This window comes from Radiomyces spectabilis, assembly GCF_025331425.1.
Source record: "Radiomyces spectabilis strain NRRL 2753 chromosome Unknown BYT42scaffold_8, whole genome shotgun sequence".
NCBI classification, from domain to species: domain Eukaryota; kingdom Fungi; phylum Mucoromycota; class Mucoromycetes; order Mucorales; family Radiomycetaceae; genus Radiomyces; species Radiomyces spectabilis.
In genome coordinates, this window is record NW_026251933.1 from 1 (window position 1) to 65,454 (window position 65,454).

Below are 65,454 nucleotides of genomic sequence, written 5' to 3' on the forward strand. Positions count from 1 at the left end.
GTTTATGGTAATCCAAAACCCGCGCAAACAATGACACCCTGTTACACGAGCACGCGCTTTAGGAAGCACCCTGCTCTTGCCTTTTCTGTCGCCCAGAACTGAACCGTTTTCCCTCTCCCACAGTCGGCTGTCCTTGATTGCAACTCCGACTACAACCCCAACCTTTTGTTTTTCTCTGTCCCAACCCAACCGTAAGTTGTCTGCCACAGTAGCTCATCACCATCCTCTCCATCATCCACATAACATCTACCATTGAACGCTATCGACAGTCAAACTGATTCTGAAGCCAAAGAAAACTGAATGCACTTGGACTTAAGCTTGAGGTATGGTACGCATCGTACTTTGTTCTAGGGGAAGAAGTGCGTCCGAGTTGTCGATATTCTTCAGCGTGATCACCTGTCGCCCGTATACAAAGCCCAAGCCTTGTCGAAGACTGGACTGCCACCAATTACTTGCGGCTATTACGTTGAGCATCGACATGAGGAATTGCGACAAAGTCTATCCGCTGATAAATTGTTGTTTTTCCATAATAAGGGCTTATTTTAACTCTTGGTTCAGAGAAATCGCAAAAAGCCAATTAACGATTGTGTGATGGAAACATCCATTAAGACAGGATAAAATCGGCAGTGGAGGATCGGAAGTGGTGTGTTATATAGGAAACAACTTTCGTTCGAAATCAGCACTGCACAATCAATTCTGCTTACATTATGATTTGATGAAGCTGTGAATCAATTTTTAGGAGCGTTTGATCTGCAGATATCATCGTTGAATGGACTATAAACGACTGTAGTTGGTGGCATCTTCTTTGTATAGTCCGCGTTACGATAAATGACGATGTGACAAGGCAAGGGATTATATTCGACGGACGCACAGATAAAACAGGACAGAATTATCGCTCTTGAAGGGTACAGTATTTTGCTGTTGAGGAGTCTATAGAGGTAGCGGTCAATAGTAACGAATAAGCAAATCCTGCGAGATTCAGTCCTTATTGAGAGTTGTATCAACATGGGAAAATGATAATCTGAATTCAACGTGTTGGTACGAGATATGTTTTTCGTACTGGATCGGCATTTGGATGTGATGCGGTTAGAAATAAATGTTTCCGTCATGCTTATTCAACGACCTAAATGTTTAACTTTCTACATAATGGAGGGATGAGTGATGGATATATGCAATGATAGGCGAGTTATATAGTATGAATTTGGATATGACGTCGATTTAGATCAAAGAAATAAGAAATAAGAATGATCGGATATGCAGATCCCACGTCTTGCAGGAATTTGATGATGCTGATGGTGAAAAGCGCTCTTTGCCTTCCACCTTTGGGTCTGGCCAGAGCTTGGGAATACTTCTTCATTTGGGCTCGGTGTTGCTGACTTCGTGATGTCCTTAACCACGACCTTACTGCCTATCAGTACAGTAAATCATTAATGATACGGCAAACCTGCCTTTCTGCTTCATACAGTGACTTGATATAATCACGGATGAGCAAGAAAAAATTCTTTCATTAGATACGTTTTGTCACTAAGAAATGTCTACTTATGTCCATTGTTTTTTTTCTTTTTTTTGTTCTTTTTTTTTTTAAAAAAAAATGCCACTGTAATCCTTAAGCTCATTTGCCTGTCTTGGCGGGCATCATGCAGAAGATCGGCTGTTGTGCAATTGCGCACGATTTGTTTTGGTTGCCAGTTGTTTGCTCGGCAAGTAAGGATCCTTTTTTTTTTTTTTTTTTTTGGCTAAAAAAATTGGAAATCTCAGTTATTGTTCTTATTTCTGGCTGTATCCATTTCCATTATCTCTCTGTCTTCCATACAGTTTCAGATACTCATTGCAGATTTTATGTACAGTCATCAATCCCCTGTATAATCAATCATCGCACATACGATATTTTTCCATACCTGATTCGTCCATTTATCGTATAAGCAATTATCTGAAACCGATCTCTACTAGCCCAAGCAGACTCGAACCGATTACGACTAGGTCGAATATCGTGTAGTGTGCAAAGCGTGGAATATCATGAAAAAAAGAGCTGCGAAATCTTAATGTCCTTCAAAATGTCATTAAACCGAAGAAAAATCCATTGAAAATAGTCACAGAAAGAAGCAATTTCAGTTAAACGTAATTGTTAAGCTAATTATCCGTCCCGTGAATGAAACTCCGGGGTAGAACCAGCATTCGCTGCAGAAAGTTGACACCGGCACCCAACAAGAACCACTGAACAAGTTTTGGGAAATGATTGTATGTTGTATGCACCCTTGGCTGATGAAACCGTCATCCTACTTGAGACCTTTATCATAGGATATCATAATTCCAAGGATAAAATTCACAAAGTGCAAGCTACTGTGGATTGCAAGCAAGTGCGCATGGGTCGAAGCGAATACCACACCCAATGGAAGGGATACACAGAAGCATGTGATGCATGGCAAGCACCAAGAAGTCCTTAACGATTCAGCCACCATTTATCAAAAGATTCGAAACGCTCACCAAGACAAAATACACTCAACAGAACATCTAGCAATCATACCCGCAGTGCTAAGTAGGACCTTTCCTTAGATCCTAGATAGGTCTTTACTTTTTTTTTATTGATCCTATAGCAGCAGTCATTCAGCAACATGCTTCAGTAGTAATTTATTTTGACGGTTATTCCAATCAGTGTTGTATCCAACGTAATTTTATGATCCGATCACACACTTGGATGTGAGAAATCGCGGTGCAGCATAATTCTTGTTTGCTACCAGTATACATAGTGTTGTGTTAACATCAATTTTTTAAAAGAGAAAATTTGATCACGATGAGGTATGTATTGGTGCCATTATTGTTTCATTGTTTCTGTTTATGGGTAATGGGAATAACAAAGGCCAGACTTTCTCTCGTATCTTGTTCTTTGTTATTAATTTAGATTGGCTTTTTTGTTGAGTAAATTCATAGACAATGATGAGACGGTCAGTTACGTGAATCGATTGATACTGAATGGTAATTTCAGACAATGTACAACTTTTGGATTATCCAGTACGGTTTTGTGTTCGTGTCAACAATCAAAGAAGTAGTCGGCCAGCCTGGGCACTACGAATTTCAAATGTTTGCAAATGCATTGTACGTATCACGTAGTGACAGGGAGTTTTGTAAAATAGCTTTGTATAACTGTATAGTAAAGGGAAGAGCCTTATCGTGTGCACTGCGATAAAGCAGTACTGGATAAAGTCGGACTGTTGCAACGAACAGACATCCAGCGGCTGTATTTGTTAGCAACGGGTCAAGGGAGCTTCAAGCACTCATTCGATGATTATTCGAGATACCCATCTAACCCTTGTATCACGATTTGGGCGAGCCACTTGGTTGTCAAGCCCTGGCCAGTTACAGAAGAATTGAGACGTCTGGGTAAAGGATCGGAAAATAGTATTCTTCAATAGTCTCATCTGAATTAATTGTTTCGGGATGGCCGAGGGATGTAGATGTTGGCTCTGAAGCAGAGTTGTAAGCGTAAGGTGACAGTGCCAGTGACACTGATCTGCAGCCGGCAGCTGTACCACCAGGAAAAGGAAGCAAATGTGGACAAGAGCAAAGCCCATAGGAAGGGAGTAGCAAAGATCCAACGACACAGTCGTTCGCAGGAATAAAAAGAACGAAATGTGTCTGAAGAAAGCAGCAGAGGCTCTGTAATAGAATTAAGGAGAAAAGAGCCAAGACCTGACACAAAGGAATTAATAGATACGCAGAAACGTCAGCGTATGCAAGGCAACCGAGAAAAGAGGTACCACTAGTCCTTAGCATACCAAAAAAAAAGAGCGATGGCTAACGCGAGTTGAGCAGTGCTGACGCTTGAAGAAATAGCGTACCTAACAAGTGAATTATGCATGCATCAGAGGAAGGTATGAAATGTAGTTCGTGAAAAAAAATCAAGGGAATCGGGTCACTAAAGCGTTGTACTGTCTAGATGATAAGGATAGGCAAGATTAAGGACCCAATAAGTTGGATAATTTGCAGATGTAATGTACTTAGTCTTTCAGAAAAAAAAACATATTGTACACGCGAACAGTGTTTGGAAAGTAGAGAAATCTGATGTTGAGAGAAGTTGAATCAAAAAAGCTGGTGGAAAATCATGGTATTTTTTTGTGTGCGGATCATTAAGGTGTTTGTTTTTAAAAGAAAAAAAATCAATGGTGGGCATCCTTTTTCTTTTTCCATACAGTAATTCCATAACGGGTACGTTTTTCTGTTTCATGTATAAAGTGATGAAAGGTGAATATGGACGGTTAGAGTTGCGGCTGTTGATAAATAGATGAGTGCAGTGATTGTATCAGTGATTTGGCAGCAAATTAAATGATGCATTTCCAACAAAAAGTGGACAGGCTGTTCGATACGCTTGTGAGCTGAAAATTTTAGAGCCTGTACCCTCCAAATTTTCAATACTGCACAGTATAATGAAGATGAAACTAAGATGTCTTCATTTTTTTCAAAAAGTGCCTTATACGTCGGAGAAGAAATCGACGATCAGCATAAATCTCAATATCGTTTACCTCCAATTCCATGGTGGATGGGCCCTATGATCACTCACTATATTTGCTATGCGTCACAAACGGAATGTGCCGCTCTCGTGGAGATTTGATGGGAATCCAAGGCAGTGATGAAATGCAATTATATCCGTGGTGTTAAACATCGATTAGTTCACAATTTTGTAATATATCTCAATGTCACTTACCGGATCAATCCTGCCGATTCTAGCAGCATGGTACAAGTCTGTTGGCTTCTTGTTCAAGTGCCGGTCTGCTGACGCCCTAAGCTTCGGTGTTTGGATCGCAGCCTGAAATTGGCGGCCTATGGGAGGCCACTACAACCGAGTTGCCATGACTAGAATCGCGTGAAGCGACTGCGAAGAAAGTGTGAAGCGACGTGTCAACATTGGATGTCGAAGTCCAAGAAGTTGGCACTGATTGCCTATAGATAGAGTTTAGGATAGACTGAGGCATTGGCGGCTGCCATCGCGTATTAGATTATTTTAGAAATGCATACCGCAATACATGAAATCTTCCTAGAAGCCGTTGCCGTCGCCGTCAGCGGTGAGGTGTGAGGTGTGAGAGTGCACTAGACCTTTCTAGACACTGCATCTGCGTTTTTATACTTGCACCACATTTGCCTGGGTTTTGTCGTGATGTCACTCGTGTAATGTCAAATAGCAGTCCCATTATGTTCAGCAGCAAACCAAAAAAATGAACCAATCCGATAGAACGGATTAAAGCTTATTGCAAGAAAGGATTTCCCACTCTGTTCAGGTTGGGTTGTCCATCAAATATGAGTGTTGCCGGCTCAACAACATCTTCACGCGGAACTACTTCACGGTCGCCATCACGATCGCGATCCCCACCCTACAGTGACGGCCGTTATTTATCTCGATATGCCGCTCGTTATGACTCATCCAGTTACCGACCGGGCCGTAGCGGAATGTCGGCTGCATTGGACGACTATCGAGAGTTAAGGGACCGTGAGCGCGATCGCGAACGAGATCGCCCAGCCATTTTACCCAGAGATGATCGCTATACACCTCGCCTAAGAGACAGGTACACTATAGCTATACACACGCATACAGCGGACATTAACCGGCCCTACGCGACTTACAGGGACGATCGATATACTCCATATTATCGAGACGATATGTCCTTTTCCCCGTCATCATTTTCTCCTTCGTACAGCAAGCCTTCTTCTACACTTCGACGAGATAACGGAAGTCTTGAGCGAGTGAAACCAGCATCAGATACCAGCAGTAATAAAGATACAAAAGAAGAAGCTAAATTCGGTGATTCTTACACCCCGTCTACCCGCTATACCGATTGGCGCGATCGAGATCGTGACAGAGATACCTGGTTTCGAACGGAGGAACGTCGACGAGATTTTGAAAGAAGGAACCGTGAACGGGATAGGTAAATAAACGGAATGTCTGACCGCTTGACATTCCCAAAAAAGAAATAGGATAGAGTAAATGAAATCATTATTCAATGTTACCTCAGTTATATAGCTCGTTACGAACACACCTCCTATGGCCCACCACCGCCACCGAGCACGATACCTTATTCGATACCACCCTTTGGCGGAGATTCCTACCGCCCCGACCGAGATCGAGACCGCGAGCGAGACCGCGATCGCAACGACCGTGAAAGAGATCGCGACCGTGAACTCCAATCACCAAGTTCTCATGGATCTTACTTTGAACGTGAAAGAATGGAGGAACGTGATGTTTATCGGCCTTCATCCCGAGGTGCCACCGCTTCAACGGATTTTGATAGATACCGCAGTCGATCGGTACGCACCACGGATCGAGCATGCACACCAAATTATAACAGCAGCGGAGTCCTTCCACCGAAGTCAGAAATTCGCCACCGTGAAAAAGATAGGTCTCACGAACGTGGCAACCAGCGCATCGCTCTCGATGTAGGCGTTCAGAAAGATCGCGCTAAGGAGGAGACGACGACAAGTACAACATCTTCAAGTGCAGGAGACAACAGCCAATCAGGTAAAGTTGCAAAAATATTTTTGTCTTCCCTTATTCCCTTGCCTCCTTAATTTCCTTTTTCTTTTTGGTTTCTTTATAAGGGTCACGTAACATGGGTATTGCATTCAATTTAACCCGTTTTATTCATAGCTGTCCATCATGAATCAACAAGGAATTCTGAACCCATCACTTCTTCTCCTGACTCGTTCAAAAACAGTCTATTGATAGGTGATTCGAAACTCATTATCGACGCTCCACTTATAGCTGAAGCAACGGACATGATGACATCCAAGGACGAGTTAACCGTGAATGTTGCTCCTGATGTTCAATCATTCGACCAAACAGCGGAAGTTACTACACCTACCGTCCCAATGAACAACGATTTCAAGCAAGATCGATCCAAAACAATCCCCGGCGAAACTGTTGATCATAATATGCTGGAAGCACTGGGCCCTCAACTGGATACAACAAATGTAAACTCAACGATGAACATACCAACGATGACAACGCTAGCTCCTGCAACTATGCAAGCCCTTTCAGAATCACTTGACAGCAATCCAGAATTGTCACATAATCCCGAACAACAGATACAACAAGAGGCGGAGAAGTCCAAGGGCCAGGAGGAAGAATCGCACCAACCTTCACCAATCATGGGTGCTCCTACAATTGCACCCCATCAAGTGGATGTACCTCCGCAGCAAGACAATTTGTTGGAACCACAATTAACCCAGCAACAAATTGTGGAGCGAATTGATCAAATCGAGAACGATATCAGCATGTATGAAGATATGCTTCTGGATATGGCCAATGGGGCTGCTGCACAGGCATCAAGAAATACGACAATATCCAGTAGTGCAGATATTACTCCGGACGAGCTACCGCCTGGGGAGGTCATGGAGTTGGACGATGATTTTGCAGAAGAAGCCAGAAACGAAATGCTTCAAATCATTAGTGAAACGAACCCTCGTCAGGCGTTAGTAACGATCGACAATTTGCCGATGAATAATTCAAGCCGCATGCGACGACGGCCGCAGTTGCTCATTAACCAATTACGCTTTGTGGACGAGGAAGAAGATCGTTTGTGTGAAGAGATATTCCAAGAAAACCGCAGGGTAGCCAAAGAAAATTCGCGCATGTTAGGTGGATGGCAAGGAAAGAGCGAACTTGCGGATGACTGGGATAACGAAACAACGTGGGTCAAACCGTTACATGATCGCATCGAAGATTACCCATGCTTTCAGAACAACCTGCAGAGCCTTCCCAAGCTGAAGAATTTCGTGGCAAAATCACTGGCAACAAATCAAAAATTACTTCGACGGAAACAGCTTCAGCTGAAGCAGGAATACAAAGATTTGTATCTGCAGTGGAAAGAAAAGAATCTGGCTCTTGACCGAATTCGAGCTCATGAACGTAGATTGTCCGATAAATATGCTTGCCGTAATGGATCGCGCCGAAGAGCAGAAGATGAAATTGACGATTCCCTTGATGGTGCGGTCCTTACGAGCGAACATGACGCGTTACTTTTCCAAACCGAGCATGTCTCAACACCATTTGGACCTGGACAAGGACAATGGACATCGGATGCTGTACGTTCGGAAGCTGAATTGCTTGAAATCATCCAATCTTTAGAAACGGCTGAAATGCGAAATCCAGAATTCCGTGCAGCCAAAACGACCGCCACTATCCCTGCCATGATTCTGGACACAAAAGAACGAACGCGAACGTACGACGATCGAAGTGGGCTTATTGATGATCCATTGACGTATTATCATACAGGCCCTGATACAGAAGATGTATGGACGCAACAGGAAATGACGGCTTTTATGGAGAGCTACATGCAATGCCCGAAGCAATTCGAAAAAATTGCCGCGGCTGTCAAGTCGAAGACGGCGCCGCAATGTGTTTTGTTTTATTATAGAAAGAAGACGAAAATTGATTTCAAAGCATTGATGCGCAAGGGGCGTCGCGGTAAATTCAAACGCCGTGATCGTTTAGCTGCCGCGATCCGTCGTGCTACAGGGGATTCCACAATCATGACGCGAAAGGCCAAAAGCAAAGGATCTGCGTTGATGACCGATATTGGTGAAGCTCAGGTATCTCGTAAAGCCAAGGAAAAGGAGTCGGAACGTAAAAGTCGAGAATTGCGAGATCTGGAAGAAGCCAATGCTTACTGGGAAAGCGTCGCTGAACGGAAAAAGGCAAAAGCCAAATCTGTGAACGAACGTGGGTTTTCTCTGACTAGCGCTACCATCTCTCCGACAGATCAAGATAGCATCGTTAGATCGGATGACAACGACAGTGGTCGCGATAAACGACGTATGCCACGACGGAAAGGAAGACCATCGAGCTTGGTTGATCCCTCTGTACTGGCGGCGGAGATTGGCACTACGGAGCTGCCCATGGGAATGTACAGCACATCAGCGTCTCCTCCTTCATCGTCATTATCAAAGCAGAAAGAGCCTATCGATGAGAATGCAGACAGCATTACACCAACAGCAAGATGGTCCGACCGTGATAAAGACGTGGCTATCGAGGCATTTAAGGAACACAAACGCGATTTCGCTCAGGTCTCCCTTATCGTTGGAACCAAGACCGAAGAACAATGTCGCAACTTTTATCATAATTTTAAGCGAAAGTATGGACCCAACGCGTTTAACGAAGAAACATTGGCTACTGCTGCTGCTGATCCATTATTCAGCAAATCCAGTGAGGTGAAGCCGACTGCAAGTAAAAGCCATGCTCTAAATGCTGAAGAAGAAGATGCTGCTGCGGCCTTGGTAGGGTTATGTCAGATGGGAGTTGTAAATCCATCTAGCGAACAAGCGTCATCATCATCATCACCTATCCTTCCGGCTTCAATAGTTGACGAGCGAGCATCTGGTATGTCTGGTTCGCGGTCGGCGCCCAGCAGTCAAGGTCGGCGTCGACGAGCACGGACGTTGTCGAGCAAGATGGAACATTCTCGCGATGATCTGAGTGACGGCGTAGACGGTTATTATAGCGGACGATCGCCAGCAAAAACGAATCGATCAGCATTGCTGGATAGCAAGCGGCCGAATTATTCCTCGTATTGGTCTATCTCTGAACGAGGAGACTTTATGCATTATCTGGAGCAGTATGGTCGTGATTGGGATAAAGTGGCAAATGCAATGAAGTCCAAAACTGCCATTCAAGTACGAAACTTTTATGTGAATAACGAGGAGAAGATGCGATTAAAAGAGATCGTGCAAAGATTTCATGCACGGCAAGAGCAGAATGCACGGGAGATGCCGTTAATGGGCAGTGCGTTCGACAGTGCACATACATCGACAACCACGCAGCCGCATTTTCAGACAGTGCAAAGGTTCCAATTTCCAACGCCCATACCCACCGAATCTATTGTAAAGGCCCCATCTTACGTGATGCCCCGTGTCGGTTATTTCACTCCTACTCATCGCGCCACGCCTTCTGGCGAGCCACCCCAACGGTTGATCATCGATCATCGTTTCACGGGACAGTACAATTCGCCATCTTCTGATAATACGATGCCATACCATGGGCCGGTGCCTCCTGCTCATTATTCCGAGAAACCTTTACCAATGTCAGCACCAACTGGCGCTACTGTACAACCTGTTCCTTCTGCCGTCACGAAAGTAGCTGATTTGCTTAATAATGACGATCCGGCAGAAACGAAGAAGCAGAGTTGGGAAACATGGTTTGGTTCCTAAAAATATCCTTTACATGATTCTTCATTTTTACTTTTGGGTTTGCCTGGTTGTATTTTTTTGTTTTATGGGTTTTTCTTAGATATTGTTTTGTTTCGTGTTCCTCTCTTTTTTTTTTTGTTTATTGTCTTTTGTTTCTTAGTCATTCTAGCCATCCGAAAAGTGCCGGTCATTTTTTGTTCAGAAGTTTTGATATGTAATAAGATGCGTAGGGTTCTATTTTCTCGTGACATGAACGCCCTTGTGATGGTGATGTTACAAAGAGTCTAATTGCACTCATTCATTTATTCAAGCACTGGTCGTCTTTATTGAGTTGCCAAAGAGAAAAAAAAGAAGCGTTAGATCAATATGGTAAAAAACGCAGAAAAAAAAATAGCCGATAACAAATATAGTATGGGTTGATGATCCCCTATTATTTTTGTCTGTTCATTTGTGAGGACAATAGAAAAAGGGAAACGAGCTAGACGATCAGACCTAAAGTTACTAAGGGATGCTATTGGAAAAAGGCAATGTTACACCTCCGTTGGCTTAACTGAAGTTTTTGAACAGGCCGATTGTTATGTCGACTCACGGATCACTGAAATAAAGGAGCAGTCAGGACCGACCATGCAGTTGTAATAGACGATCGTCTAATCGTCTGATGCCTCCTGTAGTTATCTTTCATGGCAAAACTTGAAGTTTATTCCCTTTACCCCTGAAGATGCATTAAGAACCAGATACTTTCGATCATTTTTCGTTTGTCTCCTGGCCTCTGCGCTGAATAATAAAAAAGAAAAGAAAAAATAAAGAGAGAACCACAAGTGTAATTTAAGGAGCCAAGGTTTCTCTTCTTTTATTTTTTTCCTCGGTATCATCATCAGTTATATAGCTATTAAACTCTGTTTCTTCCAACAATACATATCCATTCGAAAAAACATGACCATGGATATACCTTCTATACCAGCGCCTTCGCATTCACGATTCACTTCACTTTTTCGTGTTCACAATTATGCTTCGCCGCCTATACACGATCATAAATTGACAACACCCAATGATTTTGGCCTTGCAGCGTGTTCAAAACCGAGCAAAAGCAACAGTTGGTGGCCCACACATAAAACCGGGTCTACCAAACGATCTTACACTAGTAGCAAAACGTTGGTCGAAGATCCTGTGGACAGCGTGTACGGTTCACGATTCTCCGCCAAAAGCGCGATATCCATGACACCGACGTGCGTGCCGACCCTCGGTCATTCCAGCACTAGCAGTATCAGTAGCAGCATCTGTAGCGGTGTCAAAACAAGTGACGACACACTTTCCTCTGATCGTCCTCCTACTATGCGTATGCGACCACAACCACATTTGCGACGATCCTATGCTGCCAACAGTGTAAAAGTTCGCGAAGTTCAAGTGGGTCCCGGAAGGTGAATACATAAACATATCGATCATGAGGACGCGCATGCTGATAAGAAATTTCTGTCTCTTCATTTTAGTTTTAGCAAGATCCGATTGCTGGGAAAAGGGGATGTTGGCCATGTGTACCTGGTGAAACAAAAAGGAACCGACAAACCATTAGCCATGAAAGGTAAGAAGGACGTTTGGGCCTATTATTTTCAATGAAGTAGGGGCATGTTTGATTTTTTCATGTCATTAGTTTCTCTTGGATGCTTATAACTCCTTGGCTCGTCAACTATGAGACATGAACATACTACTCCTTTTTTTTCTGATAAAGGAAATGCAGGAATACTAACTCACGGTGCCAAATTTGTTTTTAGTTTTGTCCAAAAAGGAAATGATCCGCCGAAACAAAGTGAAGCGAGTATTGGCGGAACAAGAAATCTTGGCAAGCTCAAATCATCCCTTTATTGTTACACTCTATCACTCTTTTCAGAGTCAGGATCACCTTTATTTCGTTATGGAATATTGTATGGGTGGCGAGTTTTTTCGAGGTAATCTTTCATTTGGCGCAGCACCATTTAACAATGAGGCTTATACATGCGGTTTTGTTTTGTCATTTAGCATTACAAGCTCGTCCCGGTCGATGTCTAAACGAACAAGATGCGAAATTTTATGCTGCCGAAGTCATCGCTGCACTTGAATATCTTCATCTGCAAGGTTTCATCTATCGCGATCTCAAACCGGAGAGTAAGTTGAAAATATGCAACTCTTTTTACCTTGCATACATTTGCGATTGTCTGCGAGCTTCGCCATTGACAGCGTTGATACATAGATATATTGTTGCATCAAAGTGGACATCTTATGCTTTCGGACTTTGATTTAAGTAAACAATCTTTTCCGCCGGGCGCTCCTGGCATCGTGAAATCGAGCTCGGTTCATATTGTAAGTCTATTTATCCCCGCAGATGTTTGTACACACAGGCTCATGATGTCTAATGTTATGCAATAACTAGCCGCCTTCGATTGATACGAGAAGTTGCATCGCTCATTTGCGAACCAATAGTTTCGTCGGCACTGAAGGTAAGAGCAAACACTTGGCTAAAAGAAGGCCATGTTTCACACCAAGTAATTGAAATCTAACGAGTGTTACTCATGGATAGAATATATTGCGCCAGAAGTAATCCACGGATGTGGCCATACAAGCGCTGTAGATTGGTGGACACTTGGTATCCTTATCTATGAGATGCTGGTAGGTGACATGAATGCCATTGACTGCTCAGCTGCTTTTTTTATTATTTCGTACACCTTTGCTTACTTTCTTCCTCTGTTTCAGTTTGGTACAACACCTTTCAAGGGATGCAACCGAAATGATACCTTTACTCGCATTCTACATTCCGACGTGCACTTCCCTCCTTCACGACAAAATCAACGTCACCGTAAACATCAGCAAATATCTTATCAATGCAAGCAGTTGATCCGGTATTTACTCAATAAACAAGAAGATAAAAGACTTGGTTCTATCGCCGGCGCTTCCGATGTGAAAGCCCACCCCTTCTTCAAATCGATTAACTTTGCTCTGCTCCGACATATGACACCACCTATTACGCCCTATAATACGCATATTCACCATCCCCAACTCTCGCGAAAATATAGTGACAGCTTTGAATTAGACCAAACCGAATCCATGCATTATCAAGCCCCACCTTCAGATCCATTTGCAAGGTTCAATTCAGGTGAGTTAAAAACAATCAGCGTATACGGACATGATTAGAGACCTGACTTTGTATGATTCTTCAGTGACATTGTATCACGAGGGTGACTCTGATTCGGAAAGCGTGATCTATCCCGAACATTAATAAGCGACCCATGATACAGGGGCACAAGCTTGCATTGCATTAATCTCTTCCTTTCCCACAACTCATTTCAAAACAGGGCTGGCATTCCCCTTACGTGTATATTGTACTTCAAAAAGAAACCAAAGAATATCTGGCAAATTAATTTCATACTATAAACATCACCATTGTTTGGTACTCGCTGATAAAAAAGATCAGGATTCTCTGCGCCTACAGTTACCCCATATTTTACGTGTAAAAAATCATCAAAAAGGTTCATGTGTACAGTGGATCCTTGCCACTTTAGTTAAAAAGAGGAATTCGTCATTCAAAGTATTGTCTTTTCACTTGAAAGAGTTCAGCCCTAATATACTGCCTATCTGTGCATCCACAGGGAACTACTAGCCGCAACTCCGAAGACTCATGCTATTTCCCACGGGCCGCAATCTATTGCATTGCTCTTCGGTCACCACTTCGACTCTTCTCTACGTTGTTCACGGCTTGCCGTAATTTTGAGTGTATCTATCTTTCATCTCTCAACGGCTGTTAGTGGGAACAGTTTATAAAAAATTTGAAGAGTATAACAACATCCCATTTGATAAGTCGAATCCGTCTATTTGTAATTGTAAATGTAATTGTAATGCAACGGACTTTAGGGCTTAGCATTCTGTGCGATATCCTTCCGGGAAGACCAAAAAAGAATAATTGCAAATGACTCTTCTGCAATAAGTAACAAAGTTCATTGATATTGGATTCACGAGCATGTTACACTAATTAGACAGCTTGGGTTTAACGTACGATATGCTTTGGCGTAACCGGACATCGGTAAAAAAAAGTCATCAGACTATAATCCGTGCAAGGCGCATGGAGAAAAAGAAGGAGGATAAAAAAGATTACGCTATAAAGGCAAGGAGGGCACACCTTCTGTGCCACACTGATCAGCTCTTAAGGGTTTTATGTTGACCTCGTTAAACTTTATTATGCGACCTTTGTTACATTTTTAGTTCTCTGTAATCTCACATGGTACGCCATAGCTAGGAAAGAATTCGTTCTGTAATACTCATGGTTGATTATCAGTTCTGCGAACGTTTAGCTTCCTTATGTTGTGCGCATCTCATTCGGATATAATGCATCTTGCCTCTCGTTACAGTAGAGTTTTTATTCAAAGAGAGCTATTTGAGAGGTAGCGAGATGACAATAGCCATAGTCTCACTTTAAGGCACTTATTCCAATGATAGTCAATATGTTCACTGATACACACTATGTGGGTTTACCTCATTTTCGTTCGCTCCTTCTCCGTAAGCCAACGGATTTTGCATTTTGCGATTGCTGCGTTGGAGGGCGTTGGATAATACTTGACCTTATGGAGAATGAATGTTGTGCATTGCGATTCTGAAGAAAAGCTGATGCCCGAAAAAGCGTGATTGTTTTTGTTTATTAACAACTCGTTGAAGTGACCTGAGTGTCAGAAAAAAGCGCAATGCAAAAAGTTTCAGAGAACTCCTTCCTTGGAACGCGATGAGCCAATAGAAAACGAGGTTTTCCTCGTGAGCATCTTTCAGATACTCAATCCGCCTTACTTTCTCTGGTTTATCCGTGTGCCTCTCTTTGTTTCTTCGCTGATATCCCGGTTTCATATCTAAGTAATAATGCGATATATCAAGTGGCAAGATCGAGCGATTGAGAGTACTTATGTTTTGTCCCGGTCATGCCGCAATAAGATATTGGTGATGCATAAAGCAGCCATCTACTATCCGTATGCTGCACAATTACCGGCAATTCCGTCAACGCTCAATCCAGATGAGGATCGAGAAAATGCACTGAAATCAGATATGGTAAATGGCAATAAGATTTTCAGCGAGACTCCATCTCATCCAGGTCATTTGTCAACCTCTGATTAGGCCTACAGCAAGTGTTTATGTTGCAATAGGTGCGAAAGCGTAAATAGAAAGTCAAAGAAAATGACGCTATGTAAACCAAACAATAGATTGCTTATCTGTTGTGTTGTATTGTTTTGTTTTTCCTGCAGTGACTTGCGCTACCCGGAAACAGCGGCAAAGTTCAAGTGCTCCGTGTGTGATACGATCAATGACTTGAAACCGCATTTGCTTAGGCAAGAAGGGAGACAGATTTCGTCGGCTCTTACTCTCAAGCAGCTGAAGCGTGTCGTTGCAGAGTGCAAACGAAATAAGAAGGCTGCCAAAGAAGTCGGCAATAGCACACCTGAAACTCACGAGTCCGCTCAATTTTTTGAGCCTGTGGGAACCTTGATAGACACTGTATTCGGCAACTGGTATAATCTTAACAACAGCTTTAGCAATGTAGGCGATCGGGCACAAAAATACGCTTCTCTGAACCATATAATGACTAGCTTGTTATATTAACTGTAGGGTTATGACGTATCTTTGAAAGAATGTGGCCTCGCTTTTGATGATATACAATGTGCATACCGGATTTTGTTGAACCTGGCAAGTCAAATCGTTCTCGATGTCTCCTTCGTGTATCACTGAAATACTTATGCACTATACGGTATCCTTTGTGATTTTCTCATCACTTATAGCATGTCGATATAGTGCGGAGATTAATGACCGCCATCGAAAAGCTGCTTAAACGTCCTGGGATTCCCTTGCGAAGGATAAGCGATATACGCTTCTTGCTTATCATCCTGGAAAACCCTCTTTTAACCCAGCACAAATTTCCCATGGAAGCGAAATATCATCATCACCTACTCAAGCGTATATATGGTATTCTCAGCTGTCTCAACAATGAATGCCATCATGCACTCGTAAACTGGCTCACAACGTAGGTCGATTATCCTCATTATATATTAGCAAGCGAAATGTTCACATAATACAATTTTCGCGTAGATATCCAACGTTTGAAAATCATATTGATCTCGTTCACACTTTTATCAATTACCGAATTCAGCGCTGCAGAAAACGCCCGAAACAGGGTTCAATAACTGCGTACGCAACTGACTGGAAATTAGCCAGTGCGGCGCGTATTATGGCTTTATTATGTAAGAAAAATCACTTCCCGGTTATGAACTTCTTTGTCTCATACATCTGTTCTGCGTAGTTGCTGCTAACACGCAATCCCCTAAAATGCCCCTGTTTAAATTTTATAATATCATGATCGATACTGTTGACCTTTTAGCAGATTATGAATCATGGCAATCTCGCACTGCGTAAGTCTTTTTACATCATATGATCCAAGTTGTTGTGCAATGCGCTTTTCTGTCTTGACAAGTTCATTCTAGTAAATTTGCTTTCTGTCAATATCCCTTCTTGATCAGCATGGGAGCCAAAGTCCAAATCATGGAATCCGACGCCAAGCAGCAAATGGAAATTAAGAGGCGCGAAGCGATCTACAACATGTTGGTTTATCAGAAGCCATCCTCGCCTTATCTGACCTTGCATATACGGCGAGACCACCTCATCGAAGATTCCTTGCACCAGGTAAACAGCGATTCTTATACCGTGTCTTTCATATCAATCGATTGATACTCGTTTTCATTTAATTTTCTTTAGTTAGCGGAAAACAAACTGGATCTGAAAAAATCGTTGCGTATCGAGTTTGTGGATGAAGAGGGCGTCGACGCTGGAGGACTGCGAAAGGAATGGTTTCTATTACTCGTACGGTCATTGTTCGATTCGCAATACGGCATGTTCACTTACGACGAAGAGTCCAATCTATGTTGGTTCAATCCCGCCAGTTTCGAAAATGAGGATCAGTTCTTTCTTGTGGGAACCGTGCTGGGACTGGCGCTTTATAACTCCATTATTCTGGATATTCACTTACCAACGGCGTGTTATAAAAAGTTGCTGAACCAAGAAGTAGGTCTCACTGATCTCGGCGTCTTTCGACCTTCTCTAGTACATGGTTTTCAGCAGCTGATGGCCTTCGAGGGGAACGTGGAAGATGACATTTGCAGATCCTTTGTTGCCGAACTGGATGTGTTTGGAGAGCGCCAAATTGTGCCGCTCGTACCGAATGGAAAGTTCCGCGTGGTCAATAATAGTAATCGGCAAGAGTTTGTAGATTTGTTTGTGGACTTTATCTTGAATCGGAGTATCGAACGACAATTTAATGCATTTAAGGAAGGATTCTACCACGTCTGTGGCGGCAATGCATTATCGGTAAACTTCCCCGATGTATTATGTAGCGCAAAAGCGGCCCGCACTGATAAGGTTTCTTAATCAGTTATTCCGACCCGAAGAAATTGAGTTACTTATTCGCGGGGCCGATTTACCGTTGCAAATGAACGAATTACGGAACCAGACCGATTATCACGGTTTTGATGAGAATGAAGACACGATCCAGTAAGTGTGTCTTTGTTTACCTACCATCTTCTGTGGTACAGACGAATCCGGTTAACGTATGATGTAGGAATTTTTGGAGTATCATGGAAGAAATGCTGCCGGAATTGCAAAGAAAACTGTTGATGTTTGTCACAGGAAGCGATCGTATACCTGCGACAGGTACCAAGCAAATGCGGCTTCAGATAACATGTGGCGGCGAGGACTGTGACAGGTAATTGCCTCTATGATATTGCAATTGCGTTTTTTTTTCTTATGTTATTTTGCTCAACGGAACGAAATTGGGTAGATTACCATCGGCTCACACTTGTTTCAATCAACTAATACTGTACAAATATGCGAACAAAGCCAAACTTCAGCGACTGCTGGAGATCGCTATTCAAGAAAGTCAGGGCTTTTACGTGAAGTAGATGCTTATTCTCATTCTCCACACATTATACCCATCATTTTTATGTAGCTCTTTACCTCGAGAATATAATTTTTTCTCTTTTTGCTATCGGAACTGTTCAAGAAAGAAAAAAAGCAGAAACTTTCTCAACCTTGTTTTCTTTGAAACAGTAACTGTATGGAAATTAGCCAATCACAGAACGTTATATTCTTTTCTTCCTGAGCGTAATTCATTCTCCGGAGGCTCAATAATGAACTGATGTGCAAGTATTGTTTCAGACCCTCCACGCCACGCGGCAAGATAGAAAAAATAATTTCAACAAGATGAATCCGATTTGTTTTTAAATCGTCAAAGAATTTCTTTTCAGATAATTCGTATAAATACAAGATCCTTTGCTTGATCGCGATCTCTTGGCCTAATACTTAGCGTCTGCCATCTCTATTACCTGACTTGCACATGGATAAAAGCCAGCAGGATGATCTTTACTGCTTCTGAAGTTTGAGTAATGAAGTTGAGCCTTTGCAACTCTGTCTGTTGTTATGACAATAAAAAAAATCGGCAATATCATGCCATATATATTTCGAAAACGGATCATCCATGAAGGGAATAAATCACGCGAAACTTTGTAATGTATTTTCGTACTATATGTATCAAATCTAAGCACAATTACATGGCTTTTCCGTGTCATTTTATGTCCATCCTGGTGCCAATCGAACTTTCACTGTAGAGAAAGGCACGGCATAAGCGGATGCAACGCCTGCTATCCATCCGGGAGCATCATCGTCGCTTCATCGGAATTGGAAAAAAATTTCTGTATCAGGATGTGATCACTAAACCCATGCCAAAAAAAATGACAAGAAAAAAAAATCATTTCATCCTCCCCTTCAAAACTTTAAATCTCAGACGGCATGATATAAAAGACATAGACGCAACTTTTTCCATTTTCGCTTTCCCCAATCTTTCTAACATGCTGTCACAAGGATTATCTCATATTGTGCTCAACGCGAGCACAGAGGGCGGTTTCGAACGTTGTATCGACTTTTACCAGCACCTCGGTTTCCAGAAAGTACTCGATCAGGATACAAGCGAGAAAAAAGTATGGTTGACACTCACGGCAAGCGACGCTTCCAAAGCTACCGACGTGACTATCAAGTTGGTCTTATGCGAAACAACTGCCACCGAAGAGAAGCCGTCGGACGTCGACTGGAGCGTGGAAGATCGCAGCATGGTTTTCACTGTCGATGATATCAAGGTAGGCAAACAAGAAATGGAAAAATGAGAAATTTTTTGTTTCGATGGAAACGAATTTCCATGGCTTTGGGTTCATCATGCACTCCGTTGACTCTGCTGGTTGCTAGACTGTGAAAGACCAATTAGACCGACTGGGTTGTCCATATCAGGAAACATCCGAACAGTTAAACCATAACAGCCAACCATTTACCAAAGTGTATACGCGCGATCCACTATATAACGTCATCGTGTTGACGGAGCAATCCGCCTGCCACGCCGGATTTTTACCGGCTGCCGCTGTTGTGGCTGACGAGTCGGGTGACCGTAAAAAGATTGGTGTTTTGACTTCAGGTGGTGATGCACCTGGTATGAATGCCAGTGTGCGTGCCGTGGTCCGTTACGGTATCAGTCGAGGCTGTGATATCTTTGCTGTGTACGAAGGTTACCAAGGTAAGTTTTCCACTTGACGCAATGGCTGGGAAGATGCGGGAAACCGAAGATCGATAATCTGATATTGAAATCATATTAGGTTTGGTTGATGGCGGAGAATATATTCGCAAAATGGATTGGAAAAGTGTCGATGGATGGTTGAGCGTGGTATGTAAAGAATATAAATATTACAAAGAATTAGAAAAAAGTCTCGATTGCCAGCAGACGGAATAACAAATGGATTCTGTAGGGTGGTACAAACATTGGTACAGCCCGTTGCATGCCTTTTAAAACACACGAAGGTCGTCTTCAAGCCGCTGAAAACTTGATCAAGAACGGTATCGACTCTTTAATCGTTTGCGGTGGTGATGGCTCTCTGACAGGTGCCGACGTCTTCCGTTCCGAATGGCCTGATTTTGTTAGTGAGTTACATAGCACCGGCCGTATCACAGACGAGGAAGCCAAGACGTACGGCCATTTGACTATTGTCGGCTTGGTCGGTTCCATTGATAACGATATGTCAAGCACCGATATCACGATCGGTGCCGATACAGCTCTTCATCGTATTTGCGAAAACGTGGATTCAGTTCACACCACTGCTTTATCTCACTCGCGTGCATTCGTAATCGAGGTGATGGGTCGTCATTGCGGTTGGCTTGCGTTGATGGCTGGTATCGCTACGGGAGCTGATTTCGTTTTCATTCCTGAACGTCCGCCACCGGAAGATGATTGGGAACGCGTCATGTGTGATGTTGCTTCGCGCCATCGTAAGCTCGGTAAACGCAAGACTGTCATTATTGTCGCCGAAGGTGCTATCGATAAAGCCTTGAATCCTATCAAAGCAGAGCATATAAAGGATATCTTGACCGATCGTCTTGGTTTGGATACGCGTGTCACTATCCTTGGTCATACTCAGCGTGGTGGTTCTCCGTCTGCTGCCGATCGTATTTTGGCCACCATGCAGTCTATTGAAGCGGTGGATGCCGTACTCGAGTCCACACCCGATATTCCCTCTCCCATGATCGGCATGAGTGAAAACCGTGTCACTCGTGGTCCTCTCATGAAGGCCGTGAAGCTCACCCACGAAGTGGCTCAAGCTATCAGCGAAAAGAACTTTGCCCGTGCTATGGAATTACGTGATCCTCAATTTTCCGAAGAATTCGATGCCTACACGGCAACTACTATTTTGGATGACAGCCAGATTCGTTTACCTGAGCATCAACAAATCCGTATGGCTATTCTTCACATCGGTGCTCCCGCTGGTGGTATGAATGCCGCTACCCGTACCGCTGTTCGCTATGCCCTTAATCGCGGTCACACGCCCATTGGTGTGTTCAATGGATTCTCTGGTCTTGTCCGTGGTTCGATGGAAGAAATGAACTGGATGCGTGTTGACGGTTGGACATCTTGCGGTGGTTCCAAGCTCGGTACGAACCGTGCTGTTCCTGGTGTTGATGTGGACATGGGTATGGTTGCTTACCAGATCCAAAAGCATCGTATTCAAGCTCTCATGCTCGTTGGTGGTTTCGAGGCTTTCAGCAGCTTGGTTCAGTTGGAAGCCGCCCGTGCCAAGTATCCATCTTTACGCATTCCTATTTGCTTGTTACCTGCCACCATTTCTAATAACGTTCCCGGTACCGATTTCTCCCTTGGTTCTGATACTTCGCTCAATGCTATTGTTCAATCGTGTGATGCTATCGTGCAATCGGCTCAATCTTCCCGTCGTCGCGTATTCGTTGTTGAAGTCCAAGGTGGTCGCTCGGGCTACCTTGCCGTTGAGGCTGGCCTCGCTGTTGGTGCGAATACGATCTATATTCCGGAGGAAGGCATCAATTTGGCACGTCTGCAGGCTGATGTTGACCATTTGACTGCTTTGTACTTGGCTGATGATCCTGAGAAATCTGAAGGCAGAGTTGTCTTGCGTACCGAGGCTGTGAGCAAAACGTACTCCACCGACGTTATCAGTAACATTTTCAAGGAAGAAGGTCACAACGTGTTTGATTCTCGCACCGCCGTTTTGGGTCACATCCAACAAGGTGGCACTCCCTCCCCTCTTGATCGCATCCGTGCTACTCGTTTGGCTATGCGCTGTGTCCAATTTGCTGAAGAGCACTCCATTGAGGCCTTGAACGAAGCCTACCAGAAGAACAAGTCGACTCCTATCGAAGTCACCAACAGTCCTAAATCGGTTGCTGTTGTCGGTATTGCTGGCCACAACGTCACCTTCAAGTCGGTGCAGGAACTTCTTCCAGTGACTGATATGAAGAACCGCAAGCCCCGAGATGCTTGGTGGTTCGATCATCGTACACTCGTCGATATGTTGACTGGACGTACTCTTTTCACAGTTCAAAAGTAAATTAGAAATATGATTTTTTTAGAGGAGATGTTGTATAGGTTTTTTGTTTTTATTTTTTATTTTCTTTTATATTTCACTCATGGTCATATATGTATAAACAGCATGTTTCTTTCTTGCAAGCTAAACGGATAAATAAGGAGTGACTGAAGTTTTTTTTTAATCGAATAATAAAGATATGGGATGGCATAATATATTACGAGAAAGAGTAAATGACTTGTAAATAATATAGAAGCAAAAAAGATAAAACAAAATAAAGTATGGTGGATGAGAAGAAGGGAGAAAAACAACATGTGGCTATTGCTCCAGTCCGTGAACACCAAAATCTAATATTTCGAGACGTGTCACATTGTCACTATAGAAACGACATGTTCTTTCTGTGAGTCAAAGAGGCAATGCAGAAGGAAGCACAAACATACCTGATCACCGCAGCAACACATCTTCTATCATCAAAAGCTACTCTCCAAATGCCATTGACATCGACAATAAGATCACGGATAAATTTGCCCGTTTTGACATCCCACATCTTCACACCGCCATCCGATCCAGAAATAAGTTTATGCTCGTCGTGCTGGAAGGAAGTAATGGCGCCCTGGTGTCCATGCAGTACATGCCGGCAATCGCCGGTGTCTGCGTCCCAAACCCGAAGGGATGCATCTGCCGCAGCACTCACCAGCGTATCCCCTGCCAATCCTAAAAGACCCACCAAAATGGTGTGACCTTTGAAAAATGATGAATATGTCTATGTGAGCTGCATGCATCCATCGATACATAGGACACAGTAGGGAGTCGAAAGCACCTTACCTCGTAGTATCCGCTCGCAAGCGCCCGTTTCAAGATTCCAAATACGCACAGTGGTGTCCATACTACCACTAATACATCGATTTCGTTCCATATCCAAAACAACTGAATACACTTTTTGCATATGACCTTGCAAGACATGTTTAGCTTTGCCAGTCGCAATATCCCAGATCCTGACCGTATGGTCATAACTTCCGCTGGCGAGAGTGTTTCCGTAAGCTGCTAACGCACGCACAGATTGTGTATGTCCAATCAAAGTATGTATGTGGAACGAGTCACTTGAATTTTGATCCACATCCACCGGTGCTATAGCATCCGTATCGTCCAGATTCGGTAATCGCCATATGCGTAAAGTGGAATCGCGCGAACCACTCACGATTAGCGGTATGCTCGGCTGCATCACAGGAGGTTGATTCCGTCCAGGATTGACATTGGTTGGCAAAACGATGCTGAGACAGCGTACCGTGCTGGAATGACCACGGAAGATATATTTACAGGTGCCCTTTTGAATATCCCACACACGAATCGTGCGATCGGTGGAGCCTGTGACTAATGTGTTACCGACATACCGCAGCGCCCATACGCCACCTTCATGGCCGCTGAGTTCTCGCCGCAGCTCGCCAGTGCGGATATCGTAGATATTGATGAGCTCATCGTCGGAACCGGTGATAACTTTATCCTCGTCGAACTGAAGGCATGTAATCACGTTGTTGGTCTGCCCAAATAGTCGAAGACGATGAACTCGATGGTATTTCCAATTGAGACGGGTGGTATAATGACGGTGGAAAATTGCTTTGAACGGATGGTCACCCAGAGTGACACCATACTGCGGTTGCTGTTCCGTATCCGGGTTCGGTTCCATTTTTTCTAGCTCCCCAATGACCAGCTCTTGTGATACGTTGGATACTTCTTCCTTTTCGGTGATAACGAATCTCTCCTCCAGGATTTTGTGGCGCCACAATTCTGCATTACCATCAATGAGCTTTTTCCAGGTTCTGTTGACACGAGTGGCACGGCAGAGTGAGCGAAAATCCAAATGCAGGAGAATGCGATGGGTAATATGCAGAGGTAATAAGGAAAGAAAATCAACTTTGAGAACATCGAGGATCACGGAATTCGTCATACGAAGGATACTCAAGGGTGATCTTCGCAAGAGCTGAAACAGGAAATAGGATTGAATATCTGGCGGGAAGATTTCAAATCTGTCGATGATTGAAGGGGTTGCGACGCAATCATGGCCCTCTTGATTAGGGGCGAGTGACGGTGTATGCCAAGATTCATCGACATCAGAGACAGGGGATGGCAAAGCGGAATTGGGACTGTCAGCTGCTGCTGCTGGCTCCGAACTTGAAAATACAGGTGAATGCTGGGCAACAGACAACTGAGAGGTATAATCTGGTAAAGGGGAAAGCGACCGACTGGCCGCCCCTGTGTCAATTGGAGGGTCATGGTAGGTATCGTCGTGGGTAGATTCCCTGGTATCAGTGGCCGACACAGTAAGCGCATCTCTTGCAGCAGACAATGTTTCCGCCCGTTTCGTATAGCGTCGCTCTTCGAGAAATATTGACGAAGCGGACCGTTTCCGCAAGGACGAAAAAAAGATCTAGAGACAAATTAACAACATTAGCAGTGTGCCCAACAATGTAGAAGCTTAAAAGTTGGACATACATCTAAATCTGATGGTATCTCCTTCGTTGATGAATGGGGCGATGCAGATAAGTTTGGTTTCAACTGTATATCTTTTATCGCTGGCGGTGTTTTTGCTCTTGCTAAGGGATAGTTATGCTCATCGGATGGACTAAACTCCATTGATGGCCAAGGCGCGGTGGCATGTGCAGATAACGGCTGCGACGGCATTGAATCGGCCTCATTTCTATCAGAATCAGTTATATTAGGAGTGGATAAAGGTGACGATAGTTGCATTTGCGTCGATGGCAAGTAGTCACTGCCATTGTTCATGATGTATGTGATGTATGGAAGATGATTGAAAAATATACAAAGAAAGGATACGGTGAGGGCAGTTCAGGATGCTGCGGATGTGCGCCTTTTATTATTGAGCAAGTCAATGTCACAAAATGCAAAAACCAAATATCATATCGGAGCTACAAATAATAATAAAAAGTAATCGAGTAACTCGGGTCAGAAACCCGTTGGTGCACATAAACAGCTGCCACATGATCATCCTCCTTGCCTGTTCGGTGAAACAACAAAGCAACATAAGTGGCCAGATCAAGAACATTAAAGTAACTAATTCGATAGAAGTCATTTTCACAGAAATAAGAAACGATGAGCCCACAATCTCCAGAATATGACAGAGTCCCTGAATTTTCGTTGAAATGCCTTGGAAATCGGGCTATCTCCACTGAGCCAAGCACGTTCGTCTGTAGCATCGTCTCCGCAGTTATTGAATTACTGTAGAACTGACTTCTTTTATGAAGTCCGATTATCGATTTAAAATGTAACACTGCCACCCTCAATTATGCTTTTGATGCGGAAGAAAACTTCATAATCAAGAGAAACCGGCAGAGCGATTTTCAGTATACGGGATTCCGGATCCATAAGAGGTTTGTAGATTCGTAACCTGAATGCGAATTGAGACATTGTATGTGAGTGACTGCAGAATTTATCAAGCAATTCAGACTACAGTTTTTCACCCATTAGGCCGGTGAGTCAGTTGTATGAAGATGAAAATGAAGATAACCAATAAGCTATGCACCTCTTTTTGTTTCCCAAGTCTTTCGCTACACGCTGCTACCATCCATTCGGGTGCATGTGTGATAGTTTCATCTAGCCCTCTAGTACCAACTCTAGTAATGTTATTCCTGACTTCTTTTCGTTTGTGTCTTTATTTATCTTCCAATTTATTTATTTTTGAGTCAAAGCTAAAACGGTTAAAACATAAGATTACATACAAGAAATTAAATTACAATGGGAAGGAGAGTGTAGCAGGAGAACGGAAAATTTACATATAAAGGGATAAGCACACCATAAAATAAAAAAGATGAAAGTTTGGAGAACAAAAATGAGAGAGAAGGAAAACAGTTTGTCATCAAGCATAGATATTAATAACATAAAGACACGTTTTGTCAGTTTCGATGTCTCTTAATTTGATGCAGATAAGTTTCGAGTTCATGTACACGCTGTTGATATTCGGCGAGTTTCTCTTGCAGACTTCTCATCTGTTCCACACTTTTGCGCAAAATGGCGCCCTTATTCAATTTGATGACGCTGTTGTTTATATTATCAAGTAACAATGTCCCGAGTTCTTGGATGCGTTCGTTGATGTTATCCCGACGACGTCTTTCCACTACATTGTTTGTATCGCAGAAACAAAATACAATTTTTGGATGGATCATGGTCAGCAGTTCAGATAAATAATGCATAGTGCCACGTGAAAGAGTTCAAGGAACACTGATCGAGCGTTTTTTAGGCTTGTCAGAGCCCTTACGTACCTGCATTGTGCGATTCTCTTCGCCGTCGACGTTTTTCCATAATAAGCTGTAGACTAGCAAGTATGTCAGCATAAACAATGGAGAAAGAAATTTTTGTCCTGGGTACTAACTTACTTGGCTTGAGTGGCATAATCGTCTTCATATGATTCTGTAACGAGTCGACTATTCGTTATTTTATTCGCGGACGTTGTACAAGGTATCATAGGATGTGTGGATGAGGCGCCTCTTGGCGGAGCGGTAGTTGTCATGGTTGCTGCGGATACATTGTAGTGATTTTTGCTGAGAAAAGGGGCTGAGGAATTATCGCTGGTATATGTGCTTTGACCGAATACTGAGTCCCATGCAGGATGATTTGATACATTACTGACAAGATCTGTGTATCGGTCCTGACCTAACGCAGATAGCAATAATGACTTGTTTTGGTCGTCCGTTCGTTCTAGAGAAAGAGAATGCGGGAATATTGTACCATCAACAAAGGGATATTCTTGTCCCTTTGAAGGATGTGTTTTATATGTCATACTTGAATACTCAGCATGATCGATGTCAGATAGATGAGGTGAATCTTCCTGAGCAGGAGAAAAATACATGGGGAGACTGTTGTCTAGTATGTTGGCGCCGAAGACAGAATCCTTAAATGTCAGCGATTGTTGCTGCTGTTGTTGGAAGTGATAAGTTGGTGAGTTAACCAAATGAGTCGATCGTGAAAAGTGATCCATTTTTTATGAGACGTAGTATTGATTGAATAACAAGAAGGAGTAAGTTATAATAGGGCCGATTATTCCGAACTTTATGTTCTTATATATGTATTTACGGAAGGACTTGGAGAAAAGAAAAGTGTTTCCCAAAGTTCTGCGCGCGGGCCAGTTATTACAAGAAAGAACAGTGGCACAAAATCGCATGTCGTAGTAAAAGATGGGAAATAATTAAAAAAAACCGCGTATGTAACACAACCGAAGGAAACATTAGCCTCCTCCGGACGAATGAAACAGAGATGTGCCATTGGTTACATCGTTTTCCCTATTCTGTTCGGCTCTTAGACATTGATAAAGCAATATGACCCACTCATTAGCTGCGGTTTTCCATAAATAGCGAATGGTGATTGCATTGCGCAAGAAGCGGCTCTGATTGATACTGTCGTAAGTTCAGGGGCCCACGGTATGAGCTTGCACTAATGCTCAATTATGCGATGGACTTCCTCTCGTTGTAACTCAAGGGTAATGGAAAGCACGAAAAGAGATACCGTATATAAATGGGAACACATACTGTTTATTTCAAAAGTCACCGTAGGAATTTGAAATTACCGAAAATCGCCAATTATGGAAAAAAAACTGCACGCGCTACACATAAACAAATGCTGTAAAAATATGTGCTAAATCTGTATGATAATATGTAACAGAAGTGTCAAAACGCGGCCAACCATTTGCAGGCTACGTTCATTTTGATCAAGCAATATATGAATGTTCCTTTCAGTTTTAAATCTATACCTGGATGGTTTGTCAACTGCTAGTTGGTGAATTCCAACTTGCAAGACCTCAGACTTGTGAATATTTACTGCAAACAGTCAAAAGAATCCTTGGAATAATAATTGCTCATACGCAGATAATTATGTTCAGTCAAAGCTGCTGCGTATATGATGCTTAGGCTCGCAGATAAACTTTCTGAAGTCCCTTCCAACTCGCGACGCTGCATCTGGCCCGACATCGCATTTCGGCATACTGATCGTAAAGGTTGTTTAGCCATTTCTCAGAGAATCACTGTTGATGAGTTATGACGAAGACTTGCTCATATTTTTATGCACTGAGGGGTGCGCAAGTCATCATTGACAGTTGGTGGTCAGCTGTTCTGCCCCTGAAATTGCTTGCACATCCGAGTCTTAGATGGCTTGCTTTGAACGGGTGACACAAACTGACATTGATCATCCAATCATAATATTCCAATCGTATGCACTACGATGTGGGACTCACGAACTTTTTTTTTCAAAACGCTTCTTCATCCTTTTTGGTCCGCGCAGCCAAATAGAAAATAAAATAAGCGAAGTATAGGAAGTTGCGCGTCACATACCATACTGTTTCGTCACATACCCCTTGTTATTGTTATCGTCGCCAACTTTCCGAAGTTTTAAAAGGCAATCATCTGTGAATTGAACGCGATGCTTGACGATGAAACTACGCTTCCGCCGTCATCATCCATTCCGCCGGCTGGACCGCCTACCGAGAATCTTTTGATTTTCGACTCAAACATTCTTCAAGAGTACCTGGAACTCCTTTTACCAGTAATACTTGCTGCCGACGTCGCTGATCTGGAGAGCACACTGTTTGCTTACCCTGACACCAAAGAGAAACTCAAGCGTTTCGCAAACGATCCTCAGTGCTCTGTACTTTTCATTTTGAAAGAAAAAGAAGGCGGAAAAGCTGACGAAGGTAAGCTATTCCCATCATTTCGCGTGCTATACGCTTTTTTTTTCATACCTTTGCCAAAGATGGGCATTTATCGTATGGATTATTGACAGTGTTTTTTGACGTACTCTCATCTAGATGATGCTACCCCGATTACTTATACGTACAGTGCGTCGCACGAAATCACCTACCTTCCGACTCACGTCGGATCGGTTGGTATCATCAAACGAACTCCTACGTTGGATCCTTCGCGCCCTTTGCAAAACCAGGTCCAGCTTATCAACCTGCCCGGTGCTCCAAGTGCGGATGAACCGGGACAAACGAGTGCTTACGAGTTCTTGCATTCCTACATCCACCACGCGGTTAGTCCTTACTTCAACGCTTACGTGAATGCCAGGCATGGGTCGACCACCGAGACCGGCAAAAGCAAAAATGAAGACAACAAGATGGGAGTGCCCATGGCCAAGAAGAAGATGGCTGAGTTGGAACTCAGTTTATTGCATTTGCAGCAAAACGTCGAAATCCCTGAAATCTCCCTCAATATCCATCCCGTCGTGCAGAAGGCAGTTGATAAGGTAAGAATACTACATGCTTCAGTGAGCTTTTACACAGGAATGACTCACATCATTTAATACAGTGTCGCGAACAAAACAAACGAGTCACGGTCGAGGCCGTCGATGCCACTTTGTTCTCTGATTCGTCTTTCCTGAACAAGCTCCAGAGTGACGTCAACGGTTGGATTAAGGAAATCCAAAAGGTCACTAAAATGTCCCGCGACCCTGCAAATGGCGCAGCCATTCAGGAAATCAATTTTTGGCTGAGCATGGAACGTGCTTTGGAAAAGATCGATGAGCAGCTCAAGAGTGATCAAATCAGTAAGTGAATCCTGTCCACCCCCACGATATTAGTAGACCAAGGCACCATTTTTTTAAAAAAAAAAAGAAAATCTTGCTTAACAAAATTTTCTGCTAGCTTTGACGCTTGATATCTTGAAGCATGCCAAGCGATTTCATGCCACTGTCAGTTTCATCGCTGATACGGGTCTAAAGGAAGGCATGGAACTCGGTAAGTGTAGCATAGGGCAAAGTGACTTTTTTGTTGACAGCATTGAACTCATTTGAATATGACTAGTCCATAAATACAATCAGTTGATGAAAGATTTTCCGTTGAACGAACTTCTTTCGGCTACGGATGTCGACAAAATCCGAGAATCCTTGGGCCTGATTTTTGGCCATCTTAACAAAAAGCTCAAGCTCTCGTAAGTTTACGCGGCCTGACGCATATTTGTCACCGTCGGCCTCATTGTGAATTTCAATTAGCCCTTACCCTATCCGTCGTGCACTCCCCTTGGTGGAGGCTATTTCCCGAGATCTAAATGACCAGTTGCTGAAAGTGCTGGGAAGTCGACGTTTGATGTACATGGAGTACGATGATTTTGAGAAAACGACAGCCGGCGCCGAAGCCGTCTTCCATACTTGGGACGATTTGATCAAGGAGTTCACCAATGTGGCTCGTGATGTTACGCGCAAACGTTCTGAGAAATTCCTGCCAATCAAAATCAACCCAGCTCATGCTAAGCTCCAGGAACGCGTTCTCTTTGTCCGCGCTTTCCGAAAGCAACATGAACAGTTGCATCAGACCATCGTGCGGGTTATGGCCAGCCCTCGCGCGAAAAAATCCACCGTGATAAATGATGGCCAGGTTAAAAGAGTTATGGAGGAAGAAGAAAGCGTCAGCATCAGCGATATCAATGCCGTAGAAGAAGTCAAGTTGGCTTACGAATGCGTAAAGAATATTGATGTGCTCGATGTTTCTCCAGGTAAGACTTTGGGCAATTCCATTTTGGAGAAGAATTATTGTTTTGTGCAGGCTTCTCACTTCCTATGGCTTGATCATCCTGCAGAGGGAACCGAAATTTGGGTCCAGGCAGAAACAGCCTATAATGAACGGGTATCTCGTGTGGAGAACCAGATCATTGCCCGCTTGCGAGACCGCTTGGGTACAGCCAAAAGTGCTAATGAGATGTTCCGAGTGTTTTCAAAATTCAATGCTCTCTTTGTACGCCCCAAGGTAAGTGTCGACTCAGGGCGAACAATATGTTTCTCTAAAGAACCTGCGAAATGACAATTTTTTAATCTGTCATTGATAGATCCGAGGTGCTATCCAAGAATACCAGACACAGCTTATTGACAGTGTCAAAGAAGATATCAACAAATTGCACGATAAATTCAAAATGCAATATCGTAACTCTGAGGCCTACCACATGGCACAATTGCGCGATTTGCCGCCTATTTCCGGAGCCATCATTTGGGCTCGTCAGATCGATCGTCAGCTGTCCTTGTACATGCGACGCGTTGAAGATGTACTGGGTAAAGGCTGGGAATTGTATGCTGAAGGTCAAAAGCTTCAAATTGAAAGCAGCAGCTTCCATAAAAAACTGGATACGCGACTCATTTACGAGAACTGGTTGCAAGAAATCACAAAACGTGACTTATCAGTTTCTGGCCGTATTTTTGAGATTTCCCGTAATCGAGTACAGAAAAATGCACTGCAACTGGGCGTCAACTTTGACGGACAAATCATTACGTTATTCAAGGAAGTTCGCAATTTGCTATGGCTCAATTTCCAAGTACCGCACACAATCTCCAATGTTGCCAAGGACGCTAAGCGTGTCTATCCTTTTGCTGTAAGCCTCATGGAAACTGTCCGCACTTTCTCGCAAACAGTCCATAAAGTGAATCGCAATCCTGATATTGCTTCTCTCGTCGCTGGCTATCGAAATGAAGTTCATTTAATGATCACCAAGGGTAAGAAATCGAAAAATAATTCTTTCATGGGGCGACAAAAAATAATGACTAACGAAATCAAAATTAGGTATCAATTTACGATGGGACTACTTTGTCAACAGTTATGATTCGCATCATCGACCTTTATCGTACCTCACAGGCACACCATTGGATGCTCGTGAAAATCGCCATGTCAATTTTGTGCGCGAATTTGCGAATATTGTCTCTGTATTCCAGGATAAAGTAGATTCCATGATCGGCTATTATGACGATATCACGAAAGCCATTGAAGAAATGCGAGCATGTCCTTATCAGGTGGAACGGTTTGAGGATGCCCTTGGACGCATTCAGAAGTTGATTGATCGTCTCAACTTGGAGAATTATTCGAACCTGGATCAATGGGTGGCTGGCTTAGACAAGCGTATCGAGACAGTTCTTATCAATCGATTGCAGCAAGCTATCAAAGCATGGACCAATACCTTCCAAGGCATTAGCGAAGACATCATTGTTCCCGAAGTGAGCGCCTCAAAAACCCGGCGCAAGCGTAAGGCAGCTGTCCGAGGCGATGCCGTTGTGGAAGAAAAAGCACCAGTTGTTCAGAAATCACTGGACGTGAGACCGGCTTTGCAAACCTTAATTCACGAAATCCGTATTCGGAATCAAGTGATGTACTTGGACCCTCCAATCGAACAGGCGCGTACCAACTGGTGGTCACAGCTCCACGACTGGCTCGCTGTGGTTTGCCATCTTTCTCGTATCCAGAGTTCCCGTTACGAAGGCGGTTTAAGTGTCAAGGATAACCTCAACATTGAAAAGAGCTATGCTAGTCTTCTCACTCGAATGGGTGATGGATCCTTGGAGCATGCCTACAGCATCGTCGAAGACAAGTTGCGCGAAGTTTCCGACTATGTTAATATTTGGCTGCAGTACCAATCGTTGTGGGATCTTGAATCCAACCATGTGTTCTCTATCTTGGAGGATGACCTGGTTAAGTGGCAACAAATCCTGCTTGAAATCAAGAAAGCTCGTAGCACCTTTGACAATTCCGAAACGGAGCAATCGTTTGGTCCACTTGTCGTCGACTATGAACAGGTGCAAAGCAAAGTCAACCAAAAATACGATCAGTGGCAGAGAGAAATCCTCAACAAATTCGGCAGCATGCTTGGCACCTCGATGCGCGATTTCCATACCGCCGTGTCCAAAGGACGCTACGAACTGGAACAGCAGTCGATCGAAAGCAATTCCACTGGTGAGGCTGTAACGTTCATTACCTTTGTCCAGGACCTGAAGCGTAAGGTGGCCAAATGGAGTCAAGATGTCGAGCTGTTCCGTCAAGGTCAAAAAACCCTGGAACGTCAACGTTTCCAATTTCCTAGTGATTGGGTTTATGTCGACCAAGTCGACGGTGAATGGAGTGCCTTTAACGAAATTCTGAGCCGCAAGAACAACGCTATTCAAGAGCAGATCGGTAAATATGATTTCTCTTTTGCTTTATGGCAGTTTCCCCTGTGGGAGGTATTCCTATACTAAAAACTTTTTTTTTTTGATGACCATCATTAGCGGGCTTGCAAATGAAGATTGTTGCCGAAGACAAAGTCGTGGAACAAAAGATTCGCGATATTTGCGCTGAATGGGAGAAGAGCAAACCTGTTCAAGGCGACATTAAGCCTGACATTGCCACCAACACGCTCAGTATCTTTGAAGGTCGCGTGACTCGCTTGAAGGAAGAGTATGATATGGTGTGTCGAGCAAAGGAAGCCTTGGATTTGGAACAAACATCCGAAGACCGTCTCGATCCTGTCCTTGAAGAATTGCGTGACTTGAAATCGGTCTGGACCGCCTTAGCCAAGGTTTGGCAATCCGTGTACGAGATTCGCGATACTCCTTGGTCCTCTGTTGTGCCGCGTAAAGTGCGCCAGCACATCGACGAGTTGGTCGGATCTACAAAAGAAATGCCGAATCGCATGCGTCAATACGCTGCCTATGAATATGTGCAAGATACTTTGCGTCAACTGTTACGTGTCAATCCTTTGGTTTCCGATCTCAAATCAGAAGCCCTTCGTGAACGCCATTGGCGACAGATCTTCAAGATGTTGCGTGTGGAAGGACGATTCACTCTTGCTGAAATGACCATTGGTCACTTGTGGGATCTCGATTTGAAGCGCAACGAGCAGGTCATCAAGGACGTTATTATGCAAGCTCAAGGTGAAATGGCCTTGGAAGAATTCTTGAAGCAAGTGAAAGAAACATGGGCCAACTATGTTTTGGATCTCGTCAACTATCAGAACAAATGCCGCCTTATTCGTGGATGGGACGATCTTTTCAACAAGTCGAGTGAACACATCAATTCCCTGACGGCCATGAAACTGTCTCCGTATTACAAGGTTTTCGAAGAAGATGCGGCTGCTTGGGAAGACAAGTTGAACCGTGTTCATGTACTGTTCGATGTGTGGATCGACGTACAACGTCAATGGGTGTACCTTGAAGGCATTTTTAGCAGCAGCGTCGATATCAAGCACCTGCTTCCAGTCGAAACATCTCGATTCCAGAGCATCAATACCGAATTTTTGACCGTGATGAAGAAAGTCTACAAATCCCCGTTTGTCATGGATGTTTTGAACATTCCCAATGTGCAAAAGTCGTTGGAACGGTTGGCTGATCTGCTGAGCAAGATCCAGAAGGCGCTGGGTGAATATTTGGAGCGTGAACGTGCATCGTTCCCTCGTTTCTACTTTGTCGGTGACGAAGATCTCTTGGAAATTATCGGTAACAGTAAAGATATTTTGCGTATCCAGAAACACTTCAAGAAGATGTTTGCCGGTATCGCCACCATCATGCTGAATGAAGACCAATCGGCTATTCTGGGTATGTGCTCTAAAGAGGGCGAAGAAGTCGTATTCAAGACCCCGGTATCGATCAAGGACAATCCAAAGATCAATGACTGGCTTACCATCCTGGAGAACGAAATGCGCAGCTCGTTGGCTATTTTGATGACTGACGGCGTGACCGAATTGGAAGCAATCTATAACGCCGACGAAATTAATTCGGAAGAATTCATGGCATGGGTTGACCAGTACCCCGCTCAATTAGTGGTTCTTGCTGCACAGATCACTTGGACTCAATCTGTGGATCGTGCTTTGACCACCATGGGCGAAGCCGAGAATGGTGACCAAACACCGCTTGAAAAAGCCATTGAACTTGTGGAACGCAATTTGAACGTGTTGGCAGATGCTGTGCTCTTGGATCTTTCACCGATCAAACGACGCAAATGCGAGCATTTGGTGACTGAACTTGTTCATCAACGTGATGTAACGCGTCAACTCCTGAATTCAAATGTGAGCTCGACTCGCGACTTTAACTGGCTGTATCAGATGCGCTTCTATTTCAACCCTGCTGTCGAGAACCCCATTCACCGTTTGACTATCAACATGGCCAATGCTTCCTTCTACTACGGTTATGAGTACCTTGGTGTCGTGGATCGTCTCGTGCAAACCCCGTTGACCGATCGTTGTTACCTCACATTGACGCAAGCACTCGAACAACGTTTGGGTGGATCACCATTTGGTCCAGCTGGTACCGGTAAAACCGAATCCGTCAAAGCGCTCGGTGTACAACTGGGACGATTTGTGCTTGTTTTCTGTTGTGACGAAACATTTGATTTCCAGGCCATGGGTCGTATCTTTATTGGTCTTTGTCAAGTCGGCGCTTGGGGTTGTTTTGACGAATTCAATCGTCTGGAAGAACGCATTCTTTCCGCCGTCTCACAGCAGGTGCAGACCATTCAGTTGGGTCTCAAGGAAGCGAGCGCGAACCCCAATCATGAAATTGAACTGGTTGGCCGAAATGTCAAAGTCAACACCGACACTGGTATCTTCATCACGATGAATCCTGGTTATGCTGGCCGTTCCAATTTACCCGACAATTTGAAGAAGCTCTTCCGTAGCATTGCCATGACGAAACCCGATCGTGAATTGATTGCGCAAGTCATGTTGTACTCGCAGGGTTTCAGAACGGCTGAAACGTTGGCTTCCAAGGTGGTGCCTCTCTTCAACTTGTGTGCCGAACAATTATCGCCTCAATCACATTACGATTTTGGTCTTCGTGCGCTCAAGAGTGTGCTTGTGAGTGCCGGTAATCTTAAACGTGATCGATTGGCGCTAGTACGCAAGGATATCGAAGCTGGCGAAAGAGATAAATCGGAATACATCTGCATCTCTGAGCCTGTTCCCGAACAGCAATTGCTCATTTCCAGGTAAATCACCCTGAAGAAGCAAAATAACGGCACTATCAGAATAGAAGCTAAATGCAAATTTGCCCTTTCTAGTATCCGTGAAACCGTGGTGCCCAAACTGGTGGCTGACGATATCCCTCTTCTCACAAGGTAAGCTGAAATGTCGCCAGTTCCCATCTGTCCTGTATTCCATTACTCCCGACTGGATTTCATAATTTTCATAATATGAAATCAAAGGTCGCGAGATTTGCCCATAAATAATTAACATTTCCCAATAGTCTGTTAACGGATGTGTTCCCCGGTGTGGAATATGCACCTGTCAACCTGGATCATCTTAAACGCGAATTAAAGAAAGTGTGCGAAGAACGACGCCTGGTGGCTGGTGACGCATGGATGGAAAAGGTCATTCAACTGTATCAAATCCAGAATATTCACCATGGTTTGATGATGGTCGGACCTTCGGGCTCTGGTAAATCGGCAGCCTGGAAAACGCTGTTGACAGCCTTGGAACGTGTCGAAAATGTGGAAGGCGTCGCCTATACCATTGATCCCAAGGCTATTCCTAAAGATGCCCTATATGGTACACTGGACGCCACGACGCGTGAATGGACTGATGGTTTGTTCACACATATTCTTCGAAAAATTGTGGACAACGTTCGTGGCGAAAGTCAAAAACGACACTGGATCATCTTTGATGGTGATGTCGATCCAGAATGGGTTGAAAACTTGAACTCTGTACTGGATGACAATCGGTTATTGACCTTACCCAACGGTGAACGTCTCAATCTACCTCCCAATGTGCGCATCATGTTCGAAGTCGAAACGCTGAAGTATGCCACTTTAGCCACAGTATCGCGTTGTGGTATGGTATGGTTCAGTGAAGATGTTATCAGTCTCAACATGGTCTTCTCCAACTACCTGGAAACATTACGCAATGTACCAATGGACGAAATTGAAGAAGAAGGTGCACCTTCGCGCCGTCTGACAGAAACAGATGAAGTGACTTCAATTTCTCCCAACCTCGCTACGCAGCGCGCCATTGCCACCATCATGGAAGTGGATCTGTCCGACGAGAACGGTCTAGTTGGCAAAGCGCTGGATTATGCTTTCAAACTCGAACATATCATGGATTTCACTCGCATGCGTGTCTTGGGCACTTTCTTCTCATTGTTGAACAAGACAGTTCGCAATGTCCTCGAATACAATGCGCAGCATCTTGACTTCCCGATGACGGGAGATCACTTGGAAGGTTATATCACGAAACGCATCATCTATTCCATTATTTGGAGTTTCTCTGGTGACGCCAAGTTGGATCTTCGTACCGTCTTGGGTGACTACGTCCGCGGTATCACCACTTATGAACTTCCTCCGGCTGCCAACCATCAGAGTATCATTGACTTTGATATCGCCGTCAATACTGGCCAATGGGTGCCCTGGGAATCCAAGGTTCCTGTTGTGGAAATCGAGACTCACAAGGTTTCGGAAGCAGACATGATCATTCCTACGGTCGATACCATCCGTCACGAGGAAGTCCTCTACTCATGGTTATCTGAGCATAAGCCTTTGATTCTTTGCGGTCCTCCCGGTTCTGGTAAAACCATGACATTGTTCAGCGCGCTTCGTAAACTTCCCGACATGGAAGTGGTCGGTCTCAACTTCTCCAGTGCCACAACACCGGATTTGATCCTCAAGACTTTTGAACAGCATTGTGAATATCGAAAGACGCCCAATGGTGTGATCTTATCGCCTACCATGATCGGCCGCTGGCTCGTAGTTTTCTGCGATGAAATCAATTTGCCTGCTACCGACAAGTATCATACTCAGCGAGTCATCTCATTCCTCCGCCAGCTGGTAGAATATAATGGTTTCTGGCGTACCACCGATAAAGCTTGGGTCACTTTGGAACGCATTCAGTTTGTCGGTGCCTGTAATCCTCCAACAGATCCTGGTCGTGTTCCCCTTTCCCATCGTTTCCTTCGCCACGCTCCTTTAGTGATGGTGGATTATGCTGGTCATACTTCGTTGATGCAGATTTATGGCACCTTTGCTCGTGCCATGTTGAAGGTGGTGCCCAACTTGCGCGGTTACTCTGAAGCGCTGACAGCGGCCATGGTGGAATTGTATTTAGCATCTCAGAAGCGATTCACACCCGATATTCAAGCCCATTACATCTACTCGCCTCGTGAATTGACACGTTGGGTCCGCGGTATTTATGAAGCGATCAAACCTCTTGAAGAACTTTCTGTGGAAGGCCTGGTTCGTATCTGGGCACATGAAGCCTTGCGTCTGTTCCAAGATCGTTTGGTCGGTGAAGACGAGCGTCAATGGACCGATGAAATGATCGACACGATTGCGATGAAGCATTTCCCTGCTATCAATAGGGAGGAGGCGCTGGCTAGACCGATCCTGTTCTCCAACTGGTTGTCCAAGTACTATGTGCCGGTTGAACGTGAACAACTCCGTGATTACGCCAAGGCTCGCCTCAAGGTGTTTTACGAAGAAGAATTGGATGTGGCTTTGGTCCTGTTCAATGATGTATTGGAACACGTATTACGTATCGATCGAGTGTTCCGTCAACCACAAGGTCATTTATTGTTGATCGGTGTCAGTGGTTCAGGAAAGACGACCTTGTCTCGATTCGTCGCTTGGATGAACGGTCTTAGTGTGTTCCAGATCAAGGTGCATAACAAGTATACTGGAGCCGATTTCGATGACGATTTGCGTACAGTGCTTCGACGTGCAGGATGCAAGGGTGAAAAGATTTGCTTTATCATGGATGAATCGAACGTGCTGGACTCTGGTTTCTTGGAACGTATGAACACATTGTTAGCCAATGCTGAAGTACCTGGTTTGTTTGAGGGGGACGAATATGCGTCATTGATGACAGCATGCAAGGAGGGAACTCAGCGTGACGGTTTGATGCTCGATTCGAATGAAGAACTGTACAAGTGGTTCAACCAGCAAGTAGCACGTAACCTGCACGTCGTGTTCACCATGAATCCTCCTGAAGGCGGTCTCGCCTCGCGTGCAGCGACTTCGCCTGCTTTGTTCAATCGTTGTGTCCTCGATTGGTTTGGTGATTGGCCCGATCAAGCATTCTATCAAGTGGGTATGGAGTTCACCAAAACGCTTGATTTGGATCTGCAGAACTACAGAGCTCCTCTCAATATTCCTATTGCGTATCGCAATCTTCCTATCCCCCCGACACATCGTGAAGCCGTTGTAAACGCTCTGGTGTACGTACATCAATCGTTGTACGAGATCAATGCCAAACTCAGCAAGCGTCAAGGTCGCCACAACTACGCTACACCGCGTCATTTCTTGGACTTTATTTCCCATTACGTCCGTCTATACAACGAGAAGCGTGAAGATCTCGAAGAGCAGCAACGACATTTGAACGTCGGTCTGGAGAAATTAAAGGATACCGTCGTAAAGGTTGAAGAACTACGAAAGAGCTTGGCTATCAAGAAGAATCAGCTCGAATTGAAGAATGCTCAAGCCAACGAAAAGATCAAGCAGATGTTGGCGGACGAAAAGGAAGCAGAACAAAAGAAAGCCGCTTCACTGGAGATTTCCAAAGCCTTGGAAATTCAAAACAAGGTAATTCTATGACATGCATTAGCAAGACGAACGCATAAAGGGTATTTAATGTTTTTTATTATAGCAAATCGAAGAACGCCGTGAAATTGTGTTGAATGATTTAGCAAACGCTGAACCCGCTGTGGCAGAAGCTCGCAAGAGTGTTAGCAGCATTAAGCGACAGCATTTGACGGAAGTAAGATCGATGGGTAATCCCCCTGAAGCCGTGAAATTAGCCATGGAGTCCGTGTGTACTTTGTTAGGTCACAAGATCGACAGCTGGAAGACGGTGCAAAGCATCATCCGTCGTGACGATTTCATTGCCAGTATTGTAAACTACAACACCGAGAATCAGATGACGAAGCAATTGCGCGATTTGATGCGTCGCACGTACATGAACAATCCTAGCTTTGAATACGAAGCTGTGAATCGCGCTTCGAAGGCCTGTGGTCCATTGGTGAAATGGGTATCCGCGCAAGTGAACTATTCCGAAATTCTGGATCGAGTAGGTCCTTTGCGTGACGAAGTGACTCAACTCGAACAGAGTGCGGAGGATACCATAGCCAAGGCATCAGAGATTGAACAGATGATTGTCGATTTGGAAGCCAGTATTGGTCGCTACAAGGAAGAATATGCCGCTCTCGTTGGCGAGACGCAATTGATCAAGGCAGAAATGGACCGTGTGAAATCTAAAGTCGATCGCAGTGTCACTCTTCTTAGCAGTCTTTCCTCGGAAAAGGTGCGCTGGGAAACAGCCAGTCAAGCTTTCGAAAGTCAGATGGGAACGATTGTCGGCGACGTCTTATTGTCAGCTGCCTTCTTGGCCTATGGCGGTTACTTTGATCAACAATACCGCGAAGTGCTGATGCATAAATGGACCGAACATCTGTTAGCAGCCAGCATTCAATACAAGCAAGACATGTCCTTGACGGAATACTTATCCACTGCCGATGATCGTTTATCCTGGCAAGCAAATTCCTTACCAGCGGATGCCCTGTGTATCGAAAACGCGATCATGCTGAAACGCTTCGACCGTTATCCGTTGGTCATTGATCCCTCCGGACAGGCGACCAATTTCTTGATTAACGAATACAAGGATCGTAAGATCACCGTAACCAGCTTTTTGGACGACGCCTTTATCAAAAACTTGGAAAGTGCCTTGCGATTCGGTAATCCCATTCTTATTCAAGACGTGGAACACCTCGATCCGATTCTCAATCCGGTCCTGAACAAGGAGCTTCGCCGCACAGGTGGCCGTGTATTGATCCGATTGGGTAACCAAGACATTGATTTTTCACCGTCATTCACCTTGTTCCTGTCGACGCGTGACCCCTCAGTCAACTTTGCCCCCGATATTTGTTCGCGAGTGACATTTGTCAACTTTACTGTTACACGTGGAAGTCTACAGAGTCAATGCTTGAACAAGGTTCTGAAAGCCGAAAGACCTGACGTAGATCAGCGACGAACCGATTTGATCAAACTCCAGGGTGAATTCCAGCTGAAGTTGCGTCATTTGGAAAAGTCTTTATTGCAAGCATTGAACGAATCCAAGGGTAACATTCTCGACGACGACAAGGTGATCGAAACCCTGGAAACGCTCAAGAAGGAAGCTGCCGAAATTACACGCAAAGTGGATGAAACCAATACTGTCATGCAAGAAGTGGAGCAAACGACAGCCGTATATACGTCGCTGGCTCATGCGTGCAGCTCTATTTTCTTTGTTATGGAACAGCTCAACTTGGTGCACCATTTCTACCAGTTCTCGCTTGATTTCTTTTATGAAATCTTCCAATACGTATTGCATGAAAACCCCAATCTCAAAGGCGTCACTGATCCCAATGACCGTTTAGCCATTCTTTCTCGAGATCTCTTCACAGCCGCATACAAACGTGCTTCGCGCACGCTCCTGCACGAAGATTATCCGATGTTTGCCGTCCTCCTGTGCCAAGTGCGCATGCAAGGCGGTCAAGAGCCGGTGGATGAAACAGAATACGATTTCTTACTGAGTGGTGGCGATATTCCTGTAGGCGGTTCAACGGCGGCGACCGCATCTAACCTGCCTTCTTTCATTTCCGATGAACTGGCTCAACGTATCAAGGAATTTGCATCCTTGCAATGCTTCCGTGGTTTATGCGATCATATTGCCGAACATGAAGATGAATGGAAACAATTCATTGATCATGCACAGCCCGAAACGTGTGTTCCTGTATGCTGGCAACCAGTTGATAGTAACGGTAAGTATTCTTGCGTCCTCGAACTTGTGCATGATGAGTGTCTACTGACTCATCACATTCGGTCTTTAGCTACATCAAATTCGCTGCGTAAATTACTGGTAGTAAAATGCTTCCGACCTGATCGATTACTACCTGCCACAACGATATTCGCGTCGGAAATCTTTGATCCTGAATTTGTCAATTCTGGCGAACTGAATCTGCAACAGATTGTGTACGACGAGGTGAGCTGTAACACACCGTTGGCGCTTTGCTCTGTTCCTGGTTATGATGCTAGTTACCGTGTGGACAACCTGGTGGCGTCATCTTCCACTCGTTGTACATCAGTAGCCATGGGTTCGGCTGAAGGTTTCACTCTGGCCGATCAAGCTATTTCTGCTGCCATCAAGACAGGTAATTGGGTAATGCTGAAGAACGTCCATCTGGCTCCTTCCTGGCTCGGACAACTTGAAAAGAAACTGCACAGCATGAAAGCACATCGCAACTTCCGCCTTTTCCTCACGATGGAAACCAATCCAAAAGTGCCTGTCAATCTCTTGCGCATGTCTCGCATTCTGATGTTCGAGCCTCCACCAGGCATCAAAGCAAATCTATACGAATCGTTGCGTAGCATTCCTCCGTCTCGACTATCGCGTGGTCCTACTGAACGTGCTCGCTTATACTTTATGCTTGCTTGGCTTCATGCTGTGGTGCAAGAACGTTTACGATATGTTCCTTTGGGCTGGACCAAGGTCTATGAGTTTAACGATTCTGACCAAGATTGCGCGTTTAGCACCGTCGATAAATGGCTGGACAGTGCGGCGGGTGGCCGTGCCAACATTTCGCCTGAGAAGATCCCTTGGGATGCTATTCGATCTCTGCTCAAGCAGTCCATCTATGGTGGCCGTATCGATAATGAATTTGATCAACGCTTACTGGATTCCTTTGTCAACACCTTATTCAGTCACCGCTGTTACGATCTCGATTTCGAAGTAGTGAAGCAGGGAAGCGACAACGAGCGATCGCTGGTGGTACCTGACGGAACCAAGATGGAGCATTTCTTGGAATGGGTGGATAGACTCCCTGACCGTGAACCGCCTACTTGGCTCGGATTGCCTGGCAACGCAGAGCGAGTCTTGTTGACACAGAAGGGCAACACCATGCTGTCCAAGGTCCGCAAGATGAAGAGTTTGACCGACGATGACGAAGTGGCATTCTCGCAAGGATCAACGGCGCAAGCTCCCACTTCGCAACAACCTGCATGGATGAGAGCGTTGAGCAATTCGATTACGTCATGGCTCGAGCTGTTACCTCAATCGCTTCCAGTGCTGGAAAGCGACGGCACGGGTATCATGGATCCATTGTTCCGATTCTTTGAACGCGAAAACCAAATTGCCCGCAGCTTATTGCAGACTGTCCGCGAAGATATTACGTCATTGCAGAAAGTCTGCAACGGCGAACTGAAGCAGACGAACCACTTGAGACAGTTGATGAGCTGGTTAACCAAGGGACTGATTCCTCAGCATTGGAAGCGTTATAAGGTGCCAAAGAATATCGCACTGAACGCATGGATGGCGGACTTAAAGTCGCGTCTGGACCAAGTACAATCGATGGCGCAAGAACAGTCGTTTGACAGTTTGAATGTATGGATCGGCGGTTTATTCATTCCTGAAGCGTATGTTACGGCCACAAGACAGGCAACTGCTCAACGACATAAGTGGTCGCTCGAAGAATTGGTTTTGGAAGTCGATATTGGTGATTCGCACGAAGGTTCTGAAGGCTACACTGTTCGCGGTTTGAAGATGGAAGGAGGCCACTGGGCCGATAACGAAGTACGTTTGACATCTGAACCTAGCACAAAGATACCCACGGTGCAACTACGATGGGTCCGCAACCATCTGGCTGTAAAGAAGGAAAATGAGGTGGCTATGCCCGTGTATCTAAACTCGGATCGAAGCGAACTATTATTTACCATTCACATCAACGCCAATGCCGAAGAAAAGGAGAGAATCCCTCAAAGAGCTGTGGCTCTTGTAATTTCGTTCTAGAAAAATTTCATTTTAGCGTAATAAAAGGCATATGGGTTATGAAAATTGAACCATAACTGATCAGTTTAAATTTTTTTTGGGTGAATTGCTGGCTTTCTTTCTTCTCAAGCATATTAATGGGTAAGATATTGTTAGCGTTTTACCAAGATGCATACTGGCCATAACCGCACTGCCCTCTGTTCCTATTATGCACTTTTATGAATCAGATCCCTTTTGAATGCCTTCAAATTCGTTTTAGGCGATATTTGGTTTGATAATACATAGACGTGACCACCCATAGAAGCTACAATCTTACGCACCAACTTTATTCACAAGTGGAAAAGAAATAACCCGCTTGAGCAATGGTTATGTCGGCGCATTTTGTTTTGAACATCCTTTTTTCGGTTGTTGGTCTCCTGATTTGTTGGTCTGCTTTTATTTGCCTTGTTAGAGCTACTTATTGCCGATATAAAACCGGATGTGCCTTTGTCAATAAGTTACGATAGCCCTTGCTGGACAAAAAACGATGCATTCATTTCACTACAGCTGGCTCCCTTCTCTGAGAATTAACGAGTTTCTCGCGGAATATCAAGATAACTTGAGAAGAAAAAAATATACGACCAGTTTTTTTCTTTTTCTTAGTTTAGGATTAGGATCAGCCACTCAAAAAGTTGCTTGATTAAGGGGGCCTATCATTGTTTGTTCTCAGTTCTTGAGGAAGGTTTAGTAATATAAAAATAACCATAATTTGAAATGTTGACAAGGCAATAAGCAGTTACAGGGATAAAGGGGGAAGAAAAACAAGTAATCCGGTGACGTGAACATTTGCAGCAGCTGTTGTTTTTTTTTCTCTTACTCTATGCGACATAAAGAACTGTATCTTTGAAAGAAAAAGGTGAACCGAATATAGAATCAAGGAATACATGTGGAAGGATGCACAAACTGTCTGGGATCAGTTCAGCATGGTCCTCAATGAGGGCCTTTTCTTGTCTGAGAAGGAAAATAACCCAAAAAAAACTGCTTTTGCATTTAATTTTTTTTTTTTTTGGGTCCATTTTCCCCTCTTCTTTCTGTGTTCACCTTTTTCCCTTTTTACTCCATTTTTATCCAAAAACAAATATAAAGAATAAAAAAGTCCAAGCTAGCCTATTCGTGAATCCTTTTCTACAATTGGCTCTCTTTAACGCGCAGAGAGAGCGCCATGCTGCAACACGAATCACCTCTTCCAGCAAGCACACTGTCCGTTGACCATGTTTCGCTGGAACAAGCATTGACCCAAGTATCGCTACTGGACGACAGGGACTATCTATCACCACATTCTCAACTCAATGCATCACCTGCCAGCCTTTCCAATGTATCGGCAGACAATATCGACTTTTTCGACGACCTTGATCCGTCTGACAGTGAATTTCAAAAAATATTAGACGACACCGCCAACGGTACCCTAATGTCATTCCCTTCGCAATCGCAAGAAACCCAACCTTTGGAATCACAAAAGGAACGTGAGACAAGGTCGACTACGCTGACTTTAAAAGAGCAGGAAAAGGTGATCTCATTGGAAAAGTTGCAGATGAAACTTGGTGCTGGCTGTACACTAACCTGCAAAAACAATGAATATCGCTTTTTTCGTCCCGATTTTCGCACTGTTTTGCCTTAGGTCATTGATAGTCTTAAAAAGGAGAACTTTGGTCTAAAGCTAAAAATCTGGTTCTTGGAGAGACGGCTGGAGGAGGTTTCGCCCGATCACATCGACAATGCGTTGAAAGAGGTAATAGTTCTGTTTTTCGGCATTGGGATTTTTTCCACATGCTACTCTCCGTATACGTGTACGCAGAGTGCATATTCGCGTGATTGGAATCATAATTTGCATGCACTTTATACTTTGCTATCAGAAGTGCATTTGTCATCATGATAAAAGTCCTTCTGCTGCTGAAGGAAAGAAAAATGACATGAGGATTATGGAGTGACAATGAAAAAAAAAAAAAAAAAAATCACATGAAATGGCGTTTTATCAGCACCTGATAAATCTTTTTTAACTGATGATGGTTTTGTTAAATTTAGAATGTGAATCTGAAAGTGAATATCCAGACGCTGACACAAGAACTGAAAAAATACAAGAAAGTAATTTTGGACTTGCATTCGGCTATGGATATCCTGCAAAATCAAAAATGCACACTTCCTCACGGCATGACAGAAGAAGAGCATCTACAATACGATACCATGAAGATGGCCAACCAGAAATACCGTAGCGAAAATGATCGATTACATCAGATGGTGGCAAATATATCGGCAGAAAATGCTAAACTACGTTCCTCTATTCGTTCGCAACACCCATCACGCACCACCAGCCCATTTTCGGATTTTCATGACGACTCTGACCCCTGGACCAACAAAACCTCCCTTCGGTCATCCCAGGTAGATTTGCTTCGCAAAGAGTACTATGAGGCGAAACAAACAATTGAAGAGCAAAACCGGACCATACGATCCTTACGAGAAGAGATGATGCAACGTCATTCCCGATCTATTGAATATGGTTCCAACGATCACGAAATTGTCAAATCCATTCTCTCCGACAGAGATGCACTGGTATCCAAATCTGAACAATTGCAGAAATCCAATAACGACCTGCAAGAGGTAAAAGAAAAATGATGGGTTTGAATCAAGCCCTCGAATCAGCACTGATGTACGTTTCATTTCTAGAATATGGCGGCATTGAAAGAACGAAGCGCTGATACGATGTCACAGTTATGGCAAAAGAATAGGGATATTGAAAAGTTGCGCAATAATATGGATGATCTTTTGCAATCGTTACGTGAATCCAAGAAACTAGTTCGCATAAAAACCGAAGAATGCGAATCTTTGCAGCAGCAGTTGGCAACGCAAAATCAGTCACCCGAATCGGAAGGATTACTCGATATGCTGGACCAGTTGAGGATCGAAAATGAATCGCTCTACATGGATGCCGAGCGCGCAGATGTCTTGGCGCAAGAGTTGGCTGAATTTGAAAACCTGCATCAGAAGGAAATCGCTCGACTGGAGGCAGAGATTGAACAACGGGAACAAGAATGCTTGGTATTGGAGGATGAAGTAGACAAGGTAAAGTCTATCAAAATTCTAGGAAAAGAAAAAAAAAACTTTAGAAAACGCCTTTACCGATACCCATTGATTCGTGATTTAGGTTGTGGCCCACGCAGAAGAACTGGAAAGGCAAAATCAGGAACGAAATGAACAGATCCGTAGGCTAGAGAGGAAATTGAGATCAGCATCACGTCTCAGTCATCGTAGCGACGATTCAAATACGGAACTTCACAGACTAGAAGTCGAAATACAAATGCGTGACGAGAAAATTCAGCAATACGAAGAACAGCTTGATGCAAGCGCCCAGTTGCACAAAGAACTTGAACGGAAGAATGCACAGATTATCAAGTACGAACGGCAGCTCCAGGAAGCTGTGCATGCTTCTGAAATGCATCAGAATAATCTCGCCAGTTTGGAAGAGCAATTTGCAGAAATGGAGGCTGCTTTAGTACAGAAAGATGAACGTATCCGCGATTGCGAGAATAGAGTTTGCGAGGCCTTGGAAGATGCCGAAAATGCTAAGCATCGGTACGAAGAAGATCTTCAAACTCTGGAAGCAGAATTTCAGGAGGTCGAGCAAATCATTCGGGAAAGAGATGTTCGCATTGCATCACTTGAAGACCACCTGGAAGCTCAGACAGACGCGATGCAGCGTGAAAAGGATATCTACGAAGAGGATATGCGAGAATTGGAGAATAAATATCGAATGGCAGCCGAACTTATCCAAGAAAAAGATAATCTCCTTGCGGACATGGAGGGAAGATCGGCAACCGATGGTGCATACTTGAAACTTAAAGAGGTAAGGCGGAAAAGAAAAAATAGTTTAAGGATAAGGCTCTCAGACATCCCGTTGCCATTTGATTTTCGAACTGACGCCATGCTTCTTTAGAGAGTACACGAGTTATACTCAGAAGTGGAAGAAGGTCGTATACGTATTGACGAACTCCAGCAGCTGCTTCGTAATGCGGAAGAGAAACTGAAACGGACGCGTCGATCCTCGAACGAAAAAATGCATGAACTGAAACAAGCTCGGCGGACATTGGAAGAACAGCTGGAAAACGCACAGAACAGGATACGGCTCATGAGCGAGTTACTCGACCAACACCGAAGGATGTCCGATGTAAGTACCGTCATTGAAGATTAGGAACGTGACAAAAATGTATCAAATAATGATGTCAGATTCAGGATAAACAGGGTCCAAAAGCAGACAAAACAGCAAAGGTGCTGCATCAATTAAATCATGAACTGGAACGAGAGTTGGAAGAGATAAGTCGAGGAGCGGATCATGATCGAGCACGTGTACAAGAGCTGCAAAAACTTTATGAAGAGGCAGTACGAGATAAGAAAGAGCTACAGATGCAACTGATACGAAGAGACCAGATGATCACTCATGCTCTGGAAAAGCTAGAAGTAAGTTGATAGTGCAAGAGTGCGCTTTTTCTAGACTACATGGTATAGAGTAATCTATTTTTTACTCACATTGACCGCTTCATGTAGAACACAAATGAGAGGAAAGAAATGATGGAGAATGTACTTTACAGACAAGCGACAGAAGATGTGGAAGGTATCTTTCGTAACCGCTCTGATTCTGGAATGAGTTCCCGTTAAGGCAATTGCCAGTTTTCAACTTTCTCTCCATTTCATCATATCCCTTATTCTTCATCTTTATCTTGACTCTCCGTCTTTCTTTTCTTCTCCCCCCGTTTTTGGTCCGTTTCCCCTTTCGCACACTCGACCTCGCGCCCCCAAACCCCCATGTATATATTCATCTGTTGTACAACTTCCTCATATAAAGAAAGCCAACCCCGAATAAGTAACGATGAGCACTGATTGTGCGCGGTGACAGTCGGGGTTTACATACATCTATCTTTAACTACCCAGCATTCAGCGATAAGAGAAGGTATATGATTGGTGCCAGAATCTGCCTTGGGAACTTCTTGAGTAACCCCTTTCTGTTGTGGCAAACATTTGATAATGAAATCGTTGGCGTTATTTGCCATACATTCATCGAGCATTCACTATAATGTATCGAATGTCAAAAACATCATGTTTTGTATATCCGTGTAACAAAAGCCAACAATTTTTCTACTATGGTACGTTTATCTTACGTTTGGTCTCAGCTGCTTTTTTTTTTTCTGTTGCCTTTTTTTGCCCTTACTGGAACTTCTTTTTCTTGTCGTCCGTCCCCTGATTCACCCTCGGATGGCCCCCACCCCCAAAAAAAAGTCTGTCCGATAATTGTAATGCCGAACCCAAAAAAAAAAAAAAAATATCTGCAACAATAAATAAAACGTTGGTGTTGTCCTGGGCTGTGCATTTCTTTTTTCTTTACTTAACTTACACTATGTCACCTATCGTTCCCGAAATTACATCTAACATTCAATGGATATCCCAAATGGATGTCGACGTCGAGCCTACCGCCGGACGTAAATCGACCATCATTGGCACCATCGGTATGTAGTTCGAATCATAGAGAACGCGACTTGAGAGAAGCTTTTAGGAAGACTAATCATGAATACACCTATACGGCAGGTCCTAACACAAACAGTGTCGAGATGATTACTCAGCTCCGTAATGCTGGTCTTAACGTTGTTCGTATGAACTTCTCCCACGGTTCTTACGAGGTAAGGATCTGGGATATGGCAAAAAGAATGTCTGGCAAAATGCGGGATTTCGCGGGGAAGCGGAGATGATGGCGTATCAAACGAGAGAAGAAAAAAAAATAAGCTATCCGGAGCATCAAAAAGCTAACCGTGGTTTGGATCACCAATCTAGTATCATCAATCGGTGATCGACAACACGCGTAAAAGCGCCGAATGTTAGTAAATGCGATAAGACTCAGAAAGCAGAAAACAAAAAATCATTTGAGCGTGAAGGACATCTTATTCATCGAAAACTTTTATAGTATATCCTGGTCGTCCTGTCGCTATCGCCTTGGACAACAAGGGTCCCGAGATTCGCACTGGCAACATGAAGGACGGTATTGAGGTAAGTGCGGTTGTGGTTTTAAAGTAAGGGTAAAACAGAAAAATTCATAGTTTTTGCGTTCTGTTCTGGGTAGATTCCTATCAGTGTGGGTCACGAGATGATTTTTAGCACCGACGACCAGTATGCCGATGCTTGTGATGACAAGGTCATGTATCTTGACTACAAGAACCTTCCCAAAGTGATTAAGGTTGGCAAGAAAATCTACGTCGATGATGGTGTGTTGTCATTTGAGGTCTTGGAAATCTTGGAAGATGCTGTGCGCGTCCGTGCCAACAACAACGGCAAGCTGTGTTCCCGCAAAGGTGTCAATTTGCCCGGCACCGATGTCGACTTGCCCGCCTTATCCGAAAAAGATAAAGCCGATTTGCGTTTCGGTGTTCAAAACAAGGTTGATATGATTTTTGCCTCCTTTGTTCGTCGTGGTCAAGATGTCAAGGATATCCGTGACGTGCTCGGTGAGGATGGTCGTAACATCAAGATTATCTCCAAGATTGAGAATCATCAGGGTGTGCAAAACTTTGATGATATTCTCAAGGAAACAGATGGTGTCATGGTCGCGCGTGGTGTGAGTATTATCCCAAATCATCCTACGTCATTTTTGGAGAATAGGCTTTTGCTGACCAGCAGCATCACCTGATGCTTTTATAGGATATGGGTATCGAGATTCCATTGGAGCGTGTGTTTATTGCCCAGAAAATGATGATTTCCAAATGTAACCTTGTCGGTAAACCCGTTATTTGGTAAGTTGTTTCATCCACCATGAGAAATTGATGCACGTACTTACCCTTGCTTCCTTCTCTTAGTGCAACCCAGATGTTGGAATCTATGACTGTAAGTATTCTCGTTAAGATAACACATTTGGGAAAAAAGGAGAACAAAAGAAACTGACCAAGAGGTTTGCTTGCATGCAATATAGTATAATCCTCGTCCCACACGTGCCGAAGTATCGGATGTTGCAAACGCTGTGTTGGATGGTGCTGATTGTGTCATGTTGTCTGGTGAAACAGCCAAGGGTGCGTACCCTGTGGAAGCCGTCAGAACCATGCACGATATTTGTACATTGGCCGAATCCGTTCTGTGCTATCCTGCTATCTTCAACGAACTTCGATCACTGACAGCCTTGCCTACCGAGACCACGGAAACCGTTGCCTGTGCTGCTGTGAGCGCTGCTCACGAACAGAACGCCGGCGCTATTATTGTTTTGAGTACTTCTGGTAACACTGCCCGTCTTTTGTCAAAGTACCGTCCCCGTGCTCCCATTGTCGTTGTGACTCGTAACCCACAGACAGCTCGTCAAGTACATCTGTATCGTGGATGTTTCCCCTTCTTATATCCCAAAGCCTCCTCCGCACCTGCAGCCCGTTTATCGGCCGCTAGTCAACAAGCCCATTTGAGCCCTGCAGAATATGCTCCATGGCAAGAAGATGTCGATGCTAGAATTATGTGGGGTATGGAACAGGCCATCAAGTACGGCTTGTTGAAGCACGGCGACCCTGTTGTTGCTGTTCAGGGCTGGAAAGGCGGTCTCGGCAACACCAACACCCTCCGTGTCTTATTTACTCCTTAAAGGAATTCTTTTTTTTTCCTTTCATCATTCTTTTATTACTCCTGTCCAATTCAACAAACTTGTCTTTCATGCATGTAATTCATTTCACATATCAATAAATAAATAAAAAGAATGAATCAAAACGAGGACCGGAAAAATTGAGAGTGTTAAGATGTCTTCGAGCGGAAGCAAAAACAATCACCTAAATTTGGTAATCACAAAATTTTGGGCAATGCATTTTTACAATTTCGACGGTAACCGTGTATTCTTCTTTCAATCATTACATGCCGTCGTATCAATCTAATGCACTCTAAAATATCTGCTCAGAAACACATAGTTGCAAGCTCTAGCCCACCCGCTCGCTTTCCTTCAGAGGAATGGAAAATAGCCAAGCGGCCAGGAAAAACCTACCAACCGCATAATCCTGCAGCCAATGCTACAGCTATATTTCAGCAAGGTGAAATTCTTGATACGTACCGTTTTTACAATTACAGTCCTCATTCTTTGCGGACCCAATCGCCCAAAAGTCGAAGCGCCACCCCGCGATCACTGCGTACGATGATACAGTCCACCGAGCGTTTACCTCCGACACGGCGATGGTGGCCATGGCTCGCTTATTTACCGACTTTTTACATCCCGCAATATGTGTTGTCTATGCTATTAGGCAATAAAAATAAGGACGTGCATCAGGCGTGGAGGGAAAAGGTATGTTGTCGCTATATGTTAAATAGTTCCTTCCAGTATGACGCTTGCATTGATGCAGTAAAATACAGGTCACGCTATGCCTCTTGATCCTATTATGCTGTGGAGGATTGGGATTCGCTACATTCGGTACTCAACTGCTTTTATGTCCGAATGAACACAAAGTCAACGCTTTTTTTACTCCATTATACAACGAAACAACTGGAAGGTTTTTACGTGGATGGCATGACGGCATCCTCGTCTACGGGAAGCTGTACCCGTATCCACAAATGGCACAATTTTTACAGAAACGATATAATATGACATTATCTCGAGATTATGAGACTGCGGACCTCAGCAGATTATTTGCTGCAGATAATCTTGACGCATGCGCAATGTACGAGACAGCAAATGCGGAGCAATATTGCCGAGCTGAAAACCCTTACAGCTGTAAGTATATGTGCCAGCGTCTACTCCGGTTTTCGTCAATTACCGTATATCACTGATGCGTAATTATTAGCATTGGATTATTTACAGCGAGCCGACGGACAGTGTCTATCGCTAGCAGAACTTCACGAGTTTATGTCGCTTCTTAAAGAAAAACAGCTTGAATTCAGCTGGAAAACCGTTCGTGAAGCGTCATCTAGAGGAGCCAAGTTACTGGTGCTGGGCGACACAGGTAAAATGAAATACGGATCCGAAAATTATCGTAAAGCGCCTAACGGACGGGCCATTAGTACTTGATTTGTCTTCGTATCTTAAGCTTCAATCCGAACCATTTGGTCTTGATGTACATCGGGTACTGCTGCAATCAGTTGGCACTGACGGATCCATGCTTATTGCTTCGTGGTCTTCGGCATTAAGTGCGAGATCTTGCTTATTGGCGCATTATACGACAGGCATCATATCGAGTGACACCATGGGATGTATCTTTTATCAAGTTCTCACTCGGTTTATGCTCGCTATGATTGTCATCTTGATCGTAGCTCGGCTTCTCATGTCTCTTACTTTTCACGTTTATTTATCGCGTCAACTTGCGTCTACAGCACCTGTCCGCCAATCTCCAGCAACGACGGTAGTAGGCCATGTCAAGGATGAAAGACATATCTCGTCTGCAGAGCCTATACATCCTGTAGTTCATCGACCTTCGAGGCCCAGTTATCGATTTGATACAGGGGACACTTCTGGAATGCGTGGTCCTTTGCCATTGTCATTATACACTATTATGCTGGTTACGTGTTATTCTGAGGGAGAAGAAGCCCTCAGAAAAACGCTAGATTCGTTAGCCAGTACTCATTATTCACAAGACCACAAGGTAAGATGAAGGATCAAGGGCTGATATCAGCGATAACTCGTATCTATTCATCGGTTATTGTAACCTTGCGCTCTCCAAACGCAAATAGATATTTTTCATTATTTGCGATGGCATGGTTACTGGATCAGGAAACACGAAATCGACCGCGGATATTTGTTTAGAACTGTTGTCACTCCATCCGAATAGCGTTCATCCTCTGCCATGCCCTTATCGTGCCATCGCTGAAGGAGAGCGCCAGCTGAATGCTGCCAAAGTGGTAAGCTATTTGTACGGAAGAGAGACCGTAAAAGTTTACATATTAACAAAAATACCATCGATTGTGGATAGTATGCTGGTTATTACAAGAATATCCCAGCATTGCTTGTCCTCAAATGCGGCACGGAAGAAGAGCAGCATACCTTTTCCCGCCCCGGAAACCGTGGTAAACGAGACTCCCAGGCATGTGGCGAATCGTAATAATTATCATTGAAGTCTCTATTAACACGACATTTGTATATGCAGTTACTGTTGATGAACTTTTATCAACGCATACTGTTTCATGAACATATGTCACAGCTGGATTATGAAATCTTTTGGAAAATGACGATGATTATAAAAGGCGCCGTCACTCCCGATCAATTTGAACTCATACTTATGGTAAATATGCCATATACGAGTCATCCTTGAACAAATGCATAATACTGACCGTTTAGGTTGATGCTGACACACAAGTTCTCCCAGATGCTCTTTCACATATGGTGGCAGCGATGACCAACGATACTCGGATTATGGGACTCTGTGGCGAAACGAAAGTTGCAAATAAGAGTGAATCCTGTAAGGAGAATACATTTGATTTTTTATATGAGAGCTTGTCATTGACATCCTTGTTAGGGGTGACAGCTATTCAGGTGTTTGAGTATTATATGTCGCACCATTATGCGAAAGCATTTGAATCCGTATTTGGAGGTGTCACTTGCCTTCCCGGTTGCTTTTCCATGTATCGTATTAAAGCTCCAAAAGGTGAAGGCTGGGTGCCTATCCTAGCGAGTCCCGACATCATTATGGATTACAATCATTCGGTGGTTAATTCTTTGCACGGCAAAAATTTGCTTCTCTTGGGCGAAGATCGCTTTCTGTCCACCTTGATGTTACGGACATTTCCTCGTCGGCAAATGATATTTTTACCTCAAGCGGTAAGGAATTTTCGTCACAAGACAGCTTTCTTTATCTGCACGAACACACTCACGAGTACATCCTGTAGCAATGTCGAACCACAGTTCCGAGCACGTTTCCGGTGTTATTATCGCAGAGACGACGGTGGATCAATTCGACTGTGCATAATCTTATGGAACTGGTCTTAGTATCCGACTTGTGCGGGATCGCTTGTTTAAGCATGCAATTTGTGGTCCTTCTCGATCTGCTTGCATCTATCGTTCTTCCTGCAGCCATTGCATTCTCCATTTACCTCATTATCAATATCTTTATTAGCCGCCAAGCCCAGCTACAACCGTTACTGCTCCTATTAGCCATTATAGGATTACCTGCTATCCTTGTGGTGTTCATGACACGGAAAATGTCATATATAGGATGGATGTTAAGTAAGTTGACTCGCATGTGCATGTCATGACATCCTCTAAAAGTAATTTTGCTTAGTTTATCTATGCTCCTTGCCGATCTGGAACTTTGTCTTACCGATCTATGCTTTCTGGCATTTTGATGACTTCTCATGGGGTGAAACACGAAGAGTGCTGGAAGGAGAAACCAAACGGGCTTCCCATGATCCAGTCCAAAATTCTATCTCGGTTCGAGTCCGTTTCAAGTCACTTGGTCAATGGGAAAAGGAGCGATGGAATATATTAAAAATGTAAAGCATACAAGCGGCGGATTATTGTACATGTTTATGCAAATCACTCAAGTAAATAAACCTTACCTTAATATCATGCTCATTCTGGATCAGTGAGACGTCGAAAGTTGTGTAAATTAAACTAACACAAACGTGGCTTCATTTTTGAATACAACCAAATCGTTAGTTCGAATTCATGAGCTTGATTTATCGCCCTAGATGACTGACCCTCTGCATCAATAAATGTTCGTCTCCGCTAACATACTGATTACTTTACATTCAATTGTCTTACTATTTGTTTTCCATACTACGCCATTGTTTTTCAATGAATGCTAGAATTGCTATAATAGCTTCTTCCTTTCTAAAAATGCTTTGTAAGAGAGCCTGATTAATATAAAAAAAAAATATAAAAATGCGACAGCAATAAATAAAGCAGATTTTTTATATTCTTTTGCATCTTCCAAAAAAAAATATAAAAATAAAAAATAAAAATTCAACGCCCGACATGTTACGGGAAAAAAGACTGTTTTTTATTCCAATCGAGAGAAAGTCCAGCGATCTTCATCTTGACAGTCATAATGAAGAGTGCATTGACATTCGAAACAACGGCACACTGCTCGACAACCAAGGCTCGAGTGTCCGTTTTGACTTTGCCACATGGACCAGTAGATACACCTGTCTTTATGCCCGTGGGCACTCAGGGCACACTCAAAGGCTTTACACCCAAGCAGATCAAAGAATCAAACTGTCAAATTATGCTTAATAACACCTATCATTTGGTAAAACTCGCTGTTTGTTCTGAAAAAGCTTGGTGAAAGCGACTGACAAGTTACGTACGTAGGGTCTGAAGCCTGGTCAGGAAACGCTCGACCTTGTGAATGGTTCCCACAACTTTCAAAATTGGGGCGGCAATTTGTTGACGGTAAGCCACCTCTAACAAGCTGTCGAGAGATTCATATTGCTTACTTGAAACGATAGGATAGTGGTGGATTCCAAATGGTGTCCTTGTTGAAATTGGCCAAGATTACGGAAGTAAGTTTGCGGTAGCGCTGGTGCCTGAATTTTTGACAGCTCACATCATGTATCATTGCAGGAAGGCGTTCAGTTTGCTTCGCCACACGACGGTTCTCTAATGATGCTTACACCTGAGCATTCGATGTCACTTCAGAACTCTATTGGCGCCGATATCATGATGCAATTGGATGATGTGATTTCTTCGCTGACAACCGGTCCCCGCGTTGAAGAAGCCATGTGGCGCTCCATTCGTTGGCTTGATCGTTGTATCAAGGCACACAAGAAACCCGATACCCAGAATTTGTTTGCAATTATCCAAGGTGGTTTGGATGAAGAATTGCGTAAAAAATGTGTGGAGGAAATGGTGAAACGCGATACGCCCGGTTATGCTGTTGGTGGATTGAGCGGTGGAGAAGAAAAGGATGTATTCTGGAAAATGTAAGTGTAGAGACAATGAGGATTACTGTCTACATGTTTTTGTTGATGTCATTCATGTAGTGTTTCTTTATGTACTGACTTGCTGCCTAAAAATAAGCCGATCTACTGTATGGGTGTAGGGTAAGTGGAGATGAGAGTGAAAGGGAAAAAAAAAGCAATTGCGAAAACAACGCAGCTGCATGATCAACGGATATGACTCATCCTAAAGGGTTACAATGCAGCTATGCAGAGGATCTGGTTGTTTGTGTTGCACTTGGAGTAGACATGTTTGATTGCGTATTCCCTACACGCACAGCTGTAAGTGTTTCCTGGCATCGTACATTGAAAAATGGTCTATCGAATTTTGTCTGACTTGTATTTGTTTACTTTTTCGTTTTTAGCGTTTCGGTAATGCTTTGACTATGAAAGGTGTGGTGACACTCAAATCCGGTAAAAATGCCTCCGATTTCCGACCGATCGAAGAAGGTTGTGATTGCTCAACATGCCAAAACTACACGCGGTCGTATATTCACTTATTGACCACAAGGGATACGGTGGGCTGTCATTTGGTATCCATCCACAACGTTGCTTTCCAACTCCGTCTCATGAGAGAAATGCGCGAAGCCATTACCAAGGATGCATTCCCAGCCTGGATAAAACAGTTCTTTGCTGGTTATTTCGGCGACAAGGCGCGATACCCTGTCTGGGCCGTAAACGCCTTGAAAAGTGTCAATGTGGATTTGATGGAGTAAATCCTCTTCATTGATACTCTTATTTTTATTTTATTTTTGTTTTTTGGGTCAGTCTGAACGATAATCGGAAAAGGAAACCGTCAACGTGGTAATCCGCAAATGTCCCCGACCCTGTTCAGTCTCCTTATTTAAACCTTCATACTCATTGAGTCGCTTTTTTTTTCTTTTTTTCTCTTAACGTTCACCCTAATTCTGGACTTTCCCTTATAACACCTACATCATCTTGCCATTAAAATGAGAGAAATCATCAGTGTCCACGTTGGTCAGGTAATTCATCTCTAGCAGATGAGTCGCTTTCGTGTTACGTGTCATTAAACATTCGCCTTCGCGTCATCTACAGGCCGGTATTCAAATAGGTAATGCCTGCTGGGAACTTGTAAGTGTCATCATCATGGATTGAGAAAGATGAAGGTACAAGATTATTCTTTGCTTCTTTTTCACTTATACGATATCCATTGATTTAGTACTGCATGGAACACGGTATCCAATCCGATGGTCGCATTCCCAATGAAGAAGCCGCTACCGACCACTCTTTCGCTACCTTCTTCAGCGAAACTAGCTCTGGAAAGCACGTGCCTCGTACCGTGTTTGTCGATTTAGAACCCACCGTGGTTGACGAGGTTCGCACCGGCACCTACCGTCAGTTGTTCCACCCAGGTAAAGCACGAAAAAAGAAATTTGTTTTCTTTTTGCCCTTTTTCCCGCCCCAGGGCCAAAACCCCCTGTGTGGAAGCCCACCGAGCATAAATCCCCTCCTCCCCCATTTTTAGCAACAACAGCACGTTATCATGAACTCTAAACACGTTTTCAATTTTTATTAGAGCAACTTATCACCGGAAAGGAAGATGCTGCCAACAACTATGCTCGTGGTCATTACACCGTCGGCAAGGAACTCGTTGATACTGTCCTTGATCGCGTTCGCAAGTTGGCTGATAACTGCTCCGGTCTTCAAGGTTTCCTTGTTTTCCACTCCTTCGGTGGTGGTACCGGTTCCGGCTTTGGTGCGCTTTTGATGGAACGTTTGTCTGTTGACTATGGCAAGAAGTCGAAGCTTGAGTTCTCTGTTTACCCCGCTCCTCAAGTTTCGACTGCTGTGGTGGAGCCATATAACTCGATCTTGACTACCCATACCACCTTGGAACATTCTGATGTCTCCTTCATGGTCGATAACGAGGCCATCTATGATATCTGCCGTCGCAACCTTGATATCGAACGTCCTACTTACAAGAACTTGAACCGTCTTATTGCTCAGGTCGTGTCCTCCATTACCGCGTCGCTTCGCTTCGATGGTTCCTTGAACGTCGATTTGAACGAATTCCAGACCAACTTGGTGCCCTATCCCCGTATTCACTTCCCTCTCGTGACTTATGCCCCTATCATTTCCTCTGCCAAAGCTCATCACGAACAGATGTCTGTGCCTGAAATCACTTACTCTTGCTTCGAGCCCAACAACCAGATGGTCAAGTGTGATCCCCGTCACGGCAAGTACATGGCTTGCTGTCTCTTATACCGTGGTGATGTTGTACCTAAGGATACCAATGCTGCTATTGCTACTATCAAGACCAAGCGTACCATTCAATTCGTCGACTGGTGTCCTACCGGTTTCAAGGTCGGTATCAACCATCAGCCCCCTACTGTCGTTCCTGGCGGCGATCTTGCCAAGGTCCAGCGTGCTGTTTGTATGTTGAGCAACACCACTGCCATTGCTGAAGCTTGGGCTCGTCTTGATCACAAGTTCGACTTGATGTACGCCAAGCGTGCCTTCGTTCACTGGTACGTCGGTGAAGGTATGGAAGAAGGTGAATTCTCTGAGGCTCGTGAGGATTTGGCCGCTCTCGAGAAGGATTACGAAGAAGTTGGTTCCGACTCCTTGGGTGATTCCGAGATCGATGACGATGCTGAATATTAAGCTTAGCATATACTTGACGCATTTTGCTTTGTTTCTCATACAAAAATGAATACAAAACACAAAAGTGTCTTTTATCGATCAGTCATTCAAAATCATTTAATTCTTGACCAATGAAACTGATAGTCTGAGATTAATCAACAACATCCCTGAGAAATAGAAACGTATTTTTCCGTTGGACCTCAAGTCTCTACCATGACTTCTTACCCTGCAAGAAGTAATGGCGCTCTGATTTGCCAAAACGGACTTTAGATCATTTAAACTTGGTTTATTTCTACCGGTCTGAACAAATCACCTATGGGGTCCCTCGCGCGACCCTGTAGCTACGGTCGGTCGTGTTAAGCACAGAATGTATTCGCAATGTGTAAACATTGTGACACTCTGGAAGGAATCATCGACAGTCGGCAGACCTACGCTTGAGCTGGACACATAATACCTCGCTGAATTCCGCGTAGTCGTCCTTCGAATGACAAAGGAGGAAACGAGATGAGGTTTAACCATATCGTAGAGGGAGTCGCGGAGAGAAGAAAAGTATAGCGACATCAGTCCGGTATTCTACAGCACCAATTACGTTCTATGGGCCCACGTTATGGAGTAGGCTCACCGCAATTTCGCTGCAGGATGTACCACACATTGTCCGTTATTAGAAGCCAAAATCATGACGCCGCCCCAGAACCAAAATGAATCACATCTGCAACCGAAATCATCAATAATCAGCTGTTGGTTGTGGAAAGATTAGCTTATCTGACAGTGCTATTTTTTTAGTGTCGGTATGCCCGGATAATTGTGCGAATTTCAGAAGAGATATTGATGTGCACAAATTACTGGTGCCCCATTGGGTAAACTCCGGCGGACATTGTGGATTCCCGAGTCATCGCAGCAGGTCTGCTTGGCAGTCAAGGCCACTAGATGATGCTCAAGATTTTCCATGCGAGGAAGAGCTACGATCTACCATTTTCTCAGCGAAATCGTTGCTAGTAATACTGAACAATTTTTGCAGAGCATGCCAGCTAATGCTTGGTTCAAAGTCCCCAACTATGCACGACTGACAGCCGAATGGCTCGAGATTGCATTGGTATTTATGGCGCTTTTTATTCCACAGACGGCCAATCCTGGCGCGTCGGTAAACACCTACAGTCGGGTCATATTATCGCTAGTTACCTTATTACCGCTTCAGCCATTGAGAGTGCAGAAATTCAAATGCTTGGCTCTACTGAATATCTCGGTTCGATATGCGTGCGCAAGCGGACTCTGTAGAGTTATAACAGTAGTACTGAACTCTGTCACAAGCAACAAAGGTTAATCTTTGGCAAAACGAAGGAAAATGATACAAAAAGGCTTTTTAAACTGCATTTCATTGTTTCTTTATCTTCTGTGCTGCGACGTGAAATCCTCGCAGTTCAATCTCCGCACTTACTTTTTTTCTGGGAAATTCAGAAAAAACCGCCGCTTTTCAACAAAGTAATGAGAAAAAAGCATCAACTCTCACAGATAACAAAAAGTATGATTAGCTTCCTTAAAAGTGAAAATAGTTCGACGCTCTGATGAAGGGGCTTTCGTAACGATCTTTGAAAATCCAAGGGAAAGAATGTGCCAAGTCGTACTCACAACCGCAGCAGATCTCCTAAGTGAAAGCCTGTGGTTGATAGAACAATGCAGATAAGGCAAGTCGGCAGAATTGATCCGTAACTTCGGGATAAGGAGTGACTTTAAGGGTGGGCGACATAGTGAATTCAACATTTTTTCACTAGAATTACAAGTCCTTCTGGAAGTAATGAGGAGCGAGGTTTGGATGTGTTCTTGAATGTTTCAGTATTAAGGAATACAACATGGGGGGAAATGGTGGCAAGGGTCAGCATGGGTATTTTTTAACTTATTATCTGCGGTGCCGATGCAGCGCGTCAAACTTCACATTTGCACCCTGGCTGAAATTGAATATTGCCGCTAATTGAAAACGTGCGTTTTTTTTTTCCCAATTCCCACCTTTTCTCGGCTACATTTCTTTCACTCACCATGCGCACACCGACATCCGCTCATTTGAAACCATATGCTTCCCCGAAGAATTCGCCATCGCCGTTTTTAACGGCACGCAAGCCCCCACCAAAGGACCCTTCCCAGGACCAGCTTGACTCCATTTTCCAGTCTGTGCGACATCAGGTAAAGTGGCAAGCAAAGAAAAAGCGTGCATATGACGCTATTTTGTCTCATGCAGTTTTGTCGCGTAAATGTCAAATCAAAGATTGACCTCTGGGGTAAAGACGCCAAGTGGAAGATTGACCTAGTTCTTATGGAGGATCGACCGAGTCATAAGACCACTGGTTCTCCAAACATGAACCGCTCACTATCGCCTGCTGTCATGGAGAAGACTTCTTATGCAGCGCATTCCCCGCTGCTTGACGGACGGTCACGACGCTCACTTGAAACTCAGCAAACTAAGAGATCATCAGCATTACAAAGTTTACCGGTGTCAGCTACAATTGAGTGTCCAGTAAAGTATCCCTATGGACGGCAATACACCATTATGCGTCAAGCTAAACAAATGATGTGTAGTGGGATTACGAAGCACCCTCATTGGATATGTGGCAGAATTCAAGTTCTGTCAATGAAACCAAGGTGCGTATGTGGACGAAGCGGAGTTTTCATCGCGAATTTACCATTAATCATGGATTTTTTTTTTTATTGTTGGGGATTATTTCAGCTCAGAGAAAGCATAGAGCAGCAGCAATATCTCGAGAATATCATTCAGAAACAATCTCAGCAAATCAAGCATACTCAAAACAATTCCACCGATGTGAATGATGTGATTGAAACGATGCGAAGTATCTTTATGATGTCGGTGAGTACAACTGCTTCTTTTTCACTGCTAGTGCATTTGGTTGAACCGTTGGACGCTTCTGTAGGAACATGAGCAACGATTACGATTTTCAGTCGAGAAAAACATGCTGACAAGAGATATCCACACCTTGACTGAGAAATTGAGACGCATTAATGCCATTCTGCAGACCATTGAAACTATGGATGTACGACCTCAGGTAATAATTGACCGAATAATTCGCGTAGTACAATGTATAGATTTGTTATTTACCTTATTATAGGATGCTCAGTTAAGCCAAGAAAATCTAATGGAAGATCGACGGATTTTGCTTCGTAAACTTCATCTCAGTCATCTTCGATTGTCAGCTAAAGATGCCGAGATCGATTATTTGCGCGAGCAGTTACGATCTCTGGACATTCCGCCTCCATCTTTAATACGATCACTGAAATCACAGCCATTACAAAAATTCGCTAAAGGTCCGCCGTATCTATTTCAGCAACAGTACTCACCCCAGATGAGAAGCGATATCCGCCCATCACCCGCAACGACCGACAGTCCCAATATGTCAGGTTTAGCTAGTCTCGGTATTGTCGCGGACCGTATGCTTAGCAACCCGGATTTCGAAACCAAGGAAAATAAGCCGAAAGCGGTTGATCAGAATCTACAACGAGTAGCAGACGATTTACAGCAGTCGACGTCAGAGTCGCCTGCGGAGGACTTTGTCAACAACAAACGCTCCAAACGATCCATTGATTCGGCCACTGCCCTCTTGTCTATGCCTAATATGGTATTTCCCACCAAAGATGAAGAATCAACTCCTACCATTGCAGGTTTGTGTTACATGTCAACTGTCTGCGGAAGCCATGTTCTCAACTTCTATTACCGCTTCTTATCACAGAAGAAACCCCTGTCACCGATAATGCGCAGAACGGTAAACGGGCGCGATTAACTTATGTGCGATGGTCCCCCGAAGAAGATGACCGATTACGGCAGTTGGTGAAGACTCATGGTGCTAGCAATTGGGATGCCGTTGCCGAAGATATGCCCAATAGAACAGGCCAGCAATGTCGACAAAGATGGACCAAATATTTGGATACAAAGAATGACAAAAAAGCCAATGTGGACGCGCGGCATTCGCCATCTATCGCTGCTTTATTGGACACCACCGAGGATTATAAAGCACGAGAAACGAAAAAATCACCGCCGAGTCAACCGGACATCCGTTTCTCGCCACACACAACACCACCTCTGACTCACCCTGAAATCATGAACAAATATCATCCCCCGCAAGTATTACCGCCAGATATGAACTATCGTCCTCCCTCACCCATTTCGACACCAAAGGATAAGTGGCGAGCAACAATCCACACCGACCAGTAATTTGAATTTGCTTTAGTGACATACTCACCGCAAAAAAAAAAAAAGACCAAAAAAAAACCTGTCATGTTGTATATGAAGTCATTCGACTCCTTTGGATCCCATTCCAATGTTTATTCGTGATCGACAATTCCAGGAAATCGCAGAAATTCTTGCTCAGCATTTGTAGATAAGAAATATTGATGTTTTAAAATAAACGTGTAATTATGTTCGTCTGTAGTCAACCATTACCATGCAATTGATCAGAATGAATGGTTGCGGCTTTTTTTTTATTTTATTTTATTCATGGGAAAGGCTTTGCGGTTTAGGTATCGGAATACAGAAAAAAAAAGGATCTCCGTCATTGCCGATCACGCTGGGCTGTGTTGTTGCAGCATGATCTTCATCTTACTGATATTATCATATTTTCAGAGAAATCGTACTCGTATCATCACAACAGAAAAAAAAAATAAGAACATCTGATACACGAGCTAGGCCGCTTATTTATTCGCTCACGAGCAGTTATTTAGTCCAACTTCATTAATCATTCTAGATCTACAAGGATGTACGTAAAACAAAAGTTTCAAAAAAAATTCTGCTAGCAAATGATACATTGTTTCTTGGATCGTGATTTGTAAGTTTCAATGTATCGTAGTTGTTTGTTATTGATGGCTCCACGACGTCGCTCGCGAATGTAGGCTACAGCATCCAAGGGTGGCATGCCCTCTTCGATCAAAGCAATCGCTACAAGAACAGGTGCCCTGGAAATGATGAAGTATTTTAGTCTGTGAAATATGCGACCATGCAATTTCGAGCTTTTCTGTTGCGCTCATACCTTCCCAATCCAGCAACACAGTGGGTTGCGATGCATGGCTTATGATCTTCGGTATTCTTTTCGGCATCCCGCTTACCGAATCGCTCCTCAATGAGATTGAGCCATACTTCCACAATAGCCGCGGGAGGAGCTTCGCCGTCTCCAAAAACCCAATCATGCACTTGAATGCCCTTGTCAATCAATGGTTCTTTGGCATAGGTAGCTTCACAGCAACGAACAACGTCAGTAACATTCCACCGTTCAAATTCCTAAAAATAAAAAGGTGTCAATGATAGTGAATGCGAAAGACGAAGGAGGTGAGACAATATCAACCTGCAGGTAGAGTGGCAGATTGTTGTTGCTGGGTGCGTCTACGATCAAAAAACGAGTCCCTTTGTATTCGATATGCGTAGGTGGGTTAATTAAGGCCCGAGGAGCATGATTGCCTGCTCGAGTATACATGGCTAGTTGGCTGTAGACAAATGGGCATCAGTAAGAGGTTCATCATGGAAGGGCATGAGCGTATTAAAGCATAGAAGTACCTTGTGTCTTGAATAAAAGGAAAATTGGGTAATGTGGAATTATCGATGAGGATGGTTAAATAAATAAGATGCCAAACAAGCGTCCAAACGCAAAGAGGATAAAAAAAAGAGTTGGAGAATAAAGAGTAATGGAACGGTATCTACAAATCTGCAAGCCCCTGGGTTAGCACTGAACGATAAAGCATGGTTTGGGTAGATGAGGGTCAAAGACCAAGCTTGCTGCAAAATACTTGCCAAATAGCAAAAAGTAGGAGAGAGAATAGGACGGTAAAAGAAGAGATGGAAGAAAATATCTGCTTGAACTAGCCTGGATCGATCATGAAAGAATGGAAGGTGCCGACGACGTACCTTGGAACCCTGGTTGCCCTTTTTTACGGACCTTCCCGGAAATAAAATAGCAGTCTCAATCTGATGGCTGCAAATGGCAGTTCGACACCAAAAAGAGGTGACCTACACCAGCCTTGATTGAGAATAGAAAAATTCGCTTTGGTTATCCCACTTTTCCGCTTGCATAATATAAAGCAGAAAGCAAATTAAACCATATATGGTCGACAGGCGTGCATATGAAGAAGACTGTGCCATACATCCTTCCATACCATATGCAATATCCCATACTGCGAATCAGTGGCCCAAGGAAGAAAAACGACCAAAAGAAAACCATTAAGTGATACAATCGATTAGTATATTTCCCCACTTACTTCAAAAATGGGTGCTGTATTCGACGAAAATCACAATGCGTCATTTTTTGATTTATTCTAGTTACTTACCATTGGACCCATAATTTTGCATTGTTTATTTAATCTTTGTCTATCTT

General features: G+C 43.9%; 16 protein-coding genes across 16 annotated transcripts; 12 read left to right on the forward strand and 4 right to left on the reverse strand.

Annotated features, from left to right (window-relative positions):
• Nucleotides 1-2,986: 2,986 nt before the first annotated feature.
• BYT42DRAFT_546657 (uncharacterized protein) lies at nucleotides 2,987-3,410 on the forward strand (the record flags this gene model as incomplete). Its single annotated transcript, XM_051565897.1, has 2 exons — nucleotides 2,987-3,093; nucleotides 3,155-3,410. 2 exons carry the CDS (start codon nucleotides 2,987-2,989, stop codon nucleotides 3,408-3,410), a joined length of 363 nt encoding a protein of 120 aa, XP_051422031.1.
• Nucleotides 3,411-5,232: 1,822 nt separating this feature from the next.
• On the forward strand, nucleotides 5,233-10,429 carry BYT42DRAFT_605598 (uncharacterized protein). The gene is made up of 4 exons (XM_051571129.1): nucleotides 5,233-5,555; nucleotides 5,616-5,915; nucleotides 6,003-6,505; nucleotides 6,635-10,429. Exons 1-4 carry the CDS (start codon nucleotides 5,290-5,292, stop codon nucleotides 10,189-10,191), a joined length of 4,626 nt encoding a protein of 1,541 aa, XP_051422032.1. The 5' UTR covers nucleotides 5,233-5,289; the 3' UTR covers nucleotides 10,192-10,429.
• Nucleotides 10,430-10,998: 569 nt separating this feature from the next.
• On the forward strand, nucleotides 10,999-13,628 carry BYT42DRAFT_572730 (kinase-like domain-containing protein). The gene is made up of 9 exons (XM_051568638.1): nucleotides 10,999-11,588; nucleotides 11,658-11,749; nucleotides 11,940-12,113; nucleotides 12,184-12,309; nucleotides 12,395-12,504; nucleotides 12,575-12,641; nucleotides 12,722-12,810; nucleotides 12,895-13,294; nucleotides 13,359-13,628. Exons 1-9 carry the CDS (start codon nucleotides 11,104-11,106, stop codon nucleotides 13,415-13,417), a joined length of 1,602 nt encoding a protein of 533 aa, XP_051422033.1. The 5' UTR covers nucleotides 10,999-11,103; the 3' UTR covers nucleotides 13,418-13,628.
• A 1,414-nt stretch (nucleotides 13,629-15,042) lies between these two features.
• BYT42DRAFT_614707 (uncharacterized protein) lies at nucleotides 15,043-18,122 on the forward strand (the record flags this gene model as incomplete). Its single annotated transcript, XM_051571882.1, has 12 exons — nucleotides 15,043-15,228; nucleotides 15,295-15,323; nucleotides 15,423-15,714; nucleotides 15,784-15,891; nucleotides 15,954-16,195; nucleotides 16,261-16,412; nucleotides 16,472-16,580; nucleotides 16,653-16,851; nucleotides 16,924-17,532; nucleotides 17,597-17,715; nucleotides 17,783-17,926; nucleotides 18,002-18,122. 12 exons carry the CDS (start codon nucleotides 15,043-15,045, stop codon nucleotides 18,120-18,122), a joined length of 2,310 nt encoding a protein of 769 aa, XP_051422034.1.
• A 1,498-nt stretch (nucleotides 18,123-19,620) lies between these two features.
• On the forward strand, nucleotides 19,621-22,115 carry BYT42DRAFT_498139 (6-phosphofructokinase; the record flags this gene model as incomplete). The annotated part of the gene is made up of 3 exons (XM_051564543.1): nucleotides 19,621-19,780; nucleotides 19,860-19,927; nucleotides 20,010-22,115. Coding segments are annotated over 3 exons (2,334 nt in total), but the record flags the coding sequence as incomplete, so codon positions are not given.
• A 147-nt stretch (nucleotides 22,116-22,262) lies between these two features.
• On the reverse strand, nucleotides 22,263-24,985 carry BYT42DRAFT_367232 (WD40-repeat-containing domain protein). The gene is made up of 4 exons (XM_051563256.1): nucleotides 24,582-24,985; nucleotides 22,917-24,516; nucleotides 22,532-22,832; nucleotides 22,263-22,467 (listed from the first exon to the last, which is right to left on the reverse strand). The coding sequence occupies exons 1-4, from the start codon at nucleotides 24,870-24,872 to the stop codon at nucleotides 22,410-22,412; spliced, it is 2,250 nt and encodes a 749-aa protein (XP_051422036.1). The 5' UTR covers nucleotides 24,873-24,985; the 3' UTR covers nucleotides 22,263-22,409.
• A 750-nt stretch (nucleotides 24,986-25,735) lies between these two features.
• BYT42DRAFT_572749 (uncharacterized protein) lies at nucleotides 25,736-27,285 on the reverse strand. Its single transcript, XM_051568639.1, has 4 exons — nucleotides 27,177-27,285; nucleotides 26,480-27,018; nucleotides 26,366-26,418; nucleotides 25,736-26,220 (listed from the first exon to the last, which is right to left on the reverse strand). The coding sequence occupies exons 2-4, from the start codon at nucleotides 26,950-26,952 to the stop codon at nucleotides 26,000-26,002; spliced, it is 747 nt and encodes a 248-aa protein (XP_051422037.1). The 5' UTR covers nucleotides 26,953-27,018; nucleotides 27,177-27,285; the 3' UTR covers nucleotides 25,736-25,999.
• Nucleotides 27,286-28,514: 1,229 nt separating this feature from the next.
• Nucleotides 28,515-43,615, forward strand: BYT42DRAFT_614711 (dynein heavy chain; the record flags this gene model as incomplete). Its single annotated transcript, XM_051571883.1, has 14 exons — nucleotides 28,515-28,785; nucleotides 28,900-29,336; nucleotides 29,399-29,636; nucleotides 29,734-29,826; nucleotides 29,893-30,019; nucleotides 30,081-30,580; nucleotides 30,665-30,831; nucleotides 30,911-31,568; nucleotides 31,636-33,015; nucleotides 33,108-35,799; nucleotides 35,872-35,928; nucleotides 36,057-39,378; nucleotides 39,443-41,591; nucleotides 41,661-43,615. The coding sequence occupies 14 exons, from the start codon at nucleotides 28,515-28,517 to the stop codon at nucleotides 43,613-43,615; spliced, it is 14,046 nt and encodes a 4,681-aa protein (XP_051422038.1).
• Nucleotides 43,616-44,652: 1,037 nt separating this feature from the next.
• BYT42DRAFT_367332 (uncharacterized protein) lies at nucleotides 44,653-47,809 on the forward strand. Its single transcript, XM_051563257.1, has 6 exons — nucleotides 44,653-44,948; nucleotides 45,019-45,140; nucleotides 45,252-45,362; nucleotides 45,713-46,228; nucleotides 46,352-46,690; nucleotides 46,773-47,809. Exons 2-6 carry the CDS (start codon nucleotides 45,042-45,044, stop codon nucleotides 47,559-47,561), a joined length of 1,854 nt encoding a protein of 617 aa, XP_051422039.1. The 5' UTR covers nucleotides 44,653-44,948; nucleotides 45,019-45,041; the 3' UTR covers nucleotides 47,562-47,809.
• Nucleotides 47,810-48,869: 1,060 nt separating this feature from the next.
• BYT42DRAFT_572766 (pyruvate kinase) lies at nucleotides 48,870-51,360 on the forward strand. Its single transcript, XM_051568640.1, has 8 exons — nucleotides 48,870-49,125; nucleotides 49,205-49,296; nucleotides 49,448-49,490; nucleotides 49,578-49,660; nucleotides 49,734-50,225; nucleotides 50,309-50,400; nucleotides 50,464-50,491; nucleotides 50,577-51,360. The coding sequence occupies exons 1-8, from the start codon at nucleotides 49,017-49,019 to the stop codon at nucleotides 51,225-51,227; spliced, it is 1,590 nt and encodes a 529-aa protein (XP_051422040.1). The 5' UTR covers nucleotides 48,870-49,016; the 3' UTR covers nucleotides 51,228-51,360.
• A 1,302-nt stretch (nucleotides 51,361-52,662) lies between these two features.
• BYT42DRAFT_572778 (chitin synthase-domain-containing protein) lies at nucleotides 52,663-55,120 on the forward strand. The gene is made up of 8 exons (XM_051568641.1): nucleotides 52,663-53,202; nucleotides 53,291-53,458; nucleotides 53,530-53,640; nucleotides 53,704-53,838; nucleotides 53,895-54,015; nucleotides 54,073-54,374; nucleotides 54,443-54,779; nucleotides 54,835-55,120. The coding sequence occupies exons 1-8, from the start codon at nucleotides 52,720-52,722 to the stop codon at nucleotides 55,047-55,049; spliced, it is 1,872 nt and encodes a 623-aa protein (XP_051422041.1). The 5' UTR covers nucleotides 52,663-52,719; the 3' UTR covers nucleotides 55,050-55,120.
• Nucleotides 55,121-55,547: 427 nt separating this feature from the next.
• Nucleotides 55,548-57,363, forward strand: BYT42DRAFT_572781 (queuine tRNA-ribosyltransferase). The gene is made up of 7 exons (XM_051568642.1): nucleotides 55,548-55,803; nucleotides 55,866-55,946; nucleotides 56,003-56,056; nucleotides 56,118-56,476; nucleotides 56,537-56,596; nucleotides 56,698-56,773; nucleotides 56,857-57,363. Exons 1-7 carry the CDS (start codon nucleotides 55,603-55,605, stop codon nucleotides 57,205-57,207), a joined length of 1,182 nt encoding a protein of 393 aa, XP_051422042.1. The 5' UTR covers nucleotides 55,548-55,602; the 3' UTR covers nucleotides 57,208-57,363.
• Nucleotides 57,364-57,441: 78 nt separating this feature from the next.
• Nucleotides 57,442-59,116, forward strand: BYT42DRAFT_594063 (tubulin alpha-1 chain; the record flags this gene model as incomplete). The annotated part of the gene is made up of 4 exons (XM_051570741.1): nucleotides 57,442-57,474; nucleotides 57,548-57,583; nucleotides 57,672-57,864; nucleotides 58,029-59,116. The coding sequence occupies 4 exons, from the start codon at nucleotides 57,442-57,444 to the stop codon at nucleotides 59,114-59,116; spliced, it is 1,350 nt and encodes a 449-aa protein (XP_051422043.1).
• A 1,910-nt stretch (nucleotides 59,117-61,026) lies between these two features.
• BYT42DRAFT_572785 (uncharacterized protein) lies at nucleotides 61,027-63,529 on the forward strand. Its single transcript, XM_051568643.1, has 7 exons — nucleotides 61,027-61,270; nucleotides 61,353-61,601; nucleotides 61,664-61,726; nucleotides 61,812-61,949; nucleotides 62,014-62,145; nucleotides 62,209-62,758; nucleotides 62,827-63,529. Exons 1-7 carry the CDS (start codon nucleotides 61,127-61,129, stop codon nucleotides 63,306-63,308), a joined length of 1,758 nt encoding a protein of 585 aa, XP_051422044.1. The 5' UTR covers nucleotides 61,027-61,126; the 3' UTR covers nucleotides 63,309-63,529.
• Nucleotides 63,530-63,748: 219 nt separating this feature from the next.
• Nucleotides 63,749-64,974, reverse strand: BYT42DRAFT_572786 (protein-tyrosine phosphatase-like protein). Its single transcript, XM_051568644.1, has 5 exons — nucleotides 64,875-64,974; nucleotides 64,641-64,788; nucleotides 64,432-64,570; nucleotides 64,120-64,367; nucleotides 63,749-64,045 (listed from the first exon to the last, which is right to left on the reverse strand). Exons 3-5 carry the CDS (start codon nucleotides 64,558-64,560, stop codon nucleotides 63,883-63,885), a joined length of 540 nt encoding a protein of 179 aa, XP_051422045.1. The 5' UTR covers nucleotides 64,561-64,570; nucleotides 64,641-64,788; nucleotides 64,875-64,974; the 3' UTR covers nucleotides 63,749-63,882.
• Nucleotides 64,975-65,307, reverse strand: BYT42DRAFT_572788 (uncharacterized protein). Its single transcript, XM_051568645.1, has one exon. It carries the CDS (start codon nucleotides 65,299-65,301, stop codon nucleotides 65,131-65,133), a length of 171 nt encoding a protein of 56 aa, XP_051422046.1. The 5' UTR covers nucleotides 65,302-65,307; the 3' UTR covers nucleotides 64,975-65,130.
• Nucleotides 65,308-65,454: the final 147 nt, after the last annotated feature.

Excerpts from the sequence above, each read along its gene's own strand:
- BYT42DRAFT_367332 (XM_051563257.1), top strand. The coding sequence starts at position 45,042 with ATGTCATTCCCTTCGCAATCGCAAGAAACCCAACCTTTGGAATCACAA. Across the intron at positions 45,141-45,251 it reads CTTTAAAAGAGCAGGAAAAG|GTCATTGATAGTCTTAAAAA; the intron begins GTGATCTCATTG and ends GTTTTGCCTTAG. Across the intron at positions 46,691-46,772 it reads TGGAGGATGAAGTAGACAAG|GTTGTGGCCCACGCAGAAGA; the intron begins GTAAAGTCTATC and ends TTCGTGATTTAG.
- BYT42DRAFT_572788 (XM_051568645.1), bottom strand. The coding sequence starts at position 65,301 with ATGGTTTTCTTTTGGTCGTTTTTCTTCCTTGGGCCACTGATTCGCAGT.
- BYT42DRAFT_605598 (XM_051571129.1), top strand. The coding sequence starts at position 5,290 with ATGAGTGTTGCCGGCTCAACAACATCTTCACGCGGAACTACTTCACGG. Across the intron at positions 5,556-5,615 it reads ACACCTCGCCTAAGAGACAG|GGACGATCGATATACTCCAT; the intron begins GTACACTATAGC and ends CGCGACTTACAG. Across the intron at positions 6,506-6,634 it reads AGGAGACAACAGCCAATCAG|CTGTCCATCATGAATCAACA; the intron begins GTAAAGTTGCAA and ends TTTTATTCATAG.
- BYT42DRAFT_572786 (XM_051568644.1), bottom strand. The coding sequence starts at position 64,560 with ATGTATACTCGAGCAGGCAATCATGCTCCTCGGGCCTTAATTAACCCA. Across the intron at positions 64,368-64,431 it reads ATCTGCCACTCTACCTGCAG|GAATTTGAACGGTGGAATGT; the intron begins GTTGATATTGTC and ends TTTTATTTTTAG. Across the intron at positions 64,046-64,119 it reads TGTGTTGCTGGATTGGGAAG|GGCACCTGTTCTTGTAGCGA; the intron begins GTATGAGCGCAA and ends CATCATTTCCAG.
- BYT42DRAFT_572730 (XM_051568638.1), top strand. The coding sequence starts at position 11,104 with ATGACCATGGATATACCTTCTATACCAGCGCCTTCGCATTCACGATTC. Across the intron at positions 11,750-11,939 it reads CAAACCATTAGCCATGAAAG|TTTTGTCCAAAAAGGAAATG; the intron begins GTAAGAAGGACG and ends ATTTGTTTTTAG. Across the intron at positions 12,642-12,721 it reads TAGTTTCGTCGGCACTGAAG|AATATATTGCGCCAGAAGTA; the intron begins GTAAGAGCAAAC and ends ACTCATGGATAG.
- BYT42DRAFT_572766 (XM_051568640.1), top strand. The coding sequence starts at position 49,017 with ATGTCACCTATCGTTCCCGAAATTACATCTAACATTCAATGGATATCC. Across the intron at positions 49,297-49,447 it reads TCTCCCACGGTTCTTACGAG|TATCATCAATCGGTGATCGA; the intron begins GTAAGGATCTGG and ends TCACCAATCTAG. Across the intron at positions 50,401-50,463 it reads GTCGGTAAACCCGTTATTTG|TGCAACCCAGATGTTGGAAT; the intron begins GTAAGTTGTTTC and ends TCCTTCTCTTAG.
- BYT42DRAFT_572749 (XM_051568639.1), bottom strand. The coding sequence starts at position 26,952 with ATGTATTTTTCTCCTGCTCAGGAAGATTCACCTCATCTATCTGACATC. Across the intron at positions 26,419-26,479 it reads GATTATGCCACTCAAGCCAA|TCTACAGCTTATTATGGAAA; the intron begins GTAAGTTAGTAC and ends CATACTTGCTAG. Across the intron at positions 26,221-26,365 it reads AAGAGAATCGCACAATGCAG|TGGAAAGACGTCGTCGGGAT; the intron begins GTACGTAAGGGC and ends CAAACAATGTAG.
- BYT42DRAFT_572781 (XM_051568642.1), top strand. The coding sequence starts at position 55,603 with ATGAAGAGTGCATTGACATTCGAAACAACGGCACACTGCTCGACAACC. Across the intron at positions 55,804-55,865 it reads TTAATAACACCTATCATTTG|GGTCTGAAGCCTGGTCAGGA; the intron begins GTAAAACTCGCT and ends TTACGTACGTAG. Across the intron at positions 56,774-56,856 it reads TATTCCCTACACGCACAGCT|CGTTTCGGTAATGCTTTGAC; the intron begins GTAAGTGTTTCC and ends TTTCGTTTTTAG.
- BYT42DRAFT_572785 (XM_051568643.1), top strand. The coding sequence starts at position 61,127 with ATGCGCACACCGACATCCGCTCATTTGAAACCATATGCTTCCCCGAAG. Across the intron at positions 61,950-62,013 it reads GAAGTATCTTTATGATGTCG|GAACATGAGCAACGATTACG; the intron begins GTGAGTACAACT and ends ACGCTTCTGTAG. Across the intron at positions 62,146-62,208 it reads CTATGGATGTACGACCTCAG|GATGCTCAGTTAAGCCAAGA; the intron begins GTAATAATTGAC and ends ACCTTATTATAG.
- BYT42DRAFT_572778 (XM_051568641.1), top strand. The coding sequence starts at position 52,720 with ATGCTTATTGCTTCGTGGTCTTCGGCATTAAGTGCGAGATCTTGCTTA. Across the intron at positions 53,203-53,290 it reads ATTATTCACAAGACCACAAG|ATATTTTTCATTATTTGCGA; the intron begins GTAAGATGAAGG and ends AAACGCAAATAG. Across the intron at positions 53,459-53,529 it reads AGCTGAATGCTGCCAAAGTG|TATGCTGGTTATTACAAGAA; the intron begins GTAAGCTATTTG and ends GATTGTGGATAG.
- BYT42DRAFT_367232 (XM_051563256.1), bottom strand. The coding sequence starts at position 24,872 with ATGAACAATGGCAGTGACTACTTGCCATCGACGCAAATGCAACTATCG. Across the intron at positions 24,517-24,581 it reads AGATACCATCAGATTTAGAT|ATCTTTTTTTCGTCCTTGCG; the intron begins GTATGTCCAACT and ends ATTTGTCTCTAG. Across the intron at positions 22,468-22,531 it reads TGTGTTGCTGCGGTGATCAG|TGACAATGTGACACGTCTCG; the intron begins GTATGTTTGTGC and ends TCGTTTCTATAG.